Source organism: Glycine soja, chromosome 17 (genome assembly GCF_004193775.1).
Source record: "Glycine soja cultivar W05 chromosome 17, ASM419377v2, whole genome shotgun sequence".
NCBI lineage: Eukaryota > Viridiplantae > Streptophyta > Magnoliopsida > Fabales > Fabaceae > Glycine > Glycine soja.
Window position 1 is genome coordinate 39562070 of NC_041018.1, and position 72089 is coordinate 39634158.

A 72089-nucleotide genomic window follows, 5' to 3' on the forward strand; every position below is an offset into this window, starting at 1 on the left:
GTCCCACTGGGCGTGCCAATTTGTTTACGCTGGAATTTGGTAAACAACCGCTAGTCTAAGTTAATTGCTTGCGAGATCGACTAGTGAATCTCAGGAGCATGTCATTTTGTGTGTTTGCTTTAAATGTCAAGTTTCTGATGTTCATCGTTGCAACGAACACTTGATGGTTTTGAAGTTTGCAGAAAGTAAAATTGTTTAACAGAAATCGAAATGCTGGAAGTAACTTGGCAAGGAAAAGAAAAATTGCAGAATGTAGAGGAGCAGTGAGTTCATTCGATCGAATGAACCATTTAAAAGGCAGAAATTATAAAGTGAAACGTAAATTGCATTGCATTCGAAATGTAAAGTTTACAGAAATTTAAAATGGTTCACAAACAAACATACATTCTCCTTGTGTACTCGTTTCTCTCTGCGCTGGGTACTTTGAGTGTATAAGGATTTGTATCAATGATTTGCAACCATGAAATCTGACTAAAAAACTGCTATATATAGATATTCGAAAATAAACTGCCCTAACGGTCGAACACTATCCTAATGCCAAGTGTCCTGCCACATACACCTTGCATGCACATAACTGCTCCTTAGAACGGTTATCCACATTGCTCGAAGTCGAACTGATTTTGTGAAGTTTTGTCAGAAATTGCGCTAAGTCCAGAAATCTGGCTGCCTCGACTTCGACTCGAGTATACACCAGTTCGAATCGCCCAATGATTCGGAGCCCTCTTTCTTGTCCTAGCCTTGTACTTCGCAAATACTTCCTTGAACCTGGGAATCCCTTTCAAACGACTCTTCTCTCTTTTCGATTCGAACAGGTCCTGACCAAACTCGAACTTAGAGCATATTTTTAGCTCATCAAAAATATGGGCTAACACACTCTCATCTCTTTCTCTCCACATTCAGATTACCCTTTACGTCATCTCTCCATGTTTCTTCTTTAAATTTCAAATCCACACTCCATCAGCAAGCTTTACTGGATTAATTTGACCAAGAGGGCGCAAGGACCTGTGTTTCACCAGACATGTGTTGATAATGAACCTGAAACATGGTAGTATTTCACATGTTAAAATTGCTAAATAGTTGACCAGCTCTTGATCAAACAACTTTAGCTCGAGCCTTCATGAATTGCTGAATAGTTGACAAACTCTTGAACAAACAACTTTAGGGTCCATAATTTTTTTCTAGCACTTAGCCAATCCTTCAAATAACTTGAATACCCAGGAGCGAGTTCAATAGAACCGATATGTAAAAATAAAAAAAAATAGATTCCGTAAGTTCTTATTTTGGTGTTACAACAGTCATAATGAAAATCGAACCTAAATCTTCATTGATTCTTTCTACTAGGGCCGATCTAAGTGGTTGGATTCCCCACGTGTTTTCATGTCCTCTTTTTTGGACTAGTGTTTTGGACGTAACTTTAATTTTTTACCAAACTTATGTAAGTTTGACTGATCAAAACTTACCTTTAAGAAATTCAGAAAAAGGACTTTGGTGATCTTTGAAACTGAGTAACGAAATTAAGCTTTAAACAATTTTAATGTGAATCTAACTAAACTTAAGTTTATAAGCGACATACACAATATGATGTATGATTTTATTTTATTTGTTCCTTTCTTGTCAAGCTCACCAAGGCGGGCCATGTAAGTACACTGGTCGACATACTAGAAAAATAAATAAAAAATGAATTTCCATACTAAACTGTTGAACAACCTTAAGCATTGACTGCATTGTTAATCCATCAAATTACTATTAACACAAACAATCCTTATTAATAATTCCTTTAAAAAAAAATCCTTCATAATAATTAAATCAAAGTCAAACATGAGATAATATTTTGATCAATTGCTCAAAGGAACCTTCCACAAGTTGTTTGGTAGTAAAATAGAGAGTGCAAAAGGAAGCAGGAAGAGGCAGTACTTGATTGACCAGCAACGTTTTGAAGATTATTACAATTATTACGCGTTCCACTCCTCTTCCTTATCCACATGTGACCATGAGAAAATCTCGTTGACTGCACCCCAAGAAAATAAAATTGGCGGAAATAAAAAAACAATAAACGAAGGTCACAGACTCACAAGACAAGAACAACCTCTTTCCTATTTACATTTTGGTTCCGCTTCATTCTCGTACAACTAATCAGAACTGCTCTCAAGGATCCCTCGTTTTTTCCCTTTCTTTTCTGCGTTTAATTTTACGTCCCATGCTCGAAGCTTAAACCAATTTTATTAATTGGTGGTTGTTTCAGAGATTTCCTTAGTTAGGGTTTTATTCATCGAGTTCATTAATTTTCTCAATTATTGCGATTATTATTCGAAATTTGAAGTTAAGCATATATATTCATGGCTTCGAGTTTTGACCGGTGGGAAAAGGATCCTTTCTTTAACGCTGCCGAAGAAGTTCAGGAATCTGCAGACAGGTATATACGTTTGCGTATTTATCATTAGCTTTCTTCGATTTTCGTTCCAATTAGCTTTATGCGTTTATGTTATTTGCAATTTATTTGGTTCTGAAGAGGGAATTTAGGAATAGAAGTTGAACTTACTAAATTTTCTCCTTTTTTCTACTCTATTGAATATTGAATGCAAAGAATTGAGAAGCTTCAAGTTTTTAAGTTTATTTGTGTGCTCAATCATATAATTTCTTGCTGTTGATTTGTTATAATTGTGTTTTACTAGGATGGAATCTACATATAGGACATGGTTACATGCAACAAAAGATGCATCCAGCATGTGGAACTCTGATGAATTGTGCAGAGATCTACGCACTGCACTTAGCACTGCCAAATGGCAGGTAATTCCTACTACTACTGGTAAATATATGCTACAGAAATAGCTAGTTCACTTGACATATTTTGTTGTTCAAATGGGGATATGATTGCATCTTTGGTTGGCAATGCAGTTAGAGGAATTTGCACGGGCGGTGAGGTCAAGTTATGTCAAAAGCTCAAGTGAGGAAGCGAGAAATAGGCACCGAGATTTTATCACTGCAATTGAGGATAATATAATGAAAGTTGAGCATTCGTTGAGTGAATCAGTTGTTCCTGGAGGCAAGGCGTCTCTGCCTTGGTTGCGTTTAGATGAAGGAGAACAGGATGAACTTGCTTTGTTTCTTTCAGGAATGCCAGCAGCTAACAACAGGAACATTGAAGATCCACGGTTAAGTGAAAACGTTTCAGCCAGTGATTGTTTGAAGGATTTTCATGTTTCATCTGTGTGGGGCGACTCAAAGGAGGATATATCACATGGGCATCGTCGGGCAGCCAGTGCTAGTGCTGATATTGGTTTTTATAAAATTTCAGTTCATGATGATGCACAGCAGTGGAGTTCCTCAAGTGGTTCTTCTGGTCCAATGCACAAGGTACCAAGTTTATCAGGATTTCTTAGATCCATGGAATCCGTCTCTAAGTTGAAGTGGCCTAGGAATGGTTATAGAAAGCTGAAAGCAGCGGATCATCATAAAGAAACTGATGGTGAACTACTTCCAACAGCTGGATTGAATAGGGTATGTTTTTAATCTGCACTTGTTGTCTCTCTCATAATGGTGACTTGCTTGAGTGATTTTTAATACATTTGTTGAATTACTGATATGTATTTTTTTTTCTTTTATTGAAAACAGGGCAACAATGCACGCTGTGAAAGAAGTAAGAGTGGCCTTGATAGTTGTGATGAATCCTATGACAAGCAACTATATGGATGGCATGGTGCTATTTGGAGACAGCTTCAAAGATCTCAATACCAAATGCAATACAGTCAGTCTGTTCGAATAGTTGTTTGGATTGTTGTTCTCCTTTGTTTCATTGGTAAGCTGTTGTTATGATTGTATGTATACTATACTGTATTCCTACATACATTGTACGTACTTGCATGCAGTGGAATTTCTAATGAATAACTTCTTACTATTATAGAAATTGAGGAATTTGTTACTCTTTTTATTATTTCAATAATTTGTACTGCCTTCTTGCTGACGCTTTGCTTTTGCTTTTGCTTCTCCCCATCCTAAAGTCCCCCCCCCCCCCAAAAAAAATTGTACCCTTTGTTTGCAGAAGTCACTCCTGCTTTTCTATTTTTTCTTTCATTATTTTGTTGCTTTGCTTGTTTATTTCACATGTAGACATCAGGTTATTTTGAATTTTATTTAACTTTATTTTTTAATGGGTATTCTTTTATGGGGTGCTTCCAAATATTATGTACAAATCGTTTGTAATGTGAATGTGAAGTGTGTAGCTTTGGTAACTTTTTTGCCCCTTTTCAATAATTTACGAATAAATTTTCGTAGTTGGTTGTATTTACCAATTGATTTTCTTTTTCCCTTAAGCTTACATCCTGGTACATTCTTGGTAACTGTTTGAAATTTTGTCTGCCACTATTGTTCATACTTCACATGCATACATTATTTTGGCCCTGTTTACCTACTGATTTTCTTTTTCCCTAAACTCCCCTAAGCTTATATCCTGGTCCATTCTTGGTAGTAACTGTTTGAAATTTTGTCTGCCAACACTATACATGCCCCACATGCTTGCATTATTTTGGCTGTGTTTACCAACTGATTTTTCCCCTCAGAACACCCTTAAGCTTACATCTTAGTCCATTCTTGGTAGCTGTTTGAAATTTTGTCTGCCCACTATATAATGCATGCCTCAACTCACATGCTTGCATTATTATTATTATTATTATCATTATCACTGTTATTGTTATATGCGATATATGTTGTGGCTTACACTTATTGGTATCCTGCAGCTTTAATTGCATTCCATGCAATGTAGAAGGAAGATATAGATACACGTTTTATCAATTTGTAGCTGGAGAGACATCACGAGGTACATACAAGCTTTTGATGCAAGTTCATATAGTCCCACATTGTCACTTGAGCAGGAGAGATAGGTTGGATTTTCTGGTTCTCACTTAAGCTTTGGTACTACAGTTAGAGTCTACAATAGGCATTTCATTTTTTTCTCTATTCAATCTGTTTCTCGCATCCCATTTCAAAATAGTCCATGAAGAGCTCTCTGTTGTACTATATAATTGTAAAATGGGAATGATAAAAGGGGATTAGCCTATTTGATATTGTAATTTGTATTACACGTCTTCTTGATGCTAGTTTTTTTTTTTTTTACCAAAGCTGATAGTCTAGCTTGAGCAAATTCAATATGATGAATTCATTATTCTTCTTTTTCATTTGTTATCCACGGAATATTTTAACAGCAACACAAGATCATACGGTAGCTAAATGGGGCTACAGACTAGATAAATGGACCACAAAGTCACACATAAACTAATCTCCTGATCTCCCCACTACAGGAGACAGAAATGGTATTAGAACAATACACAACAGACAAAAACATGGAAACTAACTATTCCTCTCGTGTTTTATTCAAGAAACTAAAGCAAACCTCCAAGTGCAAGAAGTACCCTCTAAACCCTTACAGCACGATCTTGCAACCATGGTAGAATCGTACGAATTTACAATTCCATAGAGTCTCTGCGAGTTCAATTGTGTGCAGAATCAAAATGCTAATGGACTCGGTCGAGTTTGTGCAAACTCGAGTGAGTTAATGTAGACTCGCGAGTTTGCGTCGAGTACGTGGGTTTGCGAAAATCAAAATGACATCGTTTTGTTCACTTCATTTTCTATCTTTCTTGTCACTTCGTTCGTGCTGCTTATTTCATTTTCTTTCTAGTTTCTTCCTCGAATCCTCTTCATTTTGTTCGTGCTGCTCTCATCACTTCGCGTTTGATGTGGGAGTGTGTGTTTCTTCTACGACGTGTGGGTGTGATGGTGAAAGGATCCTTTGCGAGATCGAGATGATGAAGTTTGAGTGCAATGGTCCAAGAGTTCGAGACTAGGTTTTTTTTTATTTCTTGTCTATCTCAAATGAAATGTAGCAGTAGTACTACATGACCATTGTATGTCTCTGTGATTCTGATTCTGTTTATGTTTTTGTGAATGCACTCAAGAATTCGCATCAATTGCAGCTACATATTTTTTTCCCTTTTGATCCCCCCTCCCCCTTTTGATTCTAACATAATTAATGGATTGTAAACTGTAATAATGTGTGCAAAATATTGCAATGCTAGATAAGAGGGCATGAATGAATTTCACTGGCATTACATTCTGTTATCATTGCTATTAGTGTTATGAGCTATAAAACATAGAAGAGTGTAGAAAGGAACTGCTATGTAGAATGGTTATTTTGTAGGAATAAAATGCTACAAGTTATTGTAGAAAGGAATTGCTTTGCAAGGTAGTTATTATGAGAAGGGAGAGTTGTGTCCCTATCAAGTTATACTATGCAAATAGTAGTAATTTTATAAGATGTAAGTTAGTTCTGAGAGAGAAAGAGTATTGAAGAACTCTCTTAGGAGCCAGATTTATATCTAAAACGGTGTTATTGGATTCAATAAAATTCTCATTTTAAATTCAAAATTGTTGTTCTATTATATAATTTCATGCCTTCTCCATCCAGTAACATTACTAAGATAAGGCTTTGTTGATACTAGATCAGGTAATTGAACCATAATTAGCTCAACTGGCATATCCAAACCAACAAGCCAAATCAATATTATAAGACAACCCCATGTGAAGAAAATGCAATTTGACTAAAGCAAATTCATGATACAAATCATATACCAAGCTTAAGTTAAAATCTCAAATATAGGTTACGTTTGCCTGTTAAATTTAGCCAACTTCGTTTAGTGAGAAAGTGAGAGAGTTGAGAGAAAATAGAGAGCTTAAAACTAAAAACGAATTTTGATATTATTAAATCTCAATGGTAATTGAGAGACCATTGAGATTATTTAGTTTGCTTTCTCTTTATGAATTATGACGATAAGTGATATGTTACCGACATGTTCTTTACAATATTTCGTTATGATTTTATATATAGAAATATTAATATATTTTTTAAATTGAGTAAACTTTTACGAGAGTTTATGATTCGATTTTACGAGTTGAGTTTACAAAATTTTTAGGAGTGCAGGTAGATTTGCTCTGACAACTTGCTTGCAACCCTGGGTCTTATCTATCCAATTCTGAAACGATTTCTTAGAGTTCCTAAAATCCAAAAAAAACCCATGCTCTTCGCCTTCTTCATGCTATCCAACACGGCCTCCATTCCCAACATAGCATCCGCAAACCACCAATCCCCAACCTCTTCAAGCTTAGTGTGCAGCAGCTGATTCTCCTTCACAATCTCTTCCCACACTACACCCTTATCCTTCATCATCTCCGACAACCTCAAATCCTCACCTTCCAAAAACCCATACTCCTTTATCCCAAACCTCTCCACCAAAACCTTCCACACATGCTAAGCAGTGTTATAACACTCCCACGTGGCTTTGGTTCCAGGAAACCACAAGGCAACAACCTCATGCTTGCAAATACCAGGATAAACACAAAGGGTCCCAACCAAGTTCATCAAGCTATAAGGAGAAAAACCAAAGATAAAATGTGGTCGATTAACGAACCACGTTATTAACCCCTCCTTCTTGCGAACCTCCACGTACAAGACGTCTTCATGTGTGTAATAGAAATTCGGCGCGTCAAGACGTGGCAAGTCCTCTGTGAAGGGCGGATCATGGGCCACCTCGATCTTTCCGAACAGTTCGAAGGGTCCGAGGTAATGCCTGTCTGGAGTGACACGTGGCGGAGATTGGGAGCGTTTGGGATGAGGGCGCGTAAACGTTCCTCAACATGGCACCGTTGGCTTGGCAGTTTTAGGCCTCCGTGGGTTTTCTGGTCCAGCAAACGTAGAACACGTGAGTGACGTCGGTCAAAGATGACAGCTTTGATTCGGCGTCGCTTTGGTCGGAGATATCGCACTGGATATAGTGGATTGGTGATTGGTGTTCCAACTTGGTTGTGTGCGGCGAGCCACACCGTTAAAGATGAATTATTAATGTTGCGTCTATGCCTCCTAAATTTTCCAGCATTATATTATTACCACATTCAGATATTCCACCAAAAGATGTCTCCAATAATTCATAAATGACCTTTCAAAAACTCCTTCCTAAAGAAAACTTCAGTATCAAACAATATTGCTTCCCCCAAAATACAAATATCAGCAACACCAACTCTCACCCCTTCTCATCAAAAAACGACCTCAGCCAAGCTCCTGCAGCAAACCCAAAACTTCAGCACACCCTTCAGAAATTAGTTGTTCATCAAAACAAGTATTCCCCCAAAAAACAAACCCTCCATAGTTGCACCGTTTACTACTGCAAAATCTGGCTTCCAACTCGTGGCATCTCTTTCAAAATATATTATCTTGTTTTATCACCAAGATATGCTTGCCTATCACATGCCGGCTCAACCAATCAAATGGCAGCTCAAGATTAGTATATAAATTAACGAATATACAAAATGCAAACCTATCAATACTCTTTTTTCTGTTGTATTTTGCCCTACCCTAAACAATTTATATATTGATGGTAAATATACTCACAACTGCTACAGAGAAGGAAATGGAATATATAAGATTGAGAAACTGTAACTTAGTCATAATAAATTCACATTAGAGAGAAATTAACAAAGAGAAAATAAATAAACCAAATGAATAAAACTTTAGAAACATCAAATCAGTTATATACATAGTGTAGCAAATGTACATAAAGAAATCAGGAGCAAAGATGGTAACTGAAGGCAATGGTCATACATACCTACATGTTAATTCAAGTATTTTTTCTTAGTTATTTTTTTCTTCCACACGATCAAACTCATCATTAATCACGACTCGCCCAACAATGAGTAAAGTTTGAAGCAAACTTTATGATTTTCTTTATTTTAAACTAGTGCAAAAAAAAAAGCACTCTATGCTTGAATTTGAAAGTTATCTATACATGTAGTTTAGTGTAATTTGTTTTGAAAGATATAATGTTGTCTGGAAGTTAAAATATAATGTTGTATTGGTTTATAATAATTGAGAGTAAAAATGTTCAAAAAAGATACAAAATGAGATTATTCTCTTTATAATAATTTTAGATATGTTGGTTTTTTTTTTATCAAGATAAGCTATCTTTTTGTCTGACATATGTGATCCTTTTTTATAAAAATTAATAACAAATCATTTTTATGATGTGCTTAAAACTTGCACTTTAATTATTTTATTTTTAAGTTAATCATGTACTTAATGTTTTTTAACTGGTGTTTTTAGAGTTTTCTTTTTTTTCACTTGATTTATTTAGCAAGACCTTAAAAAATCTAGAGTCAACAAAATGGGTTAAAAGTTAAAACCCATTGATCAACCTGATCCATCATAGGTTTGTGCGAGGTTGACCCAACCCACCTAGCTAGGAAACAACAATCCATTGTGGGTCGGGTTGACACACTGACTTTGAGTATTACATTACATGTTTATACTAAAAAAAAACTCACTCCGTCATTTATCAACAAGCTGCCTGAGAGTTAGGGTTCTCTTTATTTATTTGTTTGTTTGTTTGTTTGTTTTAGATTTTGACTTCAATTTTAAATTTGAATTATTGTTAATTATGAATTACGTTAAGGTTGATTCTTTTATTTTAGTTATGAAATTCGTCTGAATTAATTGTTAAGCAAATCGTAAAATGAATAAACATTCTTATATTGATTAGTGGAAGCATATATGTTAGTTATAAAGTATATAATTTAGGTATTAATTTCTATGTTTAATAACTATTTTACATAAGTTATTATGAGCTATTCTTAATTTAAGTATATATGAAAAATATTATAATCTTGAATGATTTTTAGTCCTGAAATTTTTCAGAGTAAACACTACAAGAAAAAATAACCATCAAGGCAGTTCTTCTGATTGCTACCGATAAAAATGCAATGACTAGAATTTTCCGGTATTAGCTGTCAGCAGTGGCTTTGTAGTTAAAATAACAATAAATGTTTACTTTTAAAGAGCGTTATTGGTGAAGTGAGATTTATAAATTATAAGTCATAATTAATTGCTTCAACTATATATCACTTTTCTCTCTTTAGGGTGAAGTGTGGAATTAGTCTGTTTTGACTGAATATAGAAGAAATAACTTTATCTTTGAATCCTATGTTTCGAGCTAATATTTCTAAGGATAGTTTTTAAAAACACTGAAAATGAACTCTGCTTTATATATAACAGTTGGATTGATTTTATGCATGGTACACCAGTTTGGAATAAAATAGGCTAGAGGGTATATTTACAAGTAAACTCATTAGTTTTGCGCCTCCTGTACAAGAAAACGTGAGACGTGATTTTGATTGGTGCCTCCTAAATTTTACATGGTAAGAATCACTCGTGTATGAAAAATAGTTTTCTAAATCCCCTAAAGTGATATTTTTTTTCTTCAAAAACACCCAAAATAATAAATAAATAAAAAGTCCGCAAACACATGGTAGCAAAATGGAGCTAGATAAGATAAACGAGACACTATTACAATTTACAACAAACACGACATAATAAATGAGGCACATGTTTTTCTCTGTTTTATTCCCATGAAGAGGAATGGGAATACAATATTTTCATGAAAATACGAATAATTATTCTCTTATTCTGTAACTTTCATTTTTTTATTTAAATTATTTTGTATTTCAAAAAATAATCTTAGATATGTAAAATACAACCAAACATATTTTTAAATATACCTAGAAATAATATTCCTAATCATATGATTCTTGAGAATATAATTCCTAAAAATATAATATCATTCCGTAAAAAAAATGTCCCCTGTAAACATTAAAGATAAGAGTAAACATAACAGATAATATGATAGAATAAAAAAGAGATAAAAAGAAAATAATAAGCATTAATATTTATAACAATAAGGTGTTAATATATTATCACTCTAACAGTTTCCCTTTCTTTGTGTTATGATTGTCCACCCAAAAAGACTTTTTGTAACGGAAAAGTTCTCTAAACCATTATGTCTCGTGTATTTTTCAACGCATGTTGTACGACCGAAAGATGTTATCACCCTTTTTTTCGTTTGCATTCTATTATTATATTCCTATCAAACGCGTACGTGGGCAGCAATGAACGATGATTCAAGTAATGGAGAGAAATTCAAATACAAGAAGGGAACAATGTTTCTTTGATGTTGACGTTCTATCTTTTTATCTTTTAAATTCTAAAATGAGAGAAATCAGCTTCTTTTTTTTATTAAGCACAAATATAATCATTAATTTTTGTGTGAAATATTTTGTGTATATATGCTCATATATCGTACACTCACTATACTGATGGCCTCTGAAACAAAAATGTGCATTAAAAAAATAATCTGTACGTTTTACACAAATTAGTCCTATCTTTTGACCCAAACACTACCGTTGGTCCTATCTGTAATTCAAAGAGGAAAAAAGATACATTTATTTTCTAAAATAAAACTGGTCAATTTACCAAACTATAATGAACACTTCTAGGCAGCACATGACCTTAAAAAAAGGATAAAAGTCCACATTATTACCAATTTGGACTAATTTACTACGGATAACATTAGATTCAATACCAAACAAACGACATTCTCCAAGTCCGTTCATTGGAACATTTACCTCATCGGGTCAAAGCCTACTCCTTCTCTAGTTTCCTCCATTGCATATTATTCATAACTTGAATCTTGGTCAAACTCCTTAATTACTTATTAATCTTGGTAGTTCAGCGCTGTTTAACGCCTCTTATTTCCAGTAATGAATATTCTTCTCTACCCTCAAATACAATGAAAAAAAAAGGCATTGTGTATCGTATAATTTCTCTTTCTCAACTCTATCTATCTTCTCCTTTTGTTTTCTTCTTCCATTGAGACTATAGTGAATGATCTCTAAATTCGAATACTATACATTGGTTATACTGTGGATTGAGTAATATGTTTCCTCCAATCTAATGCATTTATGTATCTCTCTACTTTAGTTTAATAGTTTAATTGTTTCCTTTTATATTGACCCTTGTCATTATAAACACTCACTAGTTTTCACTTTTCTTGTACAAGCAATCGTTGTTCTATAAGAACTCCAGCTCATTTGTCTAGTTTTTTCAGAAAGTCATTTGTAGTAGTATTCTCAAGTTAAACATTGTTGATTAACTTTAAGAACCAAAATAAGCAATTGCATTAGAGATACTCTAACTTGTTCCAAGTTAATAGTTATTTTGCCAAGCTGGAAATAAAATATTAGTATTGACCGATAAAGACTTACATTCAAAAGCATTTATTAGAATTTATTAAATAAAATGTATTAGCAATATACTCACAAATGCTTTTTTAACACACTCTTTTTATCTGTTAAAATTAATACTAAAAGTTAAAATTAATATAAGCCTCGCTAGTTTGGTAACAGGGCCCACCAAATAAAAAATGAGACTCTCAATTAACAAGACTCACATAAATTTCACCTCATATAAGAGTTTTTATCAAAAGAGAATAGATTAGAGCGTGTTACTAGCATTTAGAAGCTCTAGAAAACATTAATAAAACGTTTTGGAAGGCTCGAGCAACGATCCAAAAAGGGATGAAAAAGGAGACAAAGTAAATGCACCACTCTTTTTGCTTGGAGTAAGGGACTTTGCACCTTTATTAATAAAAAAAAGTTTAGGAGGATAGAAGGTGTGCCTCAAAGAGGATTTTGTGGTAGCTTACTTGTAAAAACCTATCCATCAACACGCATAGCTCAACCAACTTATGTTACGGATTACCAATAGAATCATCTTACCGTACCTTGTCGGCTTCAAAGTCTTCCGAGGGATTAAAATGTGAGAAATGTTAACAAGTATTTTTTAACACTCTTCAAATTGTTTAAGTGTGAAATTTAAAAAAAAAAGAATTTTTAATTTTTAAATTAAGAGAATTATAATTTATAGAAATAAAAGGTTAAGACTTTAGTTTACGTCAATATGTCATTTCATTTCTTTTATTTCAGAAAAATCAAAATAGAACATATTTATTTGAAATGAAAAGTTTTCTCTCCCTTCCCTTCTAAAACCCAATTCCCAATCACTTAATAAACATGGGGTGGCACTCAAAATTTGGTAAATTCTAATAAATTTCAACCAAAAAGGAAAAAGCATGTTTAAGAATATAGATTTCCCGAAAGGCTTCCGTGAGAAAAGATGTAGAATAAACAACCCAAACCAAGGAAAAATTATCTCCAAATCCAAAGATCCTGAAAGGGATATGTGAACATCTCAAGCTTATCCATTCACATTTCATAGTTAGCAGCACACAAGGGACCGAGACTAATCATTAAACCAAATTGCATGAGAAAACTATGTCATCCAAGGAGAAGATGATAGTTTTTCTTTTCCAAATAAAAAGAAGCAGTCGAATAATATAAGAAACCTTGACATATTTCTAATTAAATATTGATACAAGCTTGTGATAATTGTCGATATATATATATATATGCGCGCGCGTCCGTCCTTAAAAGCATAAAAATCGTACATCTAGGAATAATTTAGCTTCTACTTCTGGCTACTTGGTTTACAATTCATAATAAAAACCAGCACTAAACACACATCTAGAGTTCTTCAATCCTATGTAGTTTCCTTCAAAGATGGAAGAATTTTCCTCATGGATACCAAGGATAACATCAATATTAAATCTGACAAAGTGCTGGTCCTTGAAACTCAAAGCCAAAACTTTTCAGTGACAAAATCAAGGTTATAACTGTGATCTCCGAGCATTATCGTTAATGCTTTCACAGGAAAAAAAAAAACTCTACAGGAATTATAGCTTATAAAATGATCAGCAAGTTCCCAATTTCACATTTATGGAAAGCAAGTGGGAAAAAACAAACCTTGATGAACATAATCATCCACCAAAAACCCAGAGTATAGAAATTCACTTATCAGGATCCATGACTGATCATTTCTATTTACAAATTTGACGAGGCAATGACCCACAGCAGAAAACTCTTGACAACCCGCTGCAATCTTACCATTTTACCTGCAGTAATTTGTCAGATAGTCCACCAAAGGTATAAAAAACTAGACGCCTACGCTAATCCACAAACATCCTCTCAGCTAAACATCCACTGTCCAGTTAATGTTATTCGTGTTGCTACCATGCGATTTTTGTAGTTGAGCGACTTTGGCATGGTATGCAGCTGCGGCCACAGCAGTCTTCACCCTCTGACCTTGGGGAAGCTCACAGGCTTCACTCATAGAAGCAAACCTAAGCTCAGATGGAGGAATGAAACAGTCCAAAGAAAGGCCGGGGACATTGAATGCAACCTCCTCAATCGTCCAAGCTTCTTCCATCCTGGTTTTAGTGTGGCTCATTGCTGTTTCCCCAAACCGGAAAAGTGTCACCACTGATCGACCCGAGTGAGCAATCATTATCCCCTCAACAGGCCTGTAATCATCGAGAAACGAATTTATCGTGGTCTCCCAATATACTGCCTCGCCACCATTGTTCTGAATGCGTGTCAAATGGGAGTCCTCCAGGTGAACAAGGAGTCCCGTTTTCTGGCTAAAGTACCCAAACAAAACATGCCTTATGATCTCCGCTGGACCTTCACTCCTTGCCTTTAACGTCGAGGGGTCTGCAAAAAGCTTGAGGATGAAACAGTCCTCTTCATTTATCTTCTTCTCCCCAATGCATCTTGCATTGATAAACATGCTTGCAGTTGTTCTTGGGTCAAGACCCTGTAGATACAAAAGGAGTCAGAAATGCAGCATAAGCTTAGGTCATGTTTAGATAAACTTTTTTCCCTAAGTTGTTTACTGTTATACACTTCCCTAAATATTAGTTTGTTAGTTTTGTTAGAAATGTCAATTGGGGAGATTGGAATCTGGACCCTCTCCCCCCACCCTTCACCCATAAAATAAGTTGATTATATAGCTTATGGCAGAAGTTTAATTCATTTTACTCTTATTTTCTTCTCCTATAACTATTTATAGAGAAGTTTATCCAAACAGGACCACGATACATTACAATGGCAGCCATACATGTATGTAACAAGGCAGGTAACTTCACCTGAAGGGCACGTCGCAAGGGCCTAACCGGCCCTTTGGCCGCGTGAGCACCAAGCCAGGGCGTGTGCCGCCACACTAGTCTCCCATTGCAACCGGCGTGAACCTTGCTGCCGCCAAGAGCGAGCTCGACATACCACATGTCCGGGTTCATCTGCCACAAGACAAACCCACCAGATTCCGCGGCCTTGGAGGAGTTCCGGCTGCGCGTGACCTTGTTTGCGGTCTCGAATTCAGAGGCTATCATCCTCACCTTCCCCATGGCATACGCATTGTTAATCGAATTCTGAAGCCTCTGCCCTCCACTGGCAGCAATGTACTGCTGCAATATGTACTGAGCAGAAGAAGTCTCCTACAAGATCAAAAAAGTGATAATACTCATTCACACACATTTTCCAAATGTGATCTAACAGAATGCTTAACATGGCATAATAATGATAATATCTACTGATCTTAGACAACATAACTTAATAATTAAGAGAAATGAAACAATTTCTGAACCTAGCTCTATATGATCTGTAAATATAACAACTTAACAAGAAGAGGGGACTAACAATGGGGATGTCTTTGATGCTGAGGTGAGGGAAGGGGTCCGTGGTGCACACGTGGACGGGGGCGAGTGGAGCACCCAACACGCCAAGAAGCAACCTCAGATCGGACTTTTTGTTGTTGCAAGAGGACGAGGAGGAAGAAGAAGAAACAGAGGGTGCTCTCGCTAGTGGTCCTTTCATCCACTGGCCCCACCTACCCTCTCCGCGCGTGGAGTCATGGCCGCCGTCGTCGGTTCCGTCGGGTCCTTCTTTCAGCGGCGAGAGGGCCTCCGCGGGCCTGAGGCTTCCCGATCTCGCAATGAAGAGCTCCGGCGGCGGCGCGTGGTGCTTCCTGCGACGGCGGAGCAGCGAGGACATGGGCGACGCGCTCCTGGCGGGGCTCTTGGCGCGTGACCTCGCCGGAGAGAGGCCGCGAACGACCTCGTCTTTGAGCGCGGAGAAGAATCCTTGCTTCCGCTCCATTGTGAGTGTCTTTGTTGAAGGGAACACTACACAACACAACTACGCAAAGTGATTAGGATTTAGTAGAAGAAATGAAAAATGGTTTGTTGGAAATGAAAGAGAGAAGAGGGTAGAGAGGTGTGTGTGTCATAAGCAACCGATTCGGAACGATGTTGCCGCGAGACAACACAAGTAAAGAGTAAAATGTGGTCTACACAAACTGTTGCGCTAGATTGATTGCTTCTCACACCACCACAATTTCACCTACTTAAACTTTATATCCCTTTTTTAATTAAAATTAAAATTAAATTTATTTGACAGCCGTTTTCTAAAGTTAGAAATTCACATTGAATAAGCAATATGATCACAATGTAAAAGTCTTTTTTTATCATAAATTTATTATTATTTTATTTTATTTAGAAAATAGTATATATGTTAATAATTTATAGAGAACTTGCATTTTTATTTAATTAGAAACTGTTTATATAATACTTTTTTTATTAATATTTATTTTAAAAATTAAATCAATTATCATGACTACAAAACTTTTCAATAATGTATATTTATAACCAATTTAGTGTGACGTTGTTATAGCTTAAGTATTGATCTTGAGTTTAAGTGTTAAATAAGTAGTTGTATGAAATATTTAAAAGAAGAATTTTAATATTTATTACTGTGGTTTTATTATTGAATAAAATGGTGTCCTGTAGAGAATAATTGTTCTCTAAAAAAGTACTTATTAAATTTATTAAATTTATGTAGATATTTTTTCATTGAAAATAAAAAATAATTAATTAATTCACGTCTTGCTTTTTCCGGTGGCTCATTGTTTGAGTATGGGAAGGGGACAACCATAAAACGACGAGAACTGGTCAGGTGATCTTGATCCTCGCTTCAGAAATCTAACGGCGAATCGTTTTCCCTCTTGTGACACTGAAACTGGTGGATGTAATGTAAGGCAAGGAGATGCTTAAGACTTGCCCATAAACGGATTTTTTTTTAATGTAATTATGATCAATTTAAATATTTTGGTTAATACTATACTGTACTTGTTTTTTTTTATGCATTTCATTGTTTTCTAATTATAAGATAACTTTTATAAATTTGTTTGTTTCTTTTTTATGAGATTATTTTTAAATTTTTAGAAGTATTAATTATTTTTTAGTTACTTTTATTTAATTATTTTTTTCAAATATTAATGAAGAGCAATTGAATGTATAGAGAAATAGGAAAAAAATGGTTTTAGAATAATAGTGTAATTAATTAATTTAACTATTTTTCTTAAAAGATGTAAATTAATTGAAAAGATATTATAATTGAGGACAAATCGATTAAATCATAGCATCTTTTATCATAAGTAATCTTGTTTGAGAGAAAGTAAAAAAAAAAATTGTAGATATAGTACTATAGCCTATATAGGTAGTGTTAATGATAATCTTTTAAAAATAGTGTACTAGTGTGTTCTTAGAGTATTGAGTAAGGAATTAAAAAAATTAAATATTAAATATAGAAATTATGAAAATTATTATGAATAAAGTAATTTTATATATTCTAATAAAAAAATTCTTGTAATTTCTTTATTAATATCCTAAGAAGTGGGTTAACATTTGCATGTAAGATATATTACAGTAATATTTTTCTTTAAAAACACTATGATTCAAGGCAACTGTGTATTTAAAATTTGAAATTAAAATTACTTATTTGCATAATATTATTATTACTTATCTCATAGATCAAGTCTCAAGCTTATGAGTCTTGATAACAGTAATAATTTTCTTTAGAAAAACTATGATTCAAGGCAATTGTGTATTTAAAATTTGAAATTAAAACTATTTATTTACATAATATTTTTTTTACTTAGCTCATAGATGAAGTCTCAAGCTTCGGAGTCTTGATATGAATCTATTTAAATACTTAGAGATAAAGAGTTTTTTCACTCGTCATGATCTTATTTAAGTCCCACAGTATTCTCTCTAATAAAAAAATAATAATTTAAATAAATAAAAATTAGCATAATATTGTTTTAGTTAATTCATACATTTGGTGTTCCACCAATTCAAATATTTGTCTAAAAAATAAACTAATTAATTTGTTTAAATTTTTTTTAAAAAAATCTTACAATTTTTAAGAATTTTTTGAAATATAATAATGTTCTTTAGAGGTAGTAACCAAAGTAGGGAAGTCAAATATGGCTGAATGCGCCGTTAGCAATGGTCAAAACGGGGTTTTTTTTTTATAATAGTATCCTCTCCACTGTCCACCAAGCCAATGAGCAACGAGCATCATCATTTTGGAATACTTTAATCAGTGCAGATCCATGATGAGAGACATCTTCAAAACATCACCAACCTCGGCATGCGCTTTAAAATGACACAACATTACATCTATCTATTAATATCTTTTTGTATTTTATTCCAATATAAAAAAAAAAAATACTACTAGTATGTACTAGCTAGCTTAAATTATTTATATATCAACACTAATGCACGCCTTTTTGAGTTATACTATTTTTAAAATAAAAAAAAATCAGCAAAACTTTTATATATAGTTGAAACAGAGTGGTACCCAAATAACAAACATCAAAGCCAATTTCCAACAGTTTGATTAGCCTATTTTTGTGTTATATTAGTACTATATAAGAACTTGAAAGAGCAATAGGGTTTGCAGAAGTAAAAGATAAGAAGAAAAGAAAAAGAAATAAAGAATAAATAATAAATATATCAGTGATATAATAAAAATATATAAAAAGAAAATGTGACAAATATTTTTTTATTCGTAAATTTTAATTTATTAGTTTTAGAAAAGATGACGAACATAAAACTAGAAGATAAATTAAATGTTTGAGTATTATAATTTTTCTAACATAAAAATGTTATTTTCACTGTTTTTTACAATTTTTTATTATATTAGTCATTCTATTATATATTTCAATTTCTTTTATAATTTAATTAGAATATATTGATTTGTAATTTTTTTACATGATAATTTCAGCTATACTTTTGTAAAAATAGTTGATAAACTAGTTAAAACAGTAAAATTAGCTAAAAATTGAAAAATTAAACATTAACCTAGTGTGTTATGATTGATAAATAACATTATTTTTAAGCAATAATCGGAGATTTGATTCTTAGTATCTCTAGGAATTAATCATTTACTTTCAGTCAAATAATATCCTAGGTTCACCCAAAAATATTAAAAATTTGTCTATATTTAAAAATTATTAATTAGTTGAAAGTTGAAAGATGTTAAATTAGTTTATCCTCTTTTAAAATAATTGTATTAAATGAGAGTGATTTTGAGTTATTTTTTAATGAAAGCATTTTTGGTATAAAAAAAATCAATGACAGAATTATTAAGAATTATTCTTAATTTTTATCTTTTTCATCTTTTATTTTCAAATTGCATTTTATTTTATAAAAAATATTAATAGTTAAAACAATGTTATCATAATATTATTTATCATATATCTAAAATTTAATTTATATATTTTAAAAATAATATTCGCGGCCAATGGGAAAGAAAAATATAAAGACTCTCCCTAAACTATCCAAGAGCAAAATAGTTTGAAGGGGAGAAAAATGATTAAGCTAAACAGAAAGATCTGTATTATGTCTAGCATCACTATTTGCAAGTGGGCTGCTTTATTGACTTCCCTATAAATAAAACTAATTAAGAAAAGTGAGGCTGGACTAGTCTGAGGGTGGATAAATATATCCCTTATTTTAATAAAATTACATATTTTTTAAAAAATTATATTTTACATCCTCTAATTTTATATGTTTTAACTTTTTAACTTATTTTTATGTGAAAATAAATAAATATACTCTTTTAATGTAATAAAATTATAAATATTTATCTAAAATTTTATATTTATATCTCTTATTTTATATGGCTAGACTCATTATCTATTTTCTCACTCTACATATACTCCCTCTATTCCTATATATTGAAATCGAGGGAGAATATGTTTGAAAATAAAACAAATTTCCAATTATACTCTAACATAATTATACATTCAATTAATTCCACTAATAATTAATTAAATATGTTTAGCCTAAATTATCATCTCACATTCTCTCTTTTCCACACCATTATTAATATTCACCAATTACTTTACTATCCCCATCAATGGATATGAATCATTAGCAATCTTCAATCTCAATGGAGTATTTAAAAAGGTACTCATATTTTTATTAATTATATAAAGTGAGAAGAGTAGGTGGATGGTACATGAAAAATATGTTTCCCTAATAATGAAATGTTAAAATAATATAAATGACAGAATTGAAAAATCATTATTAAGTTAGTTAGTAACTTATAAATAAGACCAAGTATTTCTTCTAGAATATGATATATATCTAAAAGAATATATGTTTAATTTTTTATTTATTCATGTATACGATAATTATTATTAAATTTAATTTTCTAAACTGATTGTTTGTATTAACCTCAGGTCTTAGATACTATCCCTATTCAAGGACTCCAGAGCTTGAAGTAGAAGATCTTATTTATTGTATATATATTTTAATTATAATATAATTACATATTTAAAATTATATATTTATTGTAAATTTTAATCATATAAAATAAACAGTTGTCCTGTCTATTGCACTGGATAAAATACAAGTTAAATTAATTAGTAGTATAAAAAACTTTATAATAACATTACATGAAAATTAAATTCTTCTCACTATCGCGAAACATATTGTAAATTTAGTATTACGCATACGTTACCCTTCTTTTAGCAAACTAGATTAAAACCAGTAGTAGCAATTAGTTTTTTACTATTAAGTTATGAATTATCGTTCGAATTTTTATTAGGCAATTAAGAGAAATGTTTACATTAATCGTACCTCCAATATAATTATTTCTTGTAAAAGAAACACATCGTTTCTTTTAAATAGTTCCCATTTGATTTTCAAACAGAAACCACCAAATTAAGGCTTACCTGAACGAAGGCTATTAATGCCTTTTATTTAATCAGCATGGAAAAAACAAAATATCAACTTGGTGTGGAACTTTTTCCATATATATTATATTAAAAGAGAAAATTAATTTGGACAGTTAGAAATAGCTCTTGAAAGAGAAAGATTAAGATATTTCAATATTCATTGAGAAGGAGTTGTGCTATACACTTGATCAAAATTTAGAAAAATTAAAATAAAATTGAAGGGTAAGATGATATATATGAGGATATATTTTATCTAATTAAATAGTTTAGGTCTATTACTTTAAGAAATTAGTAGTTATATATAGCTTGCTAACTTACTTTTTTCTAAAAGTATGAGTGGATCGATGAAACTTAGTAAACATTTATATGTGTGATAAATTCGTTAAGTTTTAAAATAAATTATTTTAAAAATTATATCAGCAAGTGATGACTTCTAGTTGGTTGATAGTATTTTTTTTAATTGATGATGCATAAAAAAAAATTATAACCATCTAGCAAGACAATTATGTTTTTTTTTTTACGGAAAGCAATACAATTACGTTATTACGTATAAAAAGATACATTACGAATTTACACAAGTTTGTATGTACATATTTTATTGGTTACTTAAAAATGAACAATTAAATAATTAGTTTGACTGAGATCACTGAATAACCTTCTTATATAATTTCAGACAACAGTCTACTTTGGTAACAAATTAAACAATATATTTCTACTCATGATATACTTATTATAATCGGTGGTTTTTAAAGAAACTAACAAAAATGATTATTTAATTTCAACTATATTTAAGATATATTTGACCTTAATCCTGGCAAATGTCAATTAATGTATTCTCTTTATGATGGGTAGGTGTTGCTTTCCAAAATCAGGGTGTATATATATAATGAAAAAACGGAGAAAGAGAGTAGATAATGAAATGAATGTTCATAACTTTATAATTTGGATCCTACTATACCTCTACTTATATAGGAATATAGGATGCACCTCTTCTCTTTTATCATATTATCACTTGGTGGGTACATACTAGTACTTAATTTTACAGTATGTATGATTATCATTTGTCAATACCAGGACAACAGTTTTTTATCGTTTGTACGTTTCTTAATCGTGAGAATATATATGTATATCTCAAGGGCTAATGTTATAGACAGAGCAAGAGAGAGATTCACTTCAGGCCAGTTAATAATACATTGCGCGTGTACTTGGCCATTTTGTTCTTCTTTTGTGTACTTGGCCATTGAAAGCATAGTTCAAAAATCGAATCAATATCCACCAAAATGTGCGTGAATAATAAACACAATGTTTATTCAATGTGTCGTGCATGTGGTGGAATTACCACAGGTCAAGAAGTCACAGATGCAGCAATATTGCCCAAAAATAAGAAATTTTTGAACGTTTGTGTTTCACATTACATAGCTAGGCTTTAAAAAAAAGGAGAATAATGTGTGGACTTTGAGTGATAAAAAGAGTGAAATATGGGTATAATAAGTGGTCTAACTCTAATGTCTCTAATGTGATAGCAAAGAAAAGAGAAATACAGAAAAAATAATAAATGTTAATAGAGTGTCTAATATGTGAAAGTATCCACATATTATTACTATAATATCATAAAAATATAAATATGGATGAGATTATATATATATATATATTCCACATGAAATCAAATATTATTCACATTTATAATTATGATTTACCACATAAATTTAATTTATTTCGCATGTAGATAAAGATTTGAAAACTTGGTTTGCTTGTACGAGGGAGAGAGAACATGGAAGTGATGATTAATTATATATATATATATATATATATATATATATATATATATATATATATATATATATATATATATATATATATATATATATATAGTGCCCATTTCAAAAGCACGACATCCCAGAATTACTGATCTTTTCTCCCATAGAAAGATGCTCCATTTTCTCCATTCAAGCTGCATCGAAGTCAAGTAGCCATAACCCATTCACCAACTACTTCGGAATTTTATTGCTGATAGCTATAGGTAGGTCGCTGAGCTATGTAAAGAGAACCAAAATGGAAGTTAAATTTCCTTATCTAAGCTTTTTCTTTCTTGGCTTTCAATAATAGTAACTGGTCATTGAAAAATATTGGACCATTTCACTATTAATAATTAACAAGTTGCAATCACAAGGAAATGAAAAATTAAGTACTGAACGACGTCTAGCAAGCCAATTCTCATACGACAACAACTTGGTGTAAGGTCAATTCCATTTTTATCAAAAGAGAGAAACTTTTTTTATGCGAATAGATATATATACTTAGATATATGCATCAGTCTATTAGAATAGAATATTGATAGATAAATTCAGGATTCAATAAAGGGAAGGAAAAATGAAATATTATTGTTAGAGTGAAAGGTAATGGTTGTACGTAAGGTGGGGGTGGGGCCGTTAAGGAACCCTAATTCTAGATGGACTCAATTCTTTTGACCTACCAAATTTGCATTGTGGCAAAAGGACATGCACTTCACACCAGCCACTACTACCAAGCTTTTGCTTTTTCCCAAGCACTTCTCTTAATCACGTCGCTCATCACGGAGGCTAGTACGGCTACCCTTGTTTTCCATTGTCGTTTTGTAACAAATGTGGATTACAATTACAACCTACGAGTATGAATTCAACTTTCTGTTTTGCTTCTCCTCCCCCACCCTTACCTGGAAGATTCGGTGCTAAAGAAAGGAGGACTTATCCTATCATAAGTGTATTTTTTTTTTTTGCAAATATATTAGTATATTAAACCCATAAGATTGATACACTGATTAAGATTTTATTGCATTCATGTGTATAATAACGGTTTACTTTGTGGAAGAATTTGTTTTTTTTTTTAGTTTTTTTAATCAACAACACACACACTATAAATGGAATTAATCTCTAATCCATGAATTGAAATATACACGTAATCTTTGACTTGGGAAAAAAAATATTAGTATATTTTTATAATATCACAAAAAATATTATCACATATTAATGTATTAAAAAATTAGTTTAATTTTTTTTCTAAAAAAAACATTCTACATTTCAGCATAAAATTTGTACTTAAAAAGAAAAATCATTGCACCACTTTTTCATTTGAAATAGTTTGCATTGTTTTTTTAATGACTTTGTGTAACAATAATAGATATATCCACTATATTATATAGATATTTGACATAAACTATACCTCGTTGCTTAATATAATGTTCCATGTCATTTGAAGGTAGAATGCAGGAGAGACCCAGTCAAGTTTAGAGTGCAGACAAAACCACAAGCAAACTCAGTACTTAAATAACAAGCGAACGAATTCTTGAACCTGTAAAAAACAATAAAGGGTAGAGTATACCTTGTTGGTTCATCAAGACATTCTTTTTAGTAAAATTTATCATCCTTACACTTCGGGTTAGACTACTTCTAGTTAGTATAGAAAAATTTTAACTGAGAAAATAATTTATCAGAGAATTTGAATTTCTGTAATTTAGAATTCATTGTTTGAATTTTTTTTTTAAGAATTTAAAATTTTAAAATTTTAAAACAGAATTTTAAACAACTAAAAATCTGTAATTTCAATTTTCTTCTAAAAGGTGAGAAATTGAAATTCTCTTCTTACCGTCTTCTTCAAGAAACATCTTCTGAGATTGTGGAACATCAATCGGACCTGAGAACGTAGAGGAACACGTATAACTAACACATCAATCATATCTTTTCTTTTTTTCATTCATTTTTTTTCACCCTCATAATTTTAACTTTTTTTATCCAAACACAAAATTTTGAAAATAAAAGAATTTCAATTGAAGTATTTGAAATTCTTAGAATTTAAAATTTCTCAGAATTTGTGTTTGGATAGAGAAATTTAAAATTTTGAGAAATTTAAAATTTTAAGAATTTTAAATACTTCAATTGAAATTCTTTTATTTTTAAAATTTTGTGTTTGGATAAAAAAAATTAAAATTATGAGGATGAAAAAAATGAATTAAAAAAAAGAGAAGATATGATTGGTGTACTAGTTATACGTGTTCCTCTATGCTCACACCCGATCGATATTTTAGGAGGAGTTAAGACTATGTTTCTTGAAGAAGACGGTAAGAAGAGAATTTCAATTTCTCACCTTTTAGAAGGAAATTGAAATTCCAGATTTTTAGTTGTTTAAAATTCTGCTATCCTATTTATTTGTAGCTTTTGGCTAAGGGTATCTTATTTTACAAGGGGAAAAAAAAGGACTACTTCTAGTTAAATTGATGCATTTGGCATCTTTTCCAACTTAAATTATGAGTTAAATTGTCAAATACTAAGAATTTGGCATTTCTCAGAATTTGTGTTTGGATAGAGAAATTTAAAATTTTGAGAAATTTTAAATTCTAAGAATTTCAAATACTTTAATTGAAATTCTTTTATTTTCAAAATTTTGTGTTTGGATAAAAAAAATTAAAATTATGAGGATAAAAAAATGAATGAAAAAAAAGAGAAGATATGATTGGTGTGCTAGTTATGCGTGTTCCTCTATGCTCACACCCGATTGATATTTTAGGAAGAGTTGAGACGGTTTGAAGAAGACGATAAGAAGAGAATTTCAATTTCTCACGTTTTAGAAGGAAATTGAAATTTCAGATTTTTAACTGTTTAAAATTCTGTTTTAAAATTCCAAAATTTTAAGTTTTTCATCTCCAAACAATGAATTATAAATTACAGAAATTCAAATTATCTGATAAATTATTTTCCTCAATTAAAATTCTCTATCCTATTTATTTGTAGCTTTTGACTAAGGGTATCCTATTTTACAAGGGAAAAAAAAGGACTACTTCTAGTTAAATTGATGCATTTGGCATCTTTTCCAACTTAAATTATGAGTTAAATTGTCAAATAGTTTAAGACTTACGAAATAATTTAACCATATTTTTTTATATAAATAGTTTGAAGTTGTTAATTTGTTATTCGTTTGCATATATAATTATTTTGAAGCTGAAAAGATCGGAGCATAGAAGTGTTTTGCTCTGAAATCTTAAATGCCTTTACCCGGATAAAAAAATTAAATGAATTTTTTATCCCTCAACTATTTCAAAATTTGATTTAGTTTCTTAAAAAAAGTGTATATTTTTAGTCCTTCATTTACTTTTTTTATCAGCATTTTTAATCCCGATTGCTAAATTGAATCCCTTAAATGCTTAGTGTCTCATGAAAATCCATGTTAGCACGACATATGCTAGTCATGTGACATAGATGAATGTGACAATCCCATCTTATGTCATGTTAGTGTGTCACGCGTGCAATATTTTTCTTGCCATTTTTAGTTTTTAAAAAATATTTTAATTAGTCCCTATATCTCTGTTAATATTTGTCCCTAAAAAAATAAATTATAATATTTAGTCTTTAATTATTATTTTTTATGACTTTCGACTTTTTTACCATCTATAATCTCTTATTCATTCATTTTGATCTCACTAATATCATCACACATTATTATTCAAACCATTATTAGTGAATAATGACAAAGGTGGAAATGGAACTATGTGATCCAAACATCAGGCCCAACTTACTTAGACTCCCTAACATGTAATTCACCTAAACTAAAAAGCTCAATTGGTAAAAAAAAAAAAAAACCTAAAATAAGTATATTTTATTTGTCATGCTTTAGAATTTTTGAACTTAAATCTAACTATTGATTGATCAATATTCTTAATAAAATTAGTGTTAATATTCTAATTTTGGGTCAAATCCACTTTTGATTTAAGTAAAATACTGAGTTAGGAGTGTTTAAGGTATTTTTAGTGAGTTCAAGTGGGTTGAGCTTATGGTTCCACGTTTATCTTTGTTTTTATTTTCTAATAAGTATGATTTGAACCATATTGTGATATCATATTAGTAAGATAAAAGCGGATAAAGAACAAATTAATCATTCTAAAATGACTAAAGTAAGATAGAAAACTAGTTAAAGACTAAAAACTATAATTTAAATTTTTTTAGGGACTAAAGTTAAAAAATAAAAAACTTACAAGGAATAAAATCAATAAGTAAAAATTGATAGGGACTATGATCCAAATTTAAAAAACTTTCAAAGATTAAAAATGATATACAAAATAGTGATCACCTAATATCCATGAATTTATATGTCACTTTCACATAATGTCACATGACATCTTCATATGATGACATGTAATACAATATAAAATTGTCACGTGACATTTATTTTATCTTATTATTTTTTATTAGATTATTTGGTACTTAATGAATCTAATTTAACATCATGGACTAAAAGTACTATAGAAAATAAATGAAAGATTAAAAGTGAATCAAAGTTTTATAGAGAATAAAAATTGAATTTTAAAATAGTTAAACTTTTTTTTAAAAAAAAAGGGTAATTTAAAAAGTTAGATGTATAAGTAAGTAGACAAATCTATGGAAGGTGAAACCGCCATATATTGTTACTAACCTTTATTTATATCTTCCCCTTATTCATTTTTCTTTTTTCAAAGACAAATGAGATCTTTAGTCGTAACAAGGTTGCTGCTGAAACCCTTATTTGTTCCTTCTATTCTTCGTTGCCATTGGCGTTTTGAATTAGCAAAAGCACCCGTTTGGGTTTCTTTTCCAAACTATTTATCAAAAGGGGATTGTTTTCAAACTATTTATCGATGGGGTCTGTTTTTATTTGCATTGCACCAAAGGCAAGGGCGCAATTTAACGAGGAGCTGACATGTGACATTGAGTTGTTGTGTCAAAAGCTTTGCGCAATGGGTTGTTACAGCTGCAATGACGCAACCACTTTTGGTCAGCATAAGCACATGGTAGGCACAGGTGCTACACAGGCACAGTGGCGCAAGTACGCACGTGAGGGTGTTGCGCCAACCCTCCTGACACAATACTCCTTACTCCTTCCCCTGCTTATAAATTGAAAATACATGTTGTTCCCTCACTTGCAGCAAACACCCCCCTCTTCCAGCGGCTTCCTTCTTCCCGACAAGTATTTTGTTGCTCTCTTCCATCCCAACTTTCTCTCTCTCTCTTGTAGTTTGTTCTCTCTCTCTCATAATAATTTTATTTCATATTTTTTATTATTGCTAATGACACTTACATGTATTAAAATATGTGATATTATGTTTATATTTAAAATATTTAATGAGTACATTAAATGACACTTACATGTTTTAAAATAATTATGATTTTGGTTTAGAAATTTATTTGGAATATTAGCTTTTTACAATTTTTTGTAATATATGATATTGTGATTTTTTTAAGCTGTCACATGTAATTTAATTATTATATGTGAGATTGTAAATGGAATTTTTAAATTGTTTGTGATATTTGTTGTTATTACAAACATAATTAAATTTATTTAAAACCTTATTAATATGCAGTGTATTTGATATGGCAAGTTCATCATCCTCCTCATCCAATGGGAAGAAATAAAACCTACAGAAGAAATAAATTTAATTATGTTTGTAATATTAGTGTATTTAAATAAATTTCATTTTTATAATAAAACCTACAGAAGAAATAATTTTTATTAACAATAATAACATCAAAAAATAATACAAATTAATAAATATATTACTGATTTTCACCCCACATAAGAAATATCAACAAAGCTGTAACATAGAGGGAAAAAAATTTGGAGAGATGCGGAAATGTACCAGAAAGTGTGTCTAGATGGAAGGGGAACGAAGGTTTATATAGACATGTATTGTGCCGGTAGTAATGGCGCAATACGTTGTAGTTAGGTGATTTGAGCAAAGGGTTACTCCAACTGACATGGAACAATACTTTTTGAGCTGGTCACACACTGTCGAAAGCAGTCAACACTACACACGCTGACATAGTCTATCCAAAAGTGGTTGCGCCACTGCAACTGTAACAACCCATTGCGCAAAGCTTTTGGCACAACAGTTTAATGCCACATGTCAGTTCCTTGTTGAATTACGCTCCTGCCTTTGACGTAATGTAAATAAAAACAGACTTCCTCGATAAATAGTTTGGAAAAGGATCATAATGTTTTTGTCTTTTGAATTTTGATTGTAAGGAGTCCTGATGTGACAAAAAGTACTTACAAATACAGTAAAATTTGCATTTTTATTCTTTGCCATTTTATTTTCTAGATGTGAATTGTGACTTTTTCAAATCTATGAACCTGTCTTAATCAAAATTTCAAATTGTGGTTACACTGCATAAAGATTGGAGTTGTATTGTGATTGTTGTAATGTCACATTGATGGGCTAATATAGTCCACAACTTGGCATGATGCATTTGCAACCAGGTCCAATATATTGCAACCCCATCACATGAAGGGCATTCAAGTTTTTTTTTTAATTATAATTATCTTTTATAGAGATAATTTTACTTGAATGGACTGGAATTATTATAAACTGTAAAGTTAAGTTGCATTTTAACTTTATTATCAGTAAATATAAATTAATTTATTTTAAAAAAATTATTTTTAAAACTACAGTAGTTATCACTTAACAACATTGAAAGTCAAAATCACTGTTATTTAATAATTTTAATAATTAAAATAATATTTTGTAATTTGAAATATTAAATTTATTAGTTTTATAATTAAATAACAAATTTGATGCATTATTATTGTATACTAGAAATATCTATAAATTATTGTGTTTTAGTTTGGTATTAATTTTGCGATTTGTAAAAAATATTTTTTGTTTAAAACTAAAGTAGCTAAATTATTGATGCAGTAAAAAAAAAAAATATTGATAACAGTACTGTATTTTATTGTCTTCCCTCTCGTCGTATCGTATAATAAGTAAGATGTAAATGTAATGCTCTCTCAAACTGAGAAAAAACAGTAAAATATACATGTTCTTCTTTTATATATGTAACAATAATTTTATATCATCGCAGCAAGGTATCCAACTTCTTCACCATTTTCTCATTTGAAACCACCAGAAATTTCAGTCAATTGTTAAATTTCCAAATATTTTTTCACATAAATAAAAAATTATGATGATTTTATACCACCAAAAAAAAATGGTAACAGTGTACGATTACCCTCCCTCATAACTTCGCTTTAATGAGGAGCCTCACTGGAATTCGCTAGTTTTTTTAAGGTTTGATTTGTAATAAAAATAAGAAAAGTAAAAAAATATATTCCATTAAGGTATACTCAAAAGAAATATACTTGTTTTAGTTGTTTATATAAAGTAGGATAAAAATGTAATAAGAGTATCACAATTCACAATATACATGAAAATGACAAATTTGCTCAATTTTTTAAAGAGACAAGTTAGCTCAGTTAAACCAAGAGTCAGTGAGTTAATGTAATTTTTTTATATACTTAAATTTGATTTTTATAGGGGAAAAAAAATGACAAACTACTAACTAGCTCAATGCAATGTACCTTAAAAGAGGGTGGAAAAATTATTATAATTTATACTTAAATTCAACTTTTATAGATAAAAAACTGACAAACAAACTCAAATGGTTTGGGTTTAGGTATTGGGCTTATCATTACACACTGGGTTGAGATTTGAGAATTTCAGAATATAGTTTCCATTTTCATCATTGCCACGCACGCGAACGGTGGACCCTTTCGGTCTTCGTCAGCTTCATTAATCCAATCATCGTTGCTTCTTTTTTATATATACCTGGGTCTTCAACTAAATACTATCAATTTTCCCAAAATGTATTAGTAATAAAATATCAAGAGAAATAGTTCATAACAAAAAATTATCCATAAAAATTGAAAACATATACCAAGGATTTACAATAATTGAGATATGCCCCTTGAACTTGGTTCAATCAATGCATTTTGTTTGTGAAAGTCAAATTATTCCAGACACAAAAAATATGATTTTTTTGTGTAAAAGGAGTTATTGGAAACTATGTGAAAATCCTATTTAAAATATTAACAGTTTAAATTACAAAATCTTCAACTTAAAAAAAGAACGTATACCTAACAATCACTTATGATCTAAAGTTGTGTCGTCTATTCAATATGCCCCCCAAAAATGATTGGATTGGCTTTATTATATGATACAGAATAATTAAATTTGGAAACTCATACATCTTTCCATGTACATGGCTTGATTGATTTGGCGGTCTGACAAAAATATACTCTTTGATCTTTCTTCTTTTTGGAAAGAAGGACCTGTTAGTCCAACCTGGAATACAACAAAATCTACTCGCAGGATGAAGCTGGCAAATCACAAAAGGGAAAAAAAAAATGTTGAATTATGATAGAATCGGAGATGCCAATAATTAATGGTTATATTTGACCTGGAATTAATGGATTCTTGTTGCATCAATTTATGTCTATCTTATTTTGTACGTTTTTTTTATTGGCACATGTTAATAATTAATCGTTAGATTTCTATTAGTGGGATATTAAAGTCGTGACTTTTTCCTTTTTTTTCTTCTCTTTTTACAAGTCAATTTTATTATTTCTTTTTTACGTCGGTATGTGGATTGTAGATCATCGAAATCGAGAATTGATGGCATAATGCATGCAGATTAATAGATTAATAATCTTGTGGTAACAAAATAGATTAATAATCTTACCGTGGTAATGTTATGTGGGTAATTAGTGGATCGCGTGTAATTTTTTTCAACATTATAGAAATCTTTCACGGAAAATAACCTTGAAATGTTAAACATATATAATCATTTTTAATATTTCCCCTATAACTAATTAATGAATATTTTACATAATAAAGTCGTTGACGTTATAAATTATTCGAATATAATATTTACAATATAGTTTGATTATTTAATAATTTAGTACATTATTTTAAAAAAATAATTCATTGAAAAGGTACATTTAAGGAAAATTCATAAATTTACAAATACGCCTTTTACCGGAACATATGGTAATTAGGAACAGGAACCAACTAAGTGAAACAAATCGGAGGCTGAATTAAGCCCAACGAAAACAATATTTGAACTCTTAGTGAGACCTGGCCTTTTCAAGTTAGACACGTCCAAACTAAGAAATGGCCCAATATATTCCATATAGATCATTCAAGCAGGCCTAATGCGAAGCCCACTCTCTAAGTTCTTTACTTCTTTTTTTTATCCAAAGTTCTTTTCTAGTTAATAGTTAAAGATTTCATTGTCCTTGGCCGAAAGCAAAAAACAGTCTTTGTTATTAGAAGTACGGTTACTGCCACAAAGCTTGCCCGATCTAAAAACTACTTTAGATCAGATTGGATTTAAATTTTATTCCAAGCAGGTTAGATGATGAATTAAGAAAATAAAATGATTGAATCAACTGGGTTTTCTTATTATTCGATGGGAAAACCACATTTTTTTTTTTAACTGTTAAGAATAGTTCCACGTCAGGTAATTTTTGAACATGATAAGTGTTTATATATCTGGATAGACCATCCCTTTATGAACCCGTTTTTAAGGGGATCATTCGAATGTCTTTATTACATTATAAATTTAATATTAACATAGACGACAACGAGTTAGAGTTGCATATAACTTAATGAGGGGTGTTGTTGCGGAAACGAGTTTGATACGTAAAATGCGTCAGGTCAACAAAGATTTGACGCACAACACTTTTCAAAATCAATTGAATTTAATATGTGGCTCTCGTTGTCCATTTGAACCTTCAATCCCACCCTCTCACTTTTATAGCCTGAGTTTCTCCTAGGATATGAACTACCCCACAGTTGTTGTAACGCATTACTGAACCCACAACCTTTCCGGCCCTTGCAGCAACACCTACAGAAAGGGAACCACAAATGTACATTGGATGATGATAGCATCATGGTACTTTAAATCTGTAGGATGAAAAATTATATTGTACCAAGTTAAATCTATATGTAATATTACCATATTCTATAAGCCAGTTTTTTTTTTTCTTTTTTGGGAATAACAGTATTTATATTCTGCCAGACATTTTGTAGCCAAATCTTGTGAATTATGTGCATGTATATGGATACATTAAGCTGCAGCTAGAATAAAGAATATACAAAAAACATAAAAAATAAAATAAAATAAAAGAATTCCACAGCTCTATTTCAGCATTTCTTCTATACAAACTTGTAGCTATCAGCCATTCACACAAAATTCCACCATGTGGCTGAAGAAAGAAGTACATGTTTGCAAAGATTAAAAAGAGACGAATTAAAATGAAACAAGCTTCAGGACGGCACAACACTCTATCAGATAATGTCAGCCATGTGTGTAACATAGATAGGAAGAACAAATGGGAGACAGAGAAGGGGCAAAATGTATACTAAAGTCAATCATCACACCTTGAATATTTTGTGTTGCATATGTATAATTTTTTTCAGCGACAGATATAACAATGAAAATATATATAAAAAGAGGGTGAAAAAAATTACACAATAAAAATGTATTTCTGTATATAAAATTCAAAATAGAAACACTTTTTGTTATGTAATTTTTTTCACCCTTTTCATGGTTAGGTATTTTTTTAAGGAAAATTAATTACAAATTAAGTTACATTTTTTACTATAATTAATTTTGACACAAATTATATTAATGATAACATATATTATATTTTTTAAAGAATAATCAAATTAATTATTACTTAAATTATCTTTTTTCATTTAAATGTAAATTAACAATGACATAAATTATTTTTTTAATTGTGATCAAAATAATATCATGAATTGATTATATTATGATCAATAAAGATAATTCTTATAATAATTAATTTGATTATTTTTATAGATGTTAACTTGTATCAATTAATTTAGTTTTAATTTAAAAAGATATTGAATACTATTAAAATGATAAATTATATCATAATTAATTTGATTACTTTAGAAAAGGAAACTTGCATATATAATTAATAAAAAATTGTAAAAAGACACACATAACAAAAATATAATTTTATTATTTTTATATAACAAAAAAAATTAACAACAAAAATATATTTTTATTGTGTGTCTTAACAAAGATTATAACATAATTGTGTATTTTCGTTATGTATTTATTTTTTGTTTTAAAAATACAAAACAAAAATGTGATTACGTTGTATATTTCAACAGAAATCACAATAAAATTATTTTTACATTGTGTATTTAATAGAAAGTGAGAAGAAGAAGGACAGAAGAAGAAGGGATGAAGTGTTTGAACATAAGAATAAAATGATATTTTTCAGGAATTTTAAAATTTTATTGGAGCTGTGAATAATTATGATAGGGGCCAATAATAACACATTTAGACATTAAGATAGAGATAAACTAATTTGTATATAAATGCAAAGATTTAAAGAATAAACATATTTTCTAGTAGGTGTATATTTACTTTTTTTTTTTTTACAATACGCATGCTTTACCAAATAAATATGAAAAAGATCTAACAAAAAAAAAATATTTACACTACATTTTGTGCATGACAAAAAGGGAGCATCTTAAATATAGTATTTAAGCCTGAGATTCAACTTAGGAATCACCAAATATTTAATGAAGGAAAGCTAACAATAGTTGCTTTATTTCTGTTATATATGTTCGTTGAAGAGAGCACAGAAGAAGAATCCGATTATTAGTTAACTAACTGGTCCTTCCTGAACTGAAACTACAGAAAAAGATACTAAAATTGACTTGCCCATTGAGCTGGCAAATTTCGTACTATATACTATAAGAATCAAGAAGGTGGATTTGGTGATGGAGCCATATGAGGAGATGGTAAAGTGGCTTTGGCAATTCGCACCGACACATCACGTGAAACAGCTGATTCAATAGCCAACACAATGTACAAGCGACCATTGTATCCTTTGGTGGAACCATCGTCTCTCTTAATTTTTATGGAAATCGAGAGAGATCCAAAGAGGAAAAACTGCACCCATGCCTTCCCATGCCATGTCCTACCACTTCCACTATTACTAATTTAATTTACTACAACTAAAGGGGACCATTGTATTCAGATTACCAACCTTACAAATAAAGGGACCTCTAGTCTAGGGTAGGTGTCACTCTGCCACATACTAACTGGGGGCTTATCTAGGTAATATTTTATAGGTTAAATTGTAAATTTGGATTTCTTATTAATTTTATAATTTGATTTTGATCTCTTTATAATTTTATTTACGAATTTAGTCATTTATTTTTTCTAAATCCAATTATTTCATCTGAAATTAGATGTTGATCATTTCTTGTCAATATTAACTGTTATATGTCGTGTTTTTATTGGACCTTAACCATCACATATCATACTTTCATTTGAACATTAATTTTGTATACGTCAATCCCCATTAAAATCGCGACATGTGACATTTAATGTTCAATAAAAGTACAACAGGTGACAATCAAGGTAAGTCATTAACAATTAATGTCCAATTTCAAGGTTGGAGACTTAAATAACTTGATTGTAAAAAATTAAAAAATTAAATTTATAAATTAAATTATAAGAGAATCAAAATCAAATTCTTAAACAAATAAGAGGATCAAATTTACAATTTAACTTATTTTATATGTAAAATAACTAATTAACAACTACACATCTACACACGGCCGACCCATATATGAATGAGGCCTTAAAAGAAATTAAAAGAAATTGTATTACTTTAAATAACAGTTATATATATATATTTTTTAATATATGAGGTTTTTTTGTTTTAATAAAATTAATAATAAATAATTTTTTTATTGGTGGACCTAAAATTTTAACTTTAATTATTTTATTTTTTATCTGATTCTTACATTTACAAGATGTGGTACAAAGTGATTAAAAATTTAAACCCTTTAAGTATATGATATGAGTTTAATTCTTGACTACCTAGAGAAACCTCTATAAATGAAGGAATTGTCTATTAATTAATATTCTAAGAGTAATCTTATAATTTTGAGTGTGAGATTAATTTCGGATGTGAAAAACAAGATGCTTAGGATCTACTGTACTCCATCTATTTTTTCGCATGCAAATGAACGCTCAATAACTGGATAGCATGCTGGGTTGATTTGAGACACGAAAATTTTATAGGTTTACCATCTTATGGGAGCAGGTTAGTTTGGGGTGGGCCAATAATTAAGATATATTTGGTGGCTCATAACAAAATTATAACATCTTTGTTTCTTTACTTATATATATATATATATATATATATATATATATATATATATATATATATATATATATATATATATATATATATATATATATATATATATAATATTTGTACATGTACAATGAGGGCATAGTTGGTAAGAGAATAAAAACATGTGGAAAGTGAGGTGAAATATCAGAGATTTACTACGAATATTAACTAGATAGTACGTGAGACAAAAAATACTATTTGAATCATTTATGTACTCTCGGTGTAAAAAAATACATGATCGATATATATTCTATTTCCCCATAATTTATTAGTTATGATGTATAATTTGGAATATTTTGTAATTAACTAGAGTAATAAAAAGATTAAGAGGCTCACAAATTAAAGAATTAAAAGCAGTGGCCTTTGGCATTAGGCAATGATATTTACACACCAAAAGATTTATACTTTGTTTTCTATTTCTTTATCTTGAGAACGAAAATATAAAATAGTAAATTCAAACATTTTTATACCCTAATTTTTATATTCATGTTACATTTAATTCTGTTTACTGTTCTTTTTATGCAATCATATATCGAAATTATTATTTTCTTTCTATTTAGTCTTCACCTCTCTCTCGATGAATATATAAACACCTTAAAGGTGTGAACCACTATTTATCCTAAATTATTTAATAAACAATTGTACCTAGTATATCCACATTATCATCACTTTAAGCTTTATCCATTAGTCAGTGATTATTAACTGGATCAAACAGTGCTAATTAGAAGGGAAAAAATGGTTTTAAAAGCTTATTGCTTGCGAATTTTTTGTAGATAAACCATTTAAAATTCTTCAAGCCTTTGCTGCCACAATCTGACATTCAAATAGGACGAATGACATTTAAATAGCTCCACCTATTAATATTCCCTTAAGATTTTTTAAAGAAAAAAAAGAGAGAGAGAGAGAGAATTGAGGAGGGAGGGACCAGGTATAGAAGCCACGTAAACAAAGCTTTAGTGCTGTTTCTTGGAAGGAAGAACAACTCATAGAATGCAATGAATATGGCAAATTGCCAATATCAATATATGCAATGCTACGTCCATGTCCATCATACATATAGGGGACAAATAACCATTAAAATCTAAGAATTAATAAAGCCAAAAGGTACGCGGCTTCCTCACAATAATACCAAAACCAAAACCACTACCTTAGCCAGCTGTCTCCCCGCTTGCAATTTTGATGTCAGACAATTTTTTTTAATCATCATCATATTGAGGGTAGAGTATTATTAATTTTATTAATAATTAATTTAAGTTAAAGAATCTAATTTATTATTTTTAATGAAATTTTCTCTTTTGATTATTTTTTTTATTCACATTTACAAATCTAAAATCTTAAAAAAAATTAATTTTGTTTCACTTAGATCAACAACTAATAGTTATTAGTGGTGACAAGCGATTTAACTTGATCATGGTAGTAATAGCTAATAAATTTTGATTTTAACTTCTTCCTTCTCTTTCACCTACTCTTAACTTTTGTTACTATAAATAACCCCCACTCACTGGCTCACTCTCCTACAACGCATCCTAAATAAGCATCTTAATTCATAGTCTCTTGGTCCTTCCTTCCTTCTTCTGCTCAATAAGTGTGTGCCACTCTAATTAATTACCACCCCCTTCTAGACATAGTTCTTCTCCCTCTGTTCTCTATTCTCTACACTGTGAAACCAAGATGAAGGTAGCATTTGCAGCTGTTCTACTTATATGCCTTGTCCTCAGCTCCTCCTTGTTCGAGGTGTCAATGGCTGGTTCTGGTATGCCTTAAGCCTAATTATTAGTACTAGTACACAATTTGTACTTAACTATTAAGTCTTGCTTCAATTATCATATCATTTCGATCTTGGTGTGTGTATTCATATATTATAAGTTTAAATGTCATGCACAGTAAAAACATCTCCAATAATGCAAGTTCTTGTGAGATTCTTAAATTTAAGAACAGATATTCTTACTGAAATTCATCATTGGAGGAGGTTGACATGACTTCCAGTTTATAACTAAGAACAGATTTTTTATATAAGCAATCGATTTTTATGATTAAACAAATATTTTGTAAGATAATATAAGAGACCATTTTAAGTTCTTAAGTGATTGCCCTCTTGAAATAGAAAATTGTTAAAATTCTTAAATCTAATATGACATGATATATATATATATATATATATATATATATATATATATATATATATATATATATATATATATATATATATATATATATATATATATGTGTGTGTGTGTGTGTGTGATCCATACTTTCTGTTGTGATTGAAGAGAAATTGGAAGAAAATGAGAGAGAGAAAAAAAAGTTGATTTTTAGAGATAAAAATTAAAGCACTAAATCTTTTTTATTTTCTCTTTAATTTAAATTTAATTTTGTTTTCCTTTATCATTGTATTCTTTCCACTCAATCAACCAAACATAAATGTAATATATATATATATATATATATATATATATATATATATATATTATCAATTAATTAATTTGAAATTATCTTTACAATAAATTTATTATTATTGTTAATAAAACATCAAATTTATCATAGTTAAATACAAAATATATATATATATATAAATTAAATTATATTTTGATATATCATTTTATTTTTTATCTATAAATATTAATTATTAATTTATTAATTTTTTATCAGTGAAAAGAATGCAAACCTATCCTATTTTTTTTCTTTTTCCTTCAAACAACAAATCAATCTTATAAGTAATCTTGTGTCACTTTATTCTTGATATTGACATAACATTAAGATGTAATATTATGGGTTGGAAATTTGGAATCAGCTTTCTGTTCCTCCAAGTGCTCGAAGAGGTGTTCTAGAGCTGGGATGAAGGACAGGTGCATGAAGTTCTGCGGGATTTGCTGCAGCAAGTGCAACTGTGTGCCATCTGGGACTTATGGGAACAAGCATGAGTGCCCTTGCTACAGAGACATGAAGAACTCCAAGGGCAAGGCCAAATGCCCTTGATTATTTTTTTTTTTCACCATCCACACATCAACTTCAAGCCTTTGATTCAGTCACTACCGTGCATGTATATCTCCACCTTAGAGATATTCCACCATGGACCCTTGCTAGCTGATTATGTTTACTACCTTTATTGTTGTGTTTGTGTATTACATAAAGAGAAAAATTTGGTCACTTTAGTTGGATCGGATATGCATGATACATGAGAGTGAGAATAAATCGGGGTCTTCTTTGTCCTCGTGTGAATTTGGTCTGTCTTAATTAGGCTCTATGGATAGTTAATAAAAATGAATTCTCCTTTTGTAAATTGTGAAAATTCACCTTTTAATTTCTGAGGAATAACTTTTTGTTCTTTCATCGGTGCTGATATTTTATGGGTCACGGGCGAAACGATAGATAAAAGCCCCTTATATATAAGTATTATAAAATATAAATATATATTCTATAAAAAAAAAAATAGGCACATATTTTTAAAATAAATTGTATGCTTTATTGCATTTAATTAGTGACTAACAAAATTTTTACAAATTTTAAAAATATGTGTTACCTTTTTTCTTCAATCAATTCTTATGTTATCATCATAAAATATTTTTTCTACTTATAAAATTTTTACCTCGTCTATCATTTACTTGTAAAAAGTGATTTTCTCAAGCATTTCGAGAAGATAAAATTATCAAATCACTCAATCTTTCATGTGACATTCGATGACTTTAAGTAAGTTTTTATTAATTTTAACTTTAAAAAGCTTCTTTTAGCTGATGCTATAATCACATGCACAATTAATAAAATTCTATAAGCAATTAAACATTTGGATGACAATATGCAATTTTAACAAACTCAAGAATTTCAATGGTTGAGATAAACTCATCACCCAAAGTCATTTTTAATACTTTCAATTGAGATAAAAAATCATCTAAATCAACATTTGATGAATCACCATGAGAAAAAGGTATAGTAAACATTAGCATGACATTTTTGCAATTCATTATCATTTAATGACTTTAACTTCTTTGAATCAAACATAAATCTGAAAACACTTTCAGATATTTTTAATTCCTCAAATCTATTCTTTAAAGAAGTAATTCTCATATCCACAACACCTAAAAAATAATTAATTCGAAATGACTCATCAACTGACTAGATTTCTTCATCTTGATTATTCTTGTCAAATTGTTTTTTTTAATAACACGATGTTTTGTTGGAAGTATAGTCTCAACATCCATATCAAAGGCAACACTTTTAGCAATATCCATACTAGATGTGAAGCCTTCATCTCTATACTTCTCAAAATACAACAATACATTTTCTTATTGTTTTATGGTAGTGTCAATGTACATAGACTTAGATTGCAGTTTCTTGCTTACCATATTAATAGAAAATAAGATGTCATACCAAATAATCATATCAAGTAAAAACTCAAAACTCTCAAGTGAATTAACCAAACTCTCTGCTTCACTCTTTGGCTTGGCATCATCACAAAATTTTTGTAATTCCAACAAAGCCAATCTTATTTGGGGACCTTGAAATCTAATAGCTTTCACACTTTTAATTCGACTTTCCCAACGAGTATTGGACAAAGATTTTACTGTTAATCCAAGAACATTATCAAGCAAAAATTTCCATCTTTTTGTAAAACTCGAAAATAATAAATCTATGTGTTGAATAACTCCAAAAAAAATAGCTTTAACACAAGAATATGTCATATCACTAAGAGTTAGATTAAGACTATGACAAGCGCATGGCATATATAATGCTCTCGGGTTTATTTCAAGAAACCGTTTTTAAACTCCTTGATGTTTTCCTTTCATATTAGAACCATTAACATAACCCTGACCCCTCACATCATCAATATTAAGATCAAGAGACTTCAATGCATTTTGTAACTCATTAAAAAGTCTCAATCTAGACTTGTCATCTACTTTTAAAAACTCTAAAAAGTATTTCTCAATTTTTATTTTATTATTTTACATATTTAAACATAATACTATTAGAGTCATTTGTTATTGATGATTCATATGAGGGATGCAATCAAGAACTACAAAAAAATATTTTGCCTCTTTAATGATCGTTATGATGAAACTTTTAATATTGAGGGTCAAAAGAGATATCATCTCATTTTGAATTTTATGTCCAAGATAATGACAATGAATTTCATGATTTTGAATGCGTCTAACATGGCCTTGCATTATCATATCAAATTCCGCAATCATTTCAACCAATCCTAAAAATTACCATTGTTATCTTGATATAATTTTTCATTTGATCCTCGAAAAGTCAAATCATGTTTAGCAGGACATCTCATACCTAAGAATATTTTGACTAAAACTTATCTCTAATGGTCTTTCTCTTTCGTTATCTCTTGTTGCAAGTTTTTATCAACTGTTCTCGTGATATTTAAGTCTCTCGCTAATATGTTGCCAATCTCTTAAGCCATCTTTTTGCTAAAAGACTCTTATTATTAGATTTGAATAACTTACAACAAAAACAATATACTTTATCAACATGTTTAGAATAAATCAACAATTTCCTATCACTAGTCTCACCATTGCTCAACTTTCTAGAATAACAAGCATATGAAAAATGTCTAAAAGTGTTATCTAAATGAAAAACAAGATTAATTTCTCCAATAGGTCCTTTTTCAACTAAAATGTCTTTAGCATGGTTATCAAGATTATCCCAATTTCTAGGATCATAAATATCTAAAGGAGAAATTGATTGTTCCTCATCAATATTACCAAGATTTTCAATATTAGATTCATTTGGCACGTTATTAGACTCACTTAAATCATTAATTTCATCATTCTCACCTACATGATTTTCATTATGCAGAATTTCATTTGATTAATTTGAGTTTTTATGAGAACCTACCCTTTTAATAATGAATAGCTCTTTGTTATGATTTTATTAATTGTTATGCTCGTTTTCTTTCTTTTTTCACTTTCAGATAAATTCTTTTTAGGTAGCATCTTATAAAAGATACAAGAAATAGTCAATTAATGCAAAAAAAAAAAACAATTACACCTAGAAGTAGAAGTTGAAGTTCAGTATTCGCTCACACTTTGCAATTTGCTAATTCCAAAAGCTAAATTTGAATATTGTAAACATAATTAAAAAAATAATATCAAATTAGACACACCAATTAACAATATCAATGTGAGAGAGATTAAAAAAGAACCTTAAAATTTTTCTAATACTTGCATTTTTTAATTAGTTGCATGACTATCTTATATAATTAGCTAATACTAATATTATTGTGTGTGTCAATTCCATTACATCACACTATGGCCCATTCGCTTTTAAGCACCAAATTATCAACACCTTGGGCAAGTGGGCATCCATTTTTTTTGTGGTTGTTTTTTTTCCACCATTGCTAGCTACATTAGATTTCAACATTAACAATTATCCTATAAATAAATTATAAGCATTATTTTTAAAAATAAAATAAATAACAAAGCAACAAAAGATAATGGAAAATTTTGATGCAATACCAATATACAAGCAAAGTGTCAAAGTGTCTCGTGGTCTCGCACTTGAAATTGCTAAAGGAAATTTAGAAAATTTAGTTTTGGATCAAGAATCAGCTGGTCAGACACTAGCAGTCAGCACGTAGTGAGTGGTGAGCGATGAGTCAATAGCTAGTGAGTATATGAACTATGAATATATGATTTGTGTTCACAAATTGTAAATTGCAATCCAATTTCATGTCTTTAAATATAAAATATTATTTCCTTTACCATAAACTTAGCAAATAGTGAAGGATTCTTCATGGTTTTGGTGAAAAATTAATTAATTGGATATTAAATTGTAGAAGTTAGAAAGCCAGGTGTGAAAATCGTAATTTTTTCTTCAAAGGAGAGCTGAGTTGAGTGCATGATTTGCATTCGTTACTTCTTGTCTACTTTAGTTAGTAATACATAGTTCACAAAAATATAATGAATATATATTTTTAAATTTTTTATTATATCTTTTACTCATTTTTCTTTAATTACAAAATAATGTTTTATTTAATGAGTATAACTCAATTAACAACATACTGAGTTCATCTAACTATTTATGTTCATATAACACAGTCAATTATATATATATATATATAACAAATTATGTTCGTATAACATAATCGATAAATTTAATTCAATTGTTATTTTTGTGTTAAATAATTAATGACATAAGATTGATATCACTCTTCTTTAATAACATGGCAACACAAATAATATATATAAATATAATTAGGATATTGAAATGATACTTTTCTATTCTCAAAACAGTTGTCACTATTATCAAATATGGATTAACAATGTGATTTTATATTAGTTTGTTAGACCAATCGATGTAGAAAAAGAATATGGTGACAATCTTGTAAATAAATGAAACATTTTTATATGTCAAAATTTAACCAATGTAAACAATATTTTTTTTTACATAAGTTAAAATTATAACCAATGTAAAAGTAAAGTGTTTTACTTCAATTTTCTCAACCAATGTGAAAAGTTGTGTGAATTTTTAATTTTCAAACTGAAAATCACTCTTGCACTAAACTTCTAGGTTCTTTGGTCATAGACACATTCACTTGTCTTGAACCTTGCTCTCATGCTTCTTTGAACCCATCAAACCTTTCCACTCTACCTTAATGCCTTGTTTGTATCTATTTGATGAACTTGATGTACCCTGAGAAGTTGACTTCTTCTAGCTCCAAGAAGATGTTATCTTCTATTTGGAAAACTAAGATCCAACCTTCTCTCTTAGATCTTGTTGCACATTGACACCTCATTCCATTCCAAGACTCAAATCCAACCTTTGTTCCTTTCTTGGAAAACTTTTTGTTTTTGTTTGAGTCGAGTGCGTGGAGATTTTGCATTTCTCTCAAGAAATCACCAATGTGACATTGTTTAAATTTGTGTGTTGAGTTTAGGAGTTTGGTGTTATGCTTTAGTGGAATCAAGAATGGGCTTAAGCATAGAAAGAAAATTAGAAAGGAAGGGGCAAGTGTAAATTTTATTCCCTTTGAAATCTATGCAATTAGAGTCCCCTTTTTGATATATTCTTCTTATCGTTGTTGCATAAAATTATTAGACCTAGGATTGGATCTATATTGATTCAACAATTGATGTCTAAAGGTCATATAACTAAGCAACAAGAGACTTTTATAGTAGTGTGAAAACCAGAACATTTCATAATTGTGTTCTTCGGTCGAGGCATGTTATTTGCCCAATGCTTTTGGTTTTGTTTTTCATTTTGGCCTTTGCCTCTCTACACTAAATCAAAATGTTAATTCCAAGGGAAGAAGAAAATGTAGCAATATAATTTTTTGGAGTTAAAAGTGTGTACTCAGATTTTTATTTTTAAATTAAATTAATTTTTTGTTTTCTAATTTATTTTTTAGGTTTGATTTGGTCCCTAGTATAAATAAAAGTATGTTATAAAAGCGTGTGTTACATCATCTCACTAAATTTTCCTAACATTATTACACATATTTAGTCGACGGATTAGTTTGAATATATCTATAACATTAAATTTGAGAATCTTAAAATAGGTCTAAATCTCACGTGTCAAAACATGTAATTTCTCAAGGTTTGAATGACACCTGTCATCATTTGATGGTTCATAATAATTTGGTTCGATTACAAACCAAATCTAAATATTAATACATTAATTTGTCATTAAAAAATATAATTCAATTAAACCGTGTGAATATTTAAATTAGACACTTAAGATCATTTATAACTCGAGCTTTTATAATTGGATTTTCTTATACTTTAAACCATTTTTTTTTTATGATTTAGACTGTATTTAAAAATATGTTTGTAAATTTAATTAATTCTAAAATATTCAATTTTTTTTTAATATACTAGTATATTTTTTAGATATTAATTTTGGTATGATTAAATTTACAATAAGAAAAACTTAAATATATTTTTTAATAATTACTTTTATGTTAAAAAGTTTTGAATAAACTTATTAATATGACAATTTATTTATTTAAAAAATATATTATATTATAATTAATTAATTAATATCACAATATTGACTTGTTATTAGTTGATTATAAGTAATTCAACAACTAAATACTGAATTTTAATCATTCCATATTGATTATATGCGATTAAGATTGCCTATTCCTTTATATGTTTTGTTTCCTTTCCCTAATTTTTATTGTCCTTTCTTTTATTCCATCTCTTCCATTTAATACTTCTTTTTGCATTACTTTTTTTTTTTTCAGTTTCACACATGTGACACATGATATTTTTCTTATATAACATTTTCTCTCCCTTTTCATTCGTTAGATACTACTTCAAAGAAAAATATTTCACCCTCCTCTACAGTAATGTTAGAATTTATCACTTTTGTTGTTTCAAAGATGGTGGACGTAATTCGATGAGGGTGCATGTATGGAATAAAATTAATGATTGTGATTATGAATAACTAATATATATATATATATATATATATATATATATATATATATTTGTTATATAATATAAAAATATTATTTCGTTTGTGAATCCTTAATTTTTGTTTGATCCATCTTTTAATTTTGGTGAGAAGTATAGTGATTAATGATGAAAAAAATATACTAAAAATTATTATGAATTAAGAATAAATAATTTAATGGGTACATGTGACTAAGGGTTAAATAAATCAATTTTTACCCTATTGCTTATTAAAGAGACATGGTTAGGTAATAACTAATAACCTAAACTTATAAACTTATGGATACCTATAATTTAAAATTAATTGAATATATTTAATTATATATAACTTAAGTTGCTCTGATATAAATTTAGTATAAATATAAAAATTCATAATTATTATTTTTAGTATATGTATATATATGTGTTTTAAAAGTATTTGTTTTAGTATAACAATATACTTCAAATTTGTTTGTGTTTTAATTTAATTTATTTTTCTGTTTTGACTCTTTTAATGGATACCTATGAAATATGAATATACTTGTTAGCATAAACACTCACTAGGACAAATAAAACGGGGACAATAATGACACATTATAACATAGTTTGTTGAATATAATTTTTTATTTTGTTAACGAGCTAGAAAATAATTATGTTTTTTTTTTTTTACTATTAATTTTGTTGATAGACTTGATAGTTGTTAGTGGCTTACCTTCCCACTTTTATATAAACATGTCTTTCCCTTATTAAAAAATAAATAAGCTTGATTGTGATTTTGATCCCCTTAAATTTTAATTTTAATTGATCCTCTTGATAGATTAATAACAAATAATTATGATTAACTAATTTAATTATAAATTAATTAAACTATTAATTATTAAAAGAACTAATAAAAATTATTAATAATTTCAATTCTTCACAACATTGTGTTTCTCTTATTCTCCGCAAATACCTCTTCCACCTCCACTACCCCACGCGACTCCACCGGCAACAACACTATAATAGGATTAATAGTCTTTTATTAAAGTTTTTTAATTATCAATAATTTTTTATTTAATTTATAATTAATTTAATATCTCTAATAATCACAATAATTAGATAATAATCTACAAGGGGACCAAATGTTAGAATTAAAAATCAAGGAACTAAAATTATAGATTTAAAAAATTATAAGGACCAAAATTGTAATTTAGCCTAAAAGGTAAGAAGAATATATATAGATTTTTTTATTAGAGTTATTTTCTCTCTAACTTCTTAAAACTCTCAAATGATTAATTCCATGGTTTTCTTTTTTCCTACACATAATATATTCTTCATGTTAACGTGATTACTTAATTATAAAAATCTAATTGATTTTACAGTGTAATAGTAAAGGTTTTGTAATTATACGAGATTATGTTCTTTTATTTTATTACACATATAAATTAAATTAATCTTGTATATTTTTTTATTAACTAATTTTTGCTCTCTCTCTAACCAATTTGCATTGTTGTACAAATTAACAAATAATACATCTTTTATTCCATTTTTGTGCCTATTTTCTACTTATATCCTTGTATATATTTTCTACTAATACTTCAAATTATTTTTTTAAAGTATGTTTTTAATTATTATATGCTCTGGATCACAAAAAGAAAAAAAATTATAGTCCCCCTTTAACAACATCTTGTTGGTGTCCTTGCACACATATGCACAAACACACACACATATATATACATATATATATACATATATATATATATATATATATATATATATATATATATATATATATGCAAAATTGTAAGCAGGAATAAAATTGTATGTTAAAAATTAGAATAATATAAGATTTTGTAAATTTTAAACCTAAGATCTAAGCAGGAATAAAATTGTTTACATTAAAATTATAATAATGTTAGATTATTCATTTTCACTTACAAATCAACATTGTACATGACATAAGTTATTACACTAGTTTTATAAATTAAATTACCTTATTGAATAAAAAAAACTAGAAGATTAAATCGAATCTAAAAATTAAATTAGGAAATAAAAATCAATTTAAGAAAAATGATTAGCAATATTTACATGTCATTTAGGAAAAGTGAAAATAGAATGGGCAAAGCATGATCCCTTTGCTGTGGTTTCTTTTAAATTTCATTACAAGATAAAGCTACCAAATGTATTTTCTTCTAGTGCCGAGTATTACTATTTCATTTCTAGAACATAGTTTCTTTGTTATGGGTAAATGTTGACATAATGAGCATAAAAATAAGATATGAGGGAATTGTGTCTGGTATTTTCTTTCTTTTCATGTGAATATCTTTAGGGGTGAAACGTGTTATGGGTTTGCCACTCTCACTATATTTGCAAATAGGAAGTGATTGCTTTATATTTTTTTTGGTGTTGTTCTCTTTAAATTTGTTTGTTTTAATGACATGTAAGTTTTATAAAAAATAATAAATAATGTAATTATTGTTAATTATACAAATTTTATTTCTTTTGAGAAAATACAATTTTTTTCATCCAATGACCATAACTTATTCTTAAAGTTATATTTAAGTTGAAAGTTACATATACTTTGGTTTATTTGAATTCTAAATTTGAATTAATTTAAGGACATTTAAAATAGAGATAAATGTAAATCGAGTGGAAAAAACTTGTTAAAATTTATAACAATAAATAATAATAATTTTAAGTTGTTAAACTAAATATACATTAAATAACCACATCATCACACGAGCATACAAATTTAATGTAAAAAAACAGGACTAACTTTTTATAAAAAAATGAAGAATTAATAATATAATTTTTTATTATCTTTACATATATATTTATTTTCTTAATTGTTTATTTCTTTTAATTTATCATTTCCATAGTTATTTCTAAATTGAATTTCAATTTTTTAAATTATCAAACAATTAAAATAACATTTTATCACAACATAATTTTTTATCATAATATAAACTATAATTTATATGTTCAAAAATATTTATTTATCACAAATTTTAATTATAATATAGTTTATATATTAAAAAAAAATTTATGATAAATTTAGTTATATGAAAATAAAAATTTGTCAAATATATCGTGATGAATAAAATATTAGTTTGTACAAAATTACAAATAATTTCTTAACAATAAAATATTGTTTTTCTTATTTTTTTTAATACTCACGATTTTTACAATTATTAATATATGAATTTCTATCTCACAATAAATATATTTGAATTTTCTTTAAAAACATATTTATAAATAATATCCGAACAAAAGGAAAAATTGACAATGACTAAAATAATAAATAATAAAAAAATTATTTAAATAGTAAAAAAATATTATTTAAAAAATTTAAAAATAAAAAATAAAATAAATATATTTGACAATGACTAAAATAATAAAAACAAAAATAAAAATACTAAATTAAAAAAAATATATTTAAACTCAAAACATTAACCGTGCTGAAAATATATTCCCCCCAAACAGTCCCGCCTGGTGAAACTTAAAAAAGCGGAAGTAAACACAGAAAGAGAGGGAACACTCAATTCACACCTTAAAAATTAAAAAAAAAACAAAAAATAGAAATGACTACTTTACTAGTATTAAAAAGGAAAAAAATAAAAAAACAAAAATGGAATCCAAGAAACAAAAGAAGACAGTACAAAAGAAGCACATTAAAATTCAGAGCGTGCAAATTGCAAAATGCAGAAATTGCTCAACGATTTCCCCCAAAAAATGAGTTTCACGGGAAGCGGGAAGAAGACCCACCGCAAAAATTTCAAACCACAAAGACAGCATTAATATTCTTCCTTTCATTTCCAGTTCTTCTTCTTAAACCCCTTATTCTCCTTCTCTCTTGCACTGTCTTACAATTTGAATTTTCCAATGGCAACTTCTGAGAACAACAGCAGCGCGCGTCCCCAACGCGAAGCGAAGAAGAGGGCCGCAGCTGCAATATCCCAAATTCATGGCAACGCCGCCAAGAAGAAACGCGTCGTTTTAGGCGACGTCACTAACGTTTCCTCAAGCGACGTCGCCGTTTCCGTTTCCAAAAAACCCGTTCAGACACATAAAAATGTTAAACTCGAGAAACCGGCCGCGCCGGTTGCCACGCCGGAGAAGGTTGAGGAAAGACACGACCCGCAACTCTGTGGGCCCTACGTTTCTGATATATACGAATACCTTCGCGGAATGGAGGTACTAACTAGGGTTTTCTTTTGCTCCTTTTTTTTTGGTTTCTAATTTCAATTTCGTATTAGGGTTTCTGATACTTAAAACGGCGTCGTTTTGGGGATGAAATGTGTGTTTTGTGTGACTTAGGTGGATCCTAGTAAGAGACCATTGATGGATTATGTTCAGAAGATTCAGAGGGATGTTAATGCTAACATGCGCGGTGTTCTTGTGGATTGGTTGGTGGAAGTTGCAGAAGAATACAAACTTGTTTCGGACACGCTTTATTTCTCTGTTGCTTATATTGATAGGTTTTTGTCGTTGAATATTTTGTCGAGACAGAGGTTGCAATTGCTGGGGGTTGCTTCAATGCTCATTGCTTCGTGAGTTTCCAAATTCTTGAAATCTGGGTGCAAGTTTTATTTTATGTGTGTGAATGTGTAATGTGTGAATTATCTAAGTAATCTTGCTTTGTTGCTTTTGGGAAATAGGAAATACGAAGAGATTAAGCCGCCCGAGGTGGAGGATTTTTGTTACATTACGGATAACACATACTCTAAGGAAGAGGTGATTCTTGTGTTTCATTTGTTGTTAGTGTTACTGCATGGTTTGGATTTGGATTTTGCTGATTTTTGTAACTTATTTTTTTTTTTTGGTAATGAAGGTTGTGAACATGGAGGCTGAAATATTGAAGGCTTTGAAATTTGAATTGGGTGGTCCTACAGTGAAGACATTCTTGAGGTGTGTTTCTTTGTTGAATCTATGTCCATGTTGTGTTAATTTTGCTTGTTTTAGTTGTTTTTGCCTTGGCATTTTGGCTCATCGCTCTGTATGCTTTTGCCTTCTTGTTTGCAGGAGATTCTCCAGAGTTGGTCAAGAGGGTGTTGATGTAAGTTAACAATTTGTTAACTGTTATTCATAAGCTTAAAAGTGGTTTTATTAGCATAATTTACTCTGTATTAGGTGAAATTGCCATAAAAAAGGGTTTTAGTCAGTTGCTCAATTCAATAAAACTAGAAAACCATATCCGATGATTTTATCTCTATTGTACACAGTTACACACAACAGTGTTGTTAAATAGCCGCTATAACAGTGCTTTAATGTTACTGTGTTGTGGAATTTAATGGATGTGATTTGTGATTGCGACTCTGCCTGCTATTTTAGCTTCTATCGGTGTCATGGTTGCAGCGCCTTTGGCCAATCAAACTTTTAGGTTATTAGGATGCCAATTTTTGTTCATTTTATTTTTACTTGCACACAACTTAATTTCTAATACATATATAATTGATATATATTTATGATTTATATTCTACAGTCTACAATCTACAATTCAATACAAATTTGATTATCTATCAATTCATATTCTAAGATCAATCTCAAATGACTTTGTGTATGATTTTCAAATGAATCTATGTAATTTTGTATCATTGATATGAATCACAAGATTCCACAATTTATTTATTTTTCCCACTTTTTTACTTTTGTTTAATCTATTTTCATGAAACAAATTGAAGTGTCATATAAGCTTAAATTCTTAAATAGAAAAGTATTGAAAGGGGATTTTTGAACTTATCTTTGATTATTTTGCTACTTTATTTGTTGCTCACTCATTCATTGCATGGACTCTATTTGGCTATTTTGTTACTTCATTTCTGTTCTTCAAAAATAAAGGCTTCACAACTTTGATTTATCTAATAATTTTGCCTTATAAGATTAATGGTCAAGTTGTTTTATCTATTTCGAGTCTAAAATTATTATATTAAACATTATATATATATATATATATATATATATATATATATATATATATATATATATATATATATATATATATATATCAATATCATCTTTATGACATTTGAAGTAATTTTTCATTGTTTTTGAATCTCATGATTTGATACAAATTATGGTTCATGATTCAAAAATTAGCTTTGTGATTCATGGTTTGAAGTATCTTGATTTGATAACCTTATTTTGAACTGTGACTTCTGTTATTTGCCTGTAATGCTATCTGTTATATGATACACCGGATTTTTGCTTTCTGCAATTGATACCAATGACAGACATTTTCATTTCTTGTGTGCGAAATGTGGGGAGTTTTATCATTTGGCTAATATTCTTGTCCCGTTGTGCAGACTTCTGATCTCCAGTTTGAGTTCCTTAGCTGCTACCTTGCCGAGCTCAGTTTGTTGGATTATAATTGTATAAAGTTTTTGCCATCTTTGGTGGCTGCATCAGTTGTATTCCTAGCAAGATTTATGTTTAGCACAAAGACACATCCTTGGGTAATGATTTGTTTATGTAGATATGTACTTGGTATTCAATATAGATTGTGGAGGCAGTTGCTAAATTATTTGTTTACAGAATTCGGCACTCCATCAACTCACTAGATATAAACCTGCTGACTTGAAGGAATGTGTTCTAAACTTACATGACTTGTACCTCAGTAGGAGAGGGGCCTCTTTGCAAGCTGTGAGAGAGAAATACAAACAGCATAAGGTAATATTTTACACTATTTTTTCCCTTGCTTAGGATGTAATATGTCTCATCTTGAATAATTTTTTTTTTCAAGTTGAATTATTAATTTCATTGTACTCGTCACATTGGAAAACATACTGATTCCAGTTGCATTGGGTGTTTTGGTACAGTTCAAATGTGTGGCAACAACACCATCTCCTCCCGAGATACCTCTTTCTTTTTTTGAATTTGAGGGGCAGATTCTTAGGCAATTGTAATTTGGCTATTCTTGGTATGGCTCTGGTTTCAACTATTGGCAGGAAAGTGTTTCCTAACACTAGAGATGAGAGTTTCAGACATTTTGTTGCACTTGTTTGTAGAGAGAGAGAGGTGCTTGCCAGAAATGCAGCGACAACATACTATGCTGGCCTCACTGACTTTGTGATTGAGCTTGTGTGAAAATGAGATAAATCCCATTAGTTGAGAATTAGGTTATTTTTTGACAATTAGAAGTTCTTTGTAAGATTTCCTTGAAGGATTTATGATTTCTATGTATAGGGAAATGCTATACGTTTTCATTGTAGTTGTTCCATTCTAAGATGTCCAAACTCTGATATTCAGAAATCAATTTTTCAGCTGTAAACAAGTGTTGGATTGGTTACTTTAACCCAACCATTTTTGTCCGTGGTCTAAACAAATGTCTGTGATAGAATATAATTGAGTTTGTCTGTGTAGTCTATGACTGAGTTTGTCTGTGTAGTCTATGACTCTATGTTAATAGCACGCTAAAGTAATGTATTGGTTTTAAACACAGCCATTTGATGAGTTTGTTTGTGTGGTCTCTATGAATCCTTAAGATGAGTTTGTCCAAGACTTCGTTCAAATGTCGGTGATAGAATATAACTTAGTTTGTCTGTGCAGTCTAGGTTAATAGCATGCTACACTGGTGGGGTGGTGGAATGGATGCTACCCCTATTCAGAGCTTGTTGTGTTGCAGAGTGAAGGTTTGTCCATAGTGGCCACAATCCTGGTCTGAAATTGCACCAGGGAATCTATAGTGGCCACTACAGGAGGGGAGGGAATTCAAAACCCCTAAAATGCCCATAAAACATAGGAATTGTAGACTGTTGGAAACATTATGGGGGAAAATCCACAAGACAGTATGTTATTTTTACTGGTGGTTGCCCCCCCAAAAAAGTATCTGAATGTGTTGACCAGAAATGACCTCTCCATGGTCATAACGAGTTAGATGCAGAAATGATTAAATCTGCAAACTTCATCAAACTTTTACTTCTTAGCTTGCGGAAATTGCTGACATAAAACTCGTGTTCCTGAAATGCTAGTACAGCAAGGTGAAAAGAAGCAACTGGAAAAGAAGCAACTGGAAGTAGTTGGGCAGGAGTAAGACGACACATGATTCCTATAGTTTTTTTTTTTTTAAATTACACATAACTATTCTCTTATGATGTAATTACTTCACAATAGAGACTAAAAAAGTCCTACCTAAAAAAGAAGATTGACAAGAGATCTATTGCTTTATCACATCATCAAGATGTGTTATATTACCTCGATGATGTTATTACTTGACATTGACAATATAAGTTGTTTAAAACTGACCCTTAGTATACCTTAAACAAAACAATAGAAGTTGTTTAAAATCTTTTAAAAATAATTTAATGCCTGTAATTTATTTGATAAATCACGCTGAATGTGTGAGAAAAAACTGTTTGATCCATGTAAAATATATTATTGGGAAAAGAACTTTCTCTCTCATCTATTAGAAAAATAATTTCTACGTAAACTAATTTTAGAAAAAAACTCATTTCTTTTTATAATTTTCTTCTAGAAGTGTTTTTAGATAATTTTATATAAACAAATTCTTAAAAGTCGTATCAATAATGCATTCCTATTATACTAAAAAAAATATTTTTATTCTAAGTATTTTATTTTTATAAATAACATCTCTAAACAAAGAAATATCAGTTTTCAATTTTTAGGAAAATCTTATTTTACGGAATAATTTTTAATAATCTTCTAACAAATAAAAAAACATATTTCTATTTTTATATTCTCTAGAATCAAACAAGATTATGTTTAAACAAACGCCCCCAAGTTAGTTGTTTTTAAAGGAATAAAGTCTTTACTTCCCACTCACGTGACTCACAGGACTAACATTTGAATTTTGGTTAAATCTTCAACAGCATTTCAAATGATTGAAATATCCCCCTACACACTCGACCTAGTTAAGCTTGAGAAGCGAATATTCAAGTATATTACTAGTACTGAATTTCAGGAATCACATTCTAGATATTATGCTCAGATATAATTGTTTTAAAGATATTTAGTTGACATTTTGTAATTTCAAAACTTATACCAATATAAAGGACATGCAATCTTCTCAGATTCACATTCCGGAAAATAATTTTTGATATTTGAAATTGAAACATACAGAAGCTAAGAAATAGAGGGAACATGAACATTTAGAGCTAGCAAAATTTGGCGATTGCGCAAGATTTCATTTTCTGAAAATTCCAAAATGCACACCAGAAGAGCCACTGCAAAAAAATTCAAACATGAGAACCACAAAAAAACACTCATCTTCTTGTTTTTCTTATACCCTCATTTCTTTTCTCTTTCTCAACACTCTTCTAATTCGAAGCGCCAATGGCCGATGCAGAAAACACCACACCCCCCCAACGCGAAGCGAAGAAGAAAGCCGCAGCTGCAATATGCGAACAACTTCGCCCCGCCAACAGGAAGCGCGTGGCTTTGGGAGACCTCACCAACGCCGTTGCCACGTCGGAAAAACACTCTTCTTCGCAGAAAAGGTAAAAACTCGAAGAACCCATAGCCACGCAGGAGAAGCCAAACGACCCGCAATTGTGTGTTCCCTACGATTCCGACATTTACGAATACCTTCGTGGGATGGAGGTACTGGTACTGGTAATACCGTACTAGTATTAGGTTTTTCTGATAGCTAAAACCAAGGTTTTAAATGTTGATCCCGTTATACTTTCGTTGTGTAAATGGTTTAACTATGAACACTTCTATTGTTCAAAGTGTCCTGATATTATACACATTTTTTTTATTTAGTTTTCAATTTAAAAATGACTTTCTGATAGCTTGAACACTTAATCAGATAGCTTTATATAACTTTTTAAAATGATGTTTATATCATCCATTTAAATATTTAGTTATAAGTTATGAATATTTTATTTCATTAAAACCTCTCTTTCACTTTGTTGAAATATTTGGTGTCGGTGTCATAGATTATGGTGCTGATGTTGCGACCCAAATAACGGCTGCGGATTCTTTATAAGAGTTTGGTTAAGACTGCGTCTATTTGGGAATGCAGGTGGATCCTAGTATGCGACCGTTGCCGGATTATGTTCAGAATGTTCAGAGGGAAGTTAGTGCTGACATGCGCTGTGTTCTGGTGGAAGTTGCGGAGGAATACGAGCATGTTTCGGTCACCCTTTACCTTTGTGTCGCTTACGCCGATAGGTTTCTGTCGTTGAATGCAGTATCAACAAAGGGGCTGCAATTGCTTGGGGTTGCTGCGATGCTTATTGCTTCGTGAGTTTCCAAATGCTTCAGGGGTGTGTTTGTTATTGACATTCAAAAAATTATTTTTGAATAAATTGATTTTATTAAAAATTTATTTTAAAGTTATTTGATTATATTTGGATGTTTTTATCCTACAAATAAGTTTGTAGAAAAATTCACTATAAAATCTTTGATATACTTTAATCTGTATTGTCAGTGTAACACTTTCAATTAATTATAGACCAAGATAAATTTTTGAATGTGAGAGTAAACATTAAACATTTTATAGAGTTTAATGATCTGTATTGTCAGTGTAACACTTTTAATTAATACAAAAATTATTAATATGATAATTATTGTAAAAATTCATAAATTAATAATTTTTAATTAAATGATAATAAAGTTATTTTATTCTGTTATTGCATAATCTATTTCTCTTATATGTGTATGTATATATATTTTGCTAATCTTGTTTTGCTAATAGAAAATACGAAGAGATTAAGGCACCTGCAGTTGGGAAATTTTGTTACATAATGGATTACACATACTCCAAGGAGTAAGTGATTCTTGTGTTTTTATTGTTGTTAGTTTTTTTTTAATTATTTAACATGGAAGCTGATATATTGAAGTCGTTGAGGTATGAATTGGGCGTTCCTACAGTGAAGACATTCTTAAGGTGTGTTCCTTTGTTGATTCTATGTCCATATGTTGCATTGATTTTGGTCGTTTTAGTTGCTTTTTTCTTGGCTTGTTGTTTCACTCTGTATGCTTTGCGCTTGTTTGCAGGAGATTCTCTAGAGTTGGCAAGAGGGCGATGGTGTAAGTTCACACTTGTTTTGACCCATTTGTTACACCTTATTCATAAGCTTAAAAGTGATTTTATTAACAGCAATGTCCTCTATATTAGATGGAATTGCCAAGAAAAGAATTTTGCCCAGTTTCTCAATTCAATAGAATTAGAAAACCATTCCCTCAAATTTTATCTCTAATGTACACAGTTGGATTGAGTATAGTAGGTGAATTGTTGTAAACCTTTTTAAGTACCTGTTTTTTATTCTTTTGAATTAAAACATCCACAACACACTCATTTTTTGCGTGCCAAATATGTAATATTCTTGTCCCTTTGTGCAGACTTCTGGAGATCTCAAGTTTGAGTTTCTTAGCTGCTACTTTGCTGAGCTCACTTTGTTGGATTATAATTGTGTGAAGTTTTTGCCATCTTTGGTTGCTGCATCTGCTGTATTCTCCTAGCAAGATTTATGTTGAGCATATAAAGACACATCCTTGGGTAATGAATGATTTGTTTTTTGTAGATGTGAATTTGATATCCAATGTGGAGGCAATTGCTATTTTTTTTCACAACTTGGAGCTACATCAACTCACTAAATATAAACCCGCTGACTTGAAGGAATGTGTTCGAAACATACATGCCTTGTACCTCAAGTTGACTGTGCGCAACCTCCGACCATAAAGTGGTGGTTCTTCCCCTTCTGTCTTTTGAACTGCAAGATATTTCAGTATGTTCTCAAGGTATTGCTGCAATGAAATCAGCCCAAAATTACCAAAAAAAGATTAAAAAAAACTAATTTGTCAAATATTCCACTTTAGTGACAAAAGTGGAGCCATAGACGGTTTGGTCGCTATCATCCTCATCAACAGGTGCAGATTTAAGATTTGTTATCCTTGGCCCTTTGCATTCCAAATGCAAGAAATAAATGAATTTCAACAAGATCCTTACTGAAACAAAATAAAAAAAATGGCAATCACTGTTAATCGAACACTACATTACATTGTAGAACTTGGCAGGGAGCATGCACTCTACGGTCAAGTGTGCAGTCTGCTGGAGGTGATAGTCAAATGCGGCGGGGAGGAGTGCATAAAAAGAATTAGATAGAAGAGTGTATTAGAGTATTAGCAATAAGGGTGAGTGAAAATAACAACTCTAGCAGCTAAGATTGATGGACATTTGTTTGTTACTATTATTGCATTCTGCACTTTGCATTATATTTCAGAAAATTCTTTCTGAAATACAATTTTATATTTCGGATAATAATGAAAGATGCAAAATGAAATAGTAGGTGTGAATCGTCACTAGAGAAAAAAAAAAAAACTGACGCATCAGAAGAGATAAACAAATGGAAAGAAAGCCCAGACTTGGAAATGGTTGGACAGGACTGTACTAAAAAAAAACTGTAGAACAGTAAGCATTTACAATAGGGAATAGGACTATGAGGGCAAATAAAGATGAGATATCTATTAGAATAATGCTAATTGATAGAAAGGTATTATCATATACACATCACTTAATTGGTTTCAACTGATTTTATCTCATTTGTTTGGCCTATTTATTTGAATTTTTTCATCTCAAATATAAAAGTGACTTGACTCTACAAAATGTGTTTCAAACATGCATTATTCTTTGTATTAAGAAGCATTCATACTTTTACTTTTATTCTTTTTCTTTTCGTCCTTTACTGAAACATTCTCATTATGTACTGAGGCACACGAAATACATTAATACACCAACAAATAAACCACACTTATGAGCTTTGAGGGCTAAGATGCATTTTGTTAATAAGGTAAGGCGTGATTTTAGAGCTAATTATAATATATGTTTTTTTCTTCTATATTTTACTAAAGGAAAATGTAATTTGTTCAAGTGAAGAGAAAATAAATGAAAGGAGAGAGGTTCTACCAATAAGAAAAAAATATAACAGGAAAAGAAAAACAAAAAATAATGACTCACGCAAAACTATAAATTAGAATATTCTTCCCGTCCTTCAATCAGTTCAATGACCTTCGATTCTTCCTTTCTTTTCTACTGTTTACTTCACGGAATAAAATCTTTTTCAGGAAAGACATATATAACTATTATTTATTCGTATATTTAATTATTAAATTGTGTAAATTTATTTTTAATAGTATATATATTTGAAGAGTTGTATTTCTATAATTCTATAAGTTTGTAAATAAAAAATAAATACATATTAGAGGTAATCAAATTACATTAATATATCTTTTATCAACTATTAGAACATTCGATCGCTTCCATTTACATAATATTTTATCAAAATTCATATTTACATCAAAAGTTTCTTTCCACTTATATATATTATATGTACAAAATTTTGTACATATAATATATAAATCAAAATTGATACAATATATATTTTCAAAATATAATAAATTATGAAAATTTCATTATTTTTTATTGTGATTCAATTTTGATAAAATTTAATATACATATTAAATAATACAAACTTATAATTTAATAGTTGCATCGATGAAATTCGCCTTTTATAAAATTATTGATTATTGATTATCAATAGTGTAATAATTGATAAAAATCATAACCATGCAATTTGATCCCTCCCTATACATAAGTATAAGTTTTTTAAATCAAATTCATAATATTAATTTAATAAAAGAATATTTTTCCACCTTTTTAGATTCAGTTTTCAATTTTTTAGATATTTTTTCCAATATTTATCGGATTAAATTAGTTTATAAATCCCTACTTACCATTCATTTTAGCATTTGCCAACAATTACTTTAAAATTTCTTCAAATGCCCACTAACTACGTAAGTTTGGAGGAATTGTTGTTTTTTTTTTCAAAACGAAATTGAAGGATTTTGCTCTTTGTTGTTGCTGAAAACAGATATGTCTATAGTAGGAAATTATACGATTAACTTTTGAGACATAGTGATAATTAAAATAAGTTTTGTTTTTCATACACACAGAGAATCAAACATTTGTTACCATGCTTAAAAAAGACCTAACCATTTAACAACTAATGAATCATGTCGGTAAACGAAATTGAAGGAGGGTTAGTATTAGTAGTGGCAACTTTTGACAAGTCAAAATTAGCAATTTTCCTAGTTTTCAAATTGAATGGTGGTAGTCTACATAAAGAATGAGAATGAGAAATTGAGAATAGATCCAAAACCTGCGATTAGCACAGGTTGTTAGACAGAGAAGCAAAAGAGATAGCTTAGTGCTACGGTTCCTGTGAATTTTACATAATTAAGTTATTGCTTTGGAAAAACACCACGCCACCTGTCACGGAACCACACGAGAAAATCAAAGTGTCTAATACACTGTGGGTTTTAATATTCACAATCAAGCCATTTATTCAGGCATTTCGCTGAGTCTCGCGCGCATGATATGACCACTCAAAAACGTCCACTTTAAGCAAACATTTGCCTACATTGTTAATTATTTATTTTCACTATGGTAATACTAACATTAAATAAATATACTTACTTTAAAAAGAGTCTGCAACATACGAGTAATTGCGTTTGCATGCCAATACATATGCCATGCAATAGAAAAACAATTTGAAGCTAAAATAAAATAAAAAAAAAGCTCTTGAAAGAATGAGAGGGCAATTATGGATGATGGCTGAGCTCAGACAGGGACATGCTAGAGCCTGCTAGTGTTACGCATACCAAAACCATAACCATAAAGAAAAATCCCTACTCACTTTTTCTTTTTCTATTATTGAATTAATAATAAAAAGAAAACTTATGAAACAATGTTGTTTATATTAAAACTTAAGTAACAATGTTTTTTTTTTAAAAACTTACGAATTTTTTTTTAATAGATGAATTCATTGGACAAAATTTAACTGCGTTTAGATTTATGTTGTTTCATCTTTTTCTTAAGACATTTATGTCGTACCATCTAAAATTACTTTACAATATTAGTCAGTGTGATCCTTATTTTTACATTAAATTAGAAAAAGATGCAGATGTTACATAGAGTAGCTTCGCTGTTGAACGCAAAATAATTACATCTGAAACAAGTTATCAAACTCCCCCTTAGTTTTATATTGAGAAATTAATCTTACGGATCTCTAGATCCATACTTAATTACACAATGAGAAAATGTTAGAGTCAAAAATGGATTTTGTGTACATTCACAGATAAAAGAAATACCACTAAGTAGATTGATCAATGGTGTGAAATTATTTTAAACTTAAAAAGAAGGTCCTGAATTGAATACGTGAGATCTAAATAAAATAAAGAAATTAAAAAGATGCAAGTCTACCGTACCACACTATCATGCATAATTTAACTTTTATCGAAAGTTTTTATATTGGGTTTTACTATTAACAGGTCTCTAAAATAAAAACATTCAAGTATAAATCACTTTACTTTGAAATCAATTTTAATGTAAACACTCACTCTAATACACGCAAACTGTACTGTGCCTTATAATTTTGCATGTCTCAATGAACTTTAATTTAATTATTAATAAACAAAATATGAAAAGGAGAGTATAAGGATCTGTGTCATTCACATTTTTCAAACGAAGAAAAGCTATGGCAAAAGGGACCTGGAAGTTGAAGAGAAGAAGTTGCTCATATTTAGGTGATCAGCAGTGGATTACTGGGTCCTGCGCGTAGCAGAAATGGCCATAAGAAGCAAAACTTGGCTCCTTTACATATCCGACAAGCAAGGCCAGGACAAGGAAATAAAGAAAAAGCACAAGAGCCAAAATCTGAATACATAGGCCATAGAAATTGGACTTGGAGTGACCCTTATTTTGGGGACTGAAAGCGAGAAAGAAAATAAATCACAAGCGCGAGCGAAAAAGACTTCTCGTGAAACACACAGAATATATTAAAGCAAAAGTATGTATGTAGTAAGAATAAAGTCCTCTCGTAACATGTGCCCCCCTTGTTTCCAGTGTGTGCATTATGAAAACACAGTAGTAATATATTTTTATACTAGTAAAGTTTAACAATAATTTATACACGTTACAAGAAGATAACAGTTTCAGATATGACATGTTAAGCGTGAAGAAATTGTTACAAACAACATTATGCATCATGCAAGTAGATAGAGGTGGTTAAAGATTTGATATGAATTCTTATTATAGGTTTAAATTTTTTTATGCTTATTTTTTTTGTTTAGTAATCCTCCAAACGTTTAAAGACTAACTGAGTAGTTGTAACTTGATAAAATTACTTGTGATTTAAACTCGTTCAATAATCTTTTAAATGTGTTTCTGCTACCAATTTTAGGATTAGTTAATTAGTTATAATTGGGCAAAATTATTTGTGAATCAAGCCTGTGCAATAGTCTTCTAAATGAGTCTTTGTTTGACAGCAGCTTTAGAATGTCATCGGTATCTTCATTCAATAATATATTAGGAGTATCTTTTTATTTTATCACATTTATTAATAAAAAATAATTTATTATTGTTATAATAAAAAGTTGTGAAAATAATGTTCCTCTCCTGAAAACACTGCATCACCTTTTTCCCTTCAAACAAAGCCTATTAGCTTTTTCTCTCATCTCAGATATCATCAAGTGCCCTTTGCCTTCCTTTATTTCTTCCAACTTTTTCAACCTGCACTGCACCCAATATATGTATGCATCAGTGTTACCACCCCCTCCTCTCCTCTGAAGCCACCACCAAAACATGCACTTTCACCAGTGCTCTCTTGTTGGGGGGTTGAAGAGGTTCATGGTTTTTGTTCTGCTCACATTCATAGTCTGTGGTGAAAAAGAAGAGTCTTCAGTTGTTGTTGTTGTTGATCAGCACTACCAGCCACACAATATGACAGAGAAGCAACAAAACCAGCATCAACACCATAATCCACGTTACCCCTTTGGTATTTACTTCTCACAAAAGAGAAAGGTTCCTAATGCATCAGATCCTCTCCACAACCGTTGAGTAATGTGTTGTTTTGCTTATAAATTGAGTGAGTCAAGGTTGCAAATTTGAGCAGGTTAAGATTGAGGTTTGAGGTTGGTTTTATTGTGTAGAGGTACTATTAGCAAAATTAAAATTTTTCCATGCATTTTGTCCACTATGATTAGATGTTATGGGAAGAAATGAAGAGCGCTGCTTGATTCTCAAAAATTACGCCAATGCTTAGTGCTTAGTACTTAGCTTGTTCTTCAGTTAGCACTTTTTTCTTTTTTTTGTCATATGTTGTATTGCAATCTATACAGGATATGTAAGTTTTGAACATATAGTAATGTTTACAGTGTCTTTTTTTCTTCTTCTTCGGTGAGTGTCCTTTCTTTTGTTCTTTTTCGGTTTTGTCTCTCTTTTTTCTTTAGCATCGATTCCAAATTTCTTTTCTAACTTGACAAGAAGCACGGATAGAAAATACTTGTCTGACTAGTGTCGGGATCCCTAGTGTGAGATACTGTTCGAACATTATAGAATACCACTAGCACGCGTTTTTTTTACTTGTTTAATTTTGGTGAAAATAATAAATCATACAAGTTTAATATTTATTAGCCTTTTGTTGTGTTATTAATGGACAGTGATAAAGGCGAATCCTTTTTTCTAACTTTTGAATGTTTTAGGAGATCATTTGTATTATTATGTTTCCTTAAATTTTGAATGATACTTTAGTCTCATATCATACCAGTGGGGTAACCAACCATAGTAGTTTAGTTGCCGAAACTGAAGTGAACAGCAAAGAATATGAAGAGTGAAAAGATTGAATGATAGAAAGAGAGGGAAAGGGAAAGAAAAGTAGTACTGAATAAGAATATTGTTTTGCTTGCTTTATTGAATTCATTGCATACATGGACATCATAAACAGTGCTAATAGTGTAGCTAACATCCAAGTACTCAACCACTCCAACAGAATTGCTTCTACTCTGACTATACAGTAACTATGATAATCGTATAGGAGAGGGGTTTTGTAAGTGCATCATCCCTTTGGTCCATATACTAGGAATATGACAAAATTTCGGATGCTGTTGAAAGAATAATGGAGGAATTCTATATAGTTTTTGTCCAGATATGTAGAATTGGATTATGCCAACATAAAAGTACTAATATTATGGCAGTGTATGGTTGCCATTAGTGTTTGGACATAAAATTCCTTAGTCAGTGTTTGGAATCCAATCTGTTACGCACTTACAATAGATATTAGTAGATATATCGTGAGAGACTAGTGATGAAGTGTGGAACAAAATCCCACCGGCCAAAAGAATTAGTAGATATACCGTGAGAGACTAATCTACCTACACAAGTGTTTCCCTCACGGAAGATGAAGTGATGAAGTTTGGAATCCAATTTGGACCACACTTATAACGCGGCAAATCCCCTTCTAACGGAGAAGTTACTCAATGTAGCTTCTAAAAATCGTGTATTTGTCTCACTTAGTAAACACGAAACCAAACACACGCTTAAGCATAGTCTGAATTCAGATCATCTCAGCTATTTGTGTTGATTTGAAACTCAGCTTCAACCACAGATTGCCTTATTTACCACCATGAAATGATGGTGCTAGCTCTAAGAAAATATACCAGATCTACATGTATATATCTCCAGTTATCTAGATCAGTTGCCCACTCTGCATCACAGAATGCATAAAGATAGAAACTAGGACTTGGTGTAAGATGAAGTCATAGCCTAAGGTGGCAATTTTAATATCTGAAATTTCATTAATGTATTGTAGTCCACTGTTGTGGATAAATTTCAATTTTTCAGGTCTTGTGATTGTAGTGCTCTGTTGTGGCTTGATGTAGCCCATCAATATAAACTAGAACATAGGTGGAATCCATAGAATTTGTTTCAATGAGGAGTGAGAGATAGCACTTGTTGGTGACAAAACATAACTTATGTAATATGAGAGTGAGTGATAATTCCTACAATTTGAGTTGTTTGAGCATGATTGTATATTATTTGACGTGTTCCTTTTTGTTAATGTTAATGATGTGTGTGTGTTTTTTTTTATCGGCAATGTTAATGATGTTTTTCTATACTTGTTTTCGTGTATTGTGTTTTTGAGATTCAATGGCCGCATTTATGTTAATTTTTTGGTGTCAATGCATGCCTTTAAATGGTTAAGGATGCATGAAAGAAACAATGGTGTGATTACAAGTTCAAAAAGCCTACTTTTCAACCCATGTTGGAACATGACGTATTGCATTTTGAGGCATGAGTACTAAAAATCACAAGTGCGTGTTTCACTCAAAGAAATAAGGCATGCTGCAACATAAACACATGCCTATCTTTGGCCCATTGACCCAGACTTCTTTTTTTGTGTATTTGTATATGTTGCTTCCTAGAGGACAGAGTAAAAGAGCAATTCTTAAAGGAAAAGGTAATTGGAGTCATAGCATGCAAAGAAGGTCAAGTTTCGAAAAGAATTCGCGTGCCTAAGAGAAATCTATAAGCATTTCTTCTTCCTTTTTCTTTTCTTTTTTCGTTTTGTTATGCTATTATATTGGTTATGTTTACGTTGACCATATATATACTTTTGAGCTTAGTCCCTTAGTTTTATTTTTATTTTTATTCTAAACAATAAACACTAGCAACTCTATAAGCTTGTAAAGACTTTAATGATCGTATGGGTTCTTGATGAGTACTTCATAGTTCATACTCTTCCTACGTGATTTCAGGGGGAATTTGTCAATGCTTATTTTATATTATGAGATTGTAAGGTTTGAAGGTTTAAAGTTTAAACCATTTCTCTCCGTAAATATTCTAGAACATGGACTTCCCTCTTTAGCAACATCTATGTTGCCTAAAAAAATAGGGCTATCAATTCGTTAATTTTTCTCTAAATTCAAAGGTCTAATACATTTTTTTGATAATTTTGCTCTAAATTCAAAAGTCTAATATAAGTAAATAAAAAAATTAAATAAATAAATATGCACCGTTATAAAATAATAAATAAACAAATTTGGACTAACATATATATAGTTTTTTTCCCTAACGACTAACATAAGGGTTGATCTTACCCATTGAAAGTCATCCGCATCAGGAAAGCTAAAATATGGGCAAGGATTTGTTGGGCCAAAGATTTTTTTCAACCATTTTAGCTCACAAGTGGTGGTAGTAGCCATAGATTGATACTTTGCTTGTGCAGAACTAGTAGAGCGACACACTGTGATGTTTCTTAGTTTTTCAAGTGAAAGAGGAAATATCAAGAGGAATAAACCAATCAGTAAGATATCTCCTACTCAAATGATAGCTAATCCAATCTAAATCACACCAATCATATAGCAATGAATCACAATCAGCATGCAACAGAATCCTTCTCTAGGTTGACCTTTCATAAAATGTACCACACATAGGGTGATGTTCCAATTTTCCTGTTTCGTATGTTGCATAAACCGAGCAAGTTTATGCATACTAATAAGAAAGTTCAGACCATATAATAGAGGAGTAGATTAACTTACCCACCAACTTTAAATAATGTTTTGCATCTAGAAAGAGAGTAACTAAGATCAAATATAGGCGCTGACCTTGATCCATTGGAAAACCAACAGGCTTGGCTTCCAAATGATCATACTTTAGATAGGATATCCAATGCATATATATATTGACACAAGAAAATCTCAATAAAGTTACAAGCCAACTGAATATTCAAAAAATATTTCAACACTCCAAGATAGCGTATTTGGAAGGCTTTGACGACAATATTGTTATTTCCCAAAATCATAAGATCATCCACGTAAACCAACACATGAAGTTATACATTTTCACATTGTAGAGGAAAGAACGAATGCTATCATTTGAGTGTATCATTTAACGTTCCTATAAAACGAAACCTTATATATATACTGCAGCAAGTTGAAGGTAAAAGTTCAGTTTAAGACACTACCCAAGTTAAATGTTCCATTGATTAAGATATGAAGCTCACAAGAGATTTAACCAAATACAGTAAACATCATTATTTTTTCCTAAACACTTATTACTTGACCATTTGATAAAAAAAATTGACCAAAAATAAATTGTAATTAACAGAGCTAATTATTTTTTAACATTTGGGAGATATAGACAAGTTCACAATCGAAAATATGCTCTTTTATGTATCACCAAGGTTAACCTTTCAAACTACAAGCAAACAAAATGCTTAATAAAATAGTATGCATGGAATTTTTCCACCTGCATGTTGCAGAATCAAAGTCAGGGATTAATTATATATTTTAAAAGGAAGATTCTGTGAGTCAATCGATCTGAAATTGTAGCAGTTTCTCAATATTCCCATATGTGCCTTCCAATTGATCTTGTGATCAGTCGGGATAGGACGGATAAGACCTCATTTTGTTCCATCCGCAGCTGTATTCTTTTCTTTCTTTTGTATAAATCAATCAACTATACCTGCCCTGCTCTTCCCTTTATGTCGCCCAGCTAGCATATAAGCTTCCAAACTCCAAGCAAATAATACAAAATAAGAATGATATTCTGATATTATATATATTACTCGGGGAAAGATTAATTTAACTCGCTTTGTTTTATCTTTATTTTCCCCCTTGACCGAAAATTTTGAAAGGTATATTTGAAGTTGAAAAGATCCAATAATGTAAAATAACTTTCTTGTTGTGTCAAAAATGTTTTACTTTTTGAACAGTAGAATCCGTCACACCAAGCATAATCTAAGTTAAAGAATTTCTCATCTCGTTTGAAGTTGTGTTATTTTCCTCTCTTGTATATATGTGTTAATTGTAACTCAGGAAAGTATCATAGATTCCAATGTTCAAACCGTTGTCAAGGTCATGGACATAGTTATTATTGAAGTCCGTAGTATTCAAGTAATGATACTTCTACGAAAGATTAAATGCTTGTCCTCGTACAAAAAAATAGATTGGGAAGATAAAAAAAAGTAGGACAAATAATTAATAATATTGTTAATTCTTTTTTGTTATTCTAGCATGTGTATTTATATGATATTTTTTATGATAATGTAACCATTAAAAATTATTACATGACTGTCATATATCAAAAAGTTAATTTTTTAATTTAATAATTTATTATCATTTTAATTTTTAGACTTAATTACATAATTAAAATGATAACTAATTATTAAATTCTTATATTAAATTAAAAAAAATTTCAACATGTGAGAATCACATAAAAAATTATTTCCATTAACTAGAATTTTATGGTTGAAGAAAGAAAAAAAAAACAAAAAGGATTGTGGGACCCACATGCTAATATCCCTTTTATGTCTTACTCTCTTTAACCAAAAAATTCCAATGAGAAGATAGATCTTAAACTTCAAAATCATATAAATGATAGTTATCATTTAACGTCTTCACACAAAATAACACACACATTAAAAATAAAGGAGGAGAATTAACCGTGGAACGAATATGTTATAATTCAAAATTTTCAGCTTATGAATCTAACATCATCTCACACTTTTACCAAAATTGGGATGCTAATTGATTGAATTAAGAAAATATGATTTAAAATGATAAAAGGGTAAAGCGTCCCAGCCATAGATGATAGATCTTCCTTCCAAGGCAATCCATCCCACCGGTCACGTGTTGGTCCAAACATCCCATCGCTCACCCAAACACGCTCTCAATCTCTCTCTTTTATTTTCCATACTTTAAAAACCACTGTTCCACAACACAACACACCACACAAATCTCCTTCCTCGTAACAATGTCCGACACGGAAACCACGCCCGAACAACCCTCCACTCCGCCGCAAACGGAGGCTCCGCCGCAGCCCGACCCCTCCGCCGCCGTCTCCTTCAGCATATGGCCCCCCACTCAGCGCACCCGCGACGCCGTCGTCAAACGCTTGATCGAGACCCTCTCCGCCCCCTCCGTCCTCTCCAAGCGCTACGGCACTCTCTCCTCCGACGAAGCCTCCGCCGCCGCCCGACAGATCGAGGACGAGGCCTTCTGCGCCGCCACCGCAGCCTCCGCTTCGGCCGCCGCCGACGGCATTGAGACCCTCCAGGTCTACTCCAAGGAGATCAGCAAGCGGATGCTCGACACCGTCAAGGCCAGAGCTCCGCCGAGTCCCGCCGCCGTAGAGGGCGTCGCCGCCGCCGTCTCCGACTAATTTTGTGTTATGCGATGATGTAGAGTTACTTTCTATTGTGTGCGTGTAGGTTTTTGTTGCATCCAATTGTGGTAATAATACTAATCCATCAGTTTTATTCTCATTATGTAGTGTTTGCGTGTTGAGTGTTATAAATTGAGCTTCTCATTACATTACGTAGTGATGTTGGTTTCTCTCTTTATGTGCAAATTGAGTTTTCTTAATATTTTAGAATTTAGATACCACGCGAGTTAGTAGACAATGTAGATAGATTGAATGTTTATTCTGTACCATGTGAATGAATTTCCTCAATCATGATCAGAGGAGTTTAATTTTGATGCACTGACACACTATCAAGCATCAACCAATAGGAGATATAAGACACACTATCAAGTATCAACCAATAGGAGATATAAGATTGGTTGGGCGGTTAAGATAGAAGGGAAGGAGGGAAAGGTGGTGGATTCGATCTCTCTTGCTACTGGCAGAAAACTAACAAACTAACAATTAACATTTTCTGATAAAACAAAAAAATCAAGTATCAACCAATAAGATAACTCATTAACATCCTAAATATGACTTTTTAATTTAGAGTGATTATCATAAAAGCCAATGATTTCAATGATACAACAATTGAGGAATGGTTCATCATGTAAAGATGAGTGTATTCTAATTAAATTCTTATATTTTATGGTCTCTATTTTCAGATGATGTTGTGAGTGTACCCTTGATAATGTTTTAATTCCATGGGCAGATGAACTTACTGATTAGCTGCTATTTGAAATGTTATGATTTATTTGCTGTTTGTTTGAATCGACCATGTGCTAAGATTCCAATCAATGGTGAGCAACAATGGTGTGCTTCCTATGTTCTGCAAACCTTGGAGTTGATTGTGTTAATCATTTGTGCTATGTAATTGCAACTATGTCATTTCCCCCTTGAGGTCTGGCTGATTAATATATCTCATTTAAGTTCATCTCTTTGTTTCTGTAAGTTGTGAGCTGCAACTTCTTACTTATGTAGCAATCTTGAACTGACATATGCATGTCTGACTACATTAATTTTGGTTTAACTTGAAAATTGTTCCATTTTTATATATTCATTAATGAATTATATGCATGTCTACACAAGTTGTCTTCTTAATTTATTACAACTTGTGAGTCTCCAATCATATAATACGCATGGTTGGAACATAACCCTTCTCCTGTTGAGAGTTTTTGCTTTCCATGTCGGAGATGATCAGTGACAGGGACAGTGTTAGCCCCCTATTCACCATAACACTTTGATTAATATATCATTAGGGTATTTTTACGTGATTAAGGGTAGCATAGACCACATGTAGTGGTTGATATTGGCGAAGGCATCCCACTTTTTGAATTTGTTTTTTATGGAGTTTTGGTACAGTCTAGGTGGTGAATAGAAAAAATAAAATGAAAAAATATATAAACGAGAGGATCATAACTCATAAATGTAAAGTGTCAAGGCAATTTTGGAATAGTAGGCCAACCATGTTGAAATTCGCTTGTAGACATATAGTATTTGCTTGTGATCGCATTTGGAGCCTGTAGATTGAGTAGAAATGTTAGCAACTGTGAATTGTGATGGTCATCATCATGATCTGAGCGATTTGGACGTTAGAAGAAGAGTCTTTATTGTAGAGAAAAACAGGGATCTTCAAATATTGTCATTTATATTGATCTTGATTTTCTGGCTGTATTGCTGAAATATTATCATTTGGACGAGTACCACCAATGTGTGATTTGTTATATATAATATAATTGAGTGCTATGGTCGGGTTGGAACTACAAGTCACTGGTAAATTGGTAATGGGTCTGGTTGTGGGTGTTTATCAATCCACACAACAGAATTCAACCCACATTTTTTTTCTCCAAAAAACTGTTTTCCCCTTACTTTTGTGTATGCCATTTAAGCTTGAGTACTGGTAATGTGGTTAAAATATGTTTGAAGAAAACGATGAAGCACCTTAGAGCATTTTCAATAAGGATTCTTGGAAAAAAGATTTAACCTCAAGATTTGATCCTGTTAAGATTCATTATTGGAGCAAGTTGTTAGATTTCCACAGGTTTCCTACAAGAACTCCCAAGTTCTGTAAGAGCAACTTTAGTGCTAGTGTTAGATCTTGAGTAAGGATTTGAGCTTAAGATCTAATCCACTAGATCTCCCAATAAGAGAGTTGGATAGATTTCTAGCATGAAGAATGAGTTCTTGGATAATAATCCTAAAGATTTGCACATTGTTAAAAAAAAAAACAATTTGTTTACTCTCTCTCCTTGACAGCAAAACATGGGAGGAGAACAAACTAAAAAATCGGATAGGATGGGATGAAGAACGAGATGAAGAAGAAAGCAAAGCACAAACCAAAAAAACAACAAACAAAAAAAAACAAAAAATAGACACATCGATGGAGGGGGGGGGGGGTGTCACCGTGGAGTTCTGAAATGTGGGTTGCGGCGGAGGGGAAGGGGGTGGAGGGAAAGGAGGCTGCAACGGAGGAAGAAGAAGAAGAAGAAGGCTACGACAGAGGAAGAAGAAGAAAGAAAGTAAAGGAAGGAGAAAATGCAGAGGAGGCAGCTCGTGCAAAAAAAATTTGTTGTTACACACTTAAACATCCTATAAATTGGTTCAATACACACATAATTTGTTCATACAATTTTTATCCTCATAAACATTTTATAAATTTGTTGTTACACACATAAACATCCCATGCGTGCATTTTTTTTATTATCAAATTTATGTATTTTTTCATTTGTTTAACATTTAGTCATAAATAAAAATTAAATTTATGCTCATTTTCCTATTTCTTAATATTTATAAATTTTTTCTTCCATGTTTCATTAAATTTAATTACTTAATTAATTATATTTAATTAAATAAATATTTAAATAAAATATTTAAAAGTGAAGTTTATGTGGGACTTACAAAAAGTTATCTAAGATCTCAAAATAAGATTTACCACGGAAGGAAAAAATAAAAAAGACATTAAGAGATCTTCAATCCTACGTGACATTGTAAGATCCACTAAAAATGGTTTAAGATCCCAATTTAGGATCTACTACTAAAGATGTTCTAACAATTTAAAAAAAAAATGATTTTTTACTCTCTCTCTCTCTCAACATCTGCCCTCAAAAGCAATTGCTTGCAACAGAAAAAAAAATAGAGCTTTGAGGAGGAGAAGAACCACCAGATACACATCAACACAGATATCAAATCATCAATGATTAAAAACAAATTTTTTTATAAAAAAGAAATAGATATAGAGAGGAAGCATCATTGTCTTCGAAGGATTCCTCTTAGGCCTAGTTTCCCTCCCTATTTGCTGCAATGAGGCTTGGAGGAGCAACACAAAAGGAGGAAAGAAGGGGGGGGGGGGGGGGGGGGGGGGGCGGAGAAGGAAATGGAAAAGAAACGAAATGAGGGAGGAGATGGGGTGAGGGACGAGAGGATAGAGAATAAATTTTTAAGTGAATGTTGCTTGTCAACTATAGGTATTTTGGTGAATGTTGGTTGAATTTTTTAACCATTTACACATAACACTAACACAAATTCATTTGTAAGTCTACTATTAGACTTTTAAAGAAGCTTTTCAGATTAAAAATAGAGTTATACATGATCCTATAAATTGGGTCATTGTGAGAAGCAACTTGCATATATTTTTACATTCTCATTCTTATTCTCATGATGAAAAACATATTTGAGAATGTTTTCATTATAATAATAAAAAAATTTAATTTTTGTTGCTCATTGTTAATATGTGTATTTTTTTTTCTTATCAATGTTATGTGTTATTATAAGTTTAAATTATCTTGATGAATAAATATTTTAATTATTAAAAGAATTTATATTTTTGAATTAATTTTTTCTTAATTAAAAATTATATAATTTATTATTT

At 30.6% G+C, this 72089-nt stretch overlaps 5 protein-coding genes and 1 pseudogene across 6 annotated transcripts; 4 read left to right on the forward strand and 2 right to left on the reverse strand.

The window, feature by feature from the left end:
- Positions 1-1973: 1973 nt before the first annotated feature.
- LOC114393847 lies at positions 1974-5171 on the forward strand. Its single transcript, XM_028355308.1, has 5 exons — positions 1974-2413; positions 2673-2787; positions 2896-3498; positions 3613-3796; positions 4734-5171. The coding sequence occupies exons 1-5, from the start codon at positions 2337-2339 to the stop codon at positions 4757-4759; spliced, it is 1005 nt and encodes a 334-aa protein (XP_028211109.1). The 5' UTR covers positions 1974-2336; the 3' UTR covers positions 4760-5171.
- A 1779-nt stretch (positions 5172-6950) lies between these two features.
- Positions 6951-7871, reverse strand: LOC114391755 (annotated as a pseudogene).
- Positions 7872-13456: 5585 nt separating this feature from the next.
- On the reverse strand, positions 13457-16154 carry LOC114393742. Its single transcript, XM_028355167.1, has 3 exons — positions 15466-16154; positions 14916-15263; positions 13457-14584 (listed from the first exon to the last, which is right to left on the reverse strand). The coding sequence occupies exons 1-3, from the start codon at positions 15922-15924 to the stop codon at positions 13961-13963; spliced, it is 1431 nt and encodes a 476-aa protein (XP_028210968.1). The 5' UTR covers positions 15925-16154; the 3' UTR covers positions 13457-13960.
- Positions 16155-37387: 21233 nt separating this feature from the next.
- Positions 37388-39209, forward strand: LOC114394150 (peamaclein-like). Its single transcript, XM_028355765.1, has 2 exons — positions 37388-37637; positions 38676-39209. Exons 1-2 carry the CDS (start codon positions 37556-37558, stop codon positions 38858-38860), a joined length of 267 nt encoding a protein of 88 aa, XP_028211566.1. The 5' UTR covers positions 37388-37555; the 3' UTR covers positions 38861-39209.
- A 9678-nt stretch (positions 39210-48887) lies between these two features.
- LOC114392260 (putative cyclin-A3-1) lies at positions 48888-52678 on the forward strand. Of its 2 annotated transcripts, XM_028353313.1 has the most exons (8): positions 48892-49437; positions 49561-49793; positions 49902-49977; positions 50075-50151; positions 50266-50299; positions 51546-51695; positions 51775-51909; positions 52059-52678. In XM_028353313.1, exons 1-8 carry the CDS (start codon positions 49126-49128, stop codon positions 52143-52145), a joined length of 1104 nt encoding a protein of 367 aa, XP_028209114.1. In that variant the 5' UTR covers positions 48892-49125; the 3' UTR covers positions 52146-52678. The 2 variants fall into 2 exon arrangements, with proteins under 2 accessions (XP_028209113.1, XP_028209114.1); XM_028353312.1 differs by having other exon boundaries at positions 48888-49437; positions 50075-50299.
- Positions 52679-67652: 14974 nt separating this feature from the next.
- On the forward strand, positions 67653-68419 carry LOC114392398 (MFP1 attachment factor 1-like). Its single transcript, XM_028353525.1, has one exon. The coding sequence runs from the start codon at positions 67793-67795 to the stop codon at positions 68198-68200; it is 408 nt and encodes a 135-aa protein (XP_028209326.1). The 5' UTR covers positions 67653-67792; the 3' UTR covers positions 68201-68419.
- The last annotated feature ends 3670 nt before the right edge of the window (positions 68420-72089 follow it).

Coding starts and splice junctions, on each gene's coding strand:
- LOC114393742 (XM_028355167.1), bottom strand. CDS start 15,924: ATGGAGCGGAAGCAAGGATTCTTCTCCGCGCTCAAAGACGAGGTCGTT. Junction 15,264..15,465: donor GCATCAAAGACATCCCCATT/GTTAGTCCCCTC, acceptor TTGATCTTGTAG/GAGACTTCTTCTGCTCAGTA. Junction 14,585..14,915: donor CCTTGCGACGTGCCCTTCAG/GTGAAGTTACCT, acceptor TTGTATCTACAG/GGTCTTGACCCAAGAACAAC.
- LOC114392398 (XM_028353525.1), top strand. CDS start 67,793: ATGTCCGACACGGAAACCACGCCCGAACAACCCTCCACTCCGCCGCAA.
- LOC114393847 (XM_028355308.1), top strand. CDS start 2,337: ATGGCTTCGAGTTTTGACCGGTGGGAAAAGGATCCTTTCTTTAACGCT. Junction 2,414..2,672: donor GTTCAGGAATCTGCAGACAG/GTATATACGTTT, acceptor GTGTTTTACTAG/GATGGAATCTACATATAGGA. Junction 2,788..2,895: donor TTAGCACTGCCAAATGGCAG/GTAATTCCTACT, acceptor TTGGCAATGCAG/TTAGAGGAATTTGCACGGGC.
- LOC114394150 (XM_028355765.1), top strand. CDS start 37,556: ATGAAGGTAGCATTTGCAGCTGTTCTACTTATATGCCTTGTCCTCAGC. Junction 37,638..38,675: donor GGTGTCAATGGCTGGTTCTG/GTATGCCTTAAG, acceptor ATTTGGAATCAG/CTTTCTGTTCCTCCAAGTGC.
- LOC114392260 (XM_028353312.1), top strand. CDS start 49,126: ATGGCAACTTCTGAGAACAACAGCAGCGCGCGTCCCCAACGCGAAGCG. Junction 51,696..51,774: donor GCACAAAGACACATCCTTGG/GTAATGATTTGT, acceptor ATTTGTTTACAG/AATTCGGCACTCCATCAACT. Junction 51,910..52,058: donor AGAAATACAAACAGCATAAG/GTAATATTTTAC, acceptor GTTTTGGTACAG/TTCAAATGTGTGGCAACAAC.